At 43.5% G+C, this 72089-nt stretch overlaps 1 long non-coding RNA gene across 1 annotated transcript; it reads right to left on the bottom strand.

Annotated features, from left to right (window-relative positions):
- Window positions 1–41152: 41152 nt before the first annotated feature.
- LOC129151853 (uncharacterized) lies at window positions 41153–68771 on the bottom strand. Its single transcript, XR_008558547.1, has 4 exons — window positions 68373–68771; window positions 67211–67455; window positions 42263–42404; window positions 41153–41252 (listed from the first exon to the last, which is right to left on the bottom strand). It is a non-coding gene; the product is annotated as an uncharacterized LOC129151853 (long non-coding RNA).
- Window positions 68772–72089: the final 3318 nt, after the last annotated feature.

Below are 72089 nucleotides of genomic sequence, written 5' to 3'. Positions count from 1 at the left end.
AATTGACATTGATCAGATTTACATGCAGAAAAAACACACAAGTTAAATTTCATATATACTTGAGCCCCAAAGATACGAGGCTCTCAGAGAGTCAGGCGATTGAGACTTACATGCCCTCCTGAACTAAGGAGAGGGTCTGAGATGGAGACAGCAGAGGGGAGGAAGACATTTGTCATGAAGATGGGCAGAGACATGTCAGGTGAGTGAGTGTTTTCCATGCCACTGAGCTAGGTCTTGGCACATAAGTTATTTTGTGTTAGCTCTCTTCCTGGGGTGGGCCCTCTTTTAGGCAGTTGAGGGACATGTAAAACAAAACCAAAGAAAATAAAATGAGCACACACTAAAAAAGAAAACAAAAGAAACTTCCCTGAGTCTCCAGGGTTCTAACTGACTTTAGCTCAAAACAATCACCATGTCATATAGCACATTTTGGGGTGACGTCCTTTGCTCCCCTTCAATAATATAGCATGAAAACTATGGCACTAGTAGAATATGTTGTTATTGGAGTACAGAGTGAATTAAACCCATTACACCCTTACATCATCACCATGAAGAGTGTAGAAACAAATCTAACAAAAGTTTTTGTTTTTGAATGTGCAAGGTAAAAAACGGTCTATTAAGCAACATGTGGCATTCTTCTCCACTGAATATTATAACTCAGAGACTACTAAAACTTGTAAGAACCTTATTTTGTAATATTATCTATCCTATATAATAAAAGGTTAATATGCAAATTGTCCCCGTGTGCGGGAGTTTGACCAACCCGGAGTTAGACGTGCGCTGACCATCAGGGGGTGGCACGGAACATGACGGGCATCAGCAATGAGGTGCTGGCAGTGGGTGGCAGTGGAGGTGCTGCTGGCCCCATGGGCCCCTACGAGAGTGGGACCGTGGCGGGTTGGTAGAGCAGGTGAGTGGGCAGTGCCAGGCCAAGGCGGGTGCTAAGGGAGGCCCTGGCCGCTGGTGGTGGCAGGCAGTTGGGGGAAGGGAGGCCCCAGCTGGCAGCTGACAACCACTAGGGATACTACCCATGCACTAATTTCATGCACCGGGCCTCTAGTATATATATAAAAAGCCAGCGACAGTAACGGCCATAACGACCATAACGACTGATTGTTATGATGCCCATTGTGTCCAGTGAACCAGCCTGATCAGGGGGTGAGGTCAGCTGGCCAACCTCACAGACCCTCCCCCCTGCCAGCCTGCCCCTGATCGTACTCTCCCACCCCAATCAAGAGCGAGGCTGCCTGCCAAAAGACCCCTCCTTTCCCCCCCACACCTGCCAGCCCCAGCCAGGCCCACAACAATAGGCCCACAGACCCTCCCCACAGCTGGCCCAACCCTGATTACACCTCCCACCCCAATAGGGGGCAGGGCTGGCCAGCCAACCTCCTGCAGCCCCTCCCCCCAGCTGGCCACACCCCCAATGGACCCCCACCACCCTGATCAGCCTACAGCCCCTCTCCCTGGCCAGCCCTGCCCCTGATAGCCATCCCACCCCAATAGGGGGTGGGGACGGCAGGCCAATCTCCTGCAGACCCTCCCCTCACCTGGCCCCACCCCAGATTGGCCCCCCAACTTTTATAAGGTGCATGGCTGACTGGCCAACCACCCATGGCCCTTCCCCCAGGCTGCTGGCCCCTGATCAGCAACCCCACCCCATTCGGGGGAGAGGCCAGCTGGCCCACCTCCCAATGCCCCTCCCCATAGCCCAACCCACCCACAATTGGCCCCCTAACACCAATCAGGGATGGGGTCCGCCATCCAATTGCCTGCAGCCCCTTACCTCAGCCGGCCCAGCCCTGATTGGGCCTGATCTGGGTGGGCCGGCTGACCAATCTTCTGCCATCTCCTCCTCCTGACAGGCCCAGCCTCAATCTGCCCTGATTGGGGCCAGGCCAGCCGGACCACACCATGCACGAATTCGTGCACTGGTCTCTAGTCTATATAATAAAAGCCTGAGCGACCATTATGGCAGAATGACCAGAATGACCAGTCACTATAATGCGCACTGACCACCATGGGGCAAACAGTCAATGCAGGAGCTTCCCCCTGGTGGTCAGTGTGCTCCCCATGTGGGGAGAAGCCAGGCTTATGGCTGGCAAGCTCAGCGACAGTGGTGGGAGCCTCTCCCACCTCTGCAGAAGCACTAAAGAGCAGCGAGCTGAGTTGTGAGGAGCAACAAGCAGGTGGGCAGTAAGGATCAAGGGATCCCAGATTGCGAGAGGGATGTCTGACTGCTGGCTTAGGCCCAAACCCCTAGGGCCGTGGTCAGCAAACTGCAGCTCGCGAGCCACATGCGGCTCTTTGGCCCCTTGAGTGTGGCTCTTCCACAAAATACCACGGCCTGGGCAAGTCTATTTTGAAGAAGTGGCATTAGAAGAAGTTTAAGTTTAAAAAATTTGGCTCTCAAAAGAAATTTCAATTGTTGTACTGTTGATATTTCGCTCTGTTGACTAATGAGTTTGCCAATCACTGTCCTAGGGGATCGGGCCTAAGCTGGAAGGTGGATATCCCCTGAGGGGTCCTGGACTGCGAAAGGGTGCAGGATGGGCTGAGGGACACCACCCCTTCAGTGTAAGAATTTCATGCACCAGGCCTTTAGTATCATAATAAATCCTTAATCATACATAATATGAAACCACACACCTTTGGGATACACTTGCTAACTGTTGATTATTATGGTTCCATATAATAGTATGCTGCTAAGATATGCCATTTTAAAGTTGTTTGCTGAACAGAGCAATAAATACAGAAGTAACCAACTATGTACAAACATACCCATACTATAAATAAAATTATACCATACACACAGAGCTAATATATATATAAATTTAATAAATCTTTATTGTTCAGATTATTACAATTGTTTCTCCTTTTTATCCCCCCATATCTCCCCTCCACCCGGTTCCCTCCCCCACTCTGCCCTTACCTCCCCCCGCCTGCTGTCCTCATCCATAGGTGTATGATTTTGTCCAGTCTCTTTCCGTACCCCCCACACAGACACTCCTTTTGCCCTGACACTCCTATCAATCCACTCCGATTTTATGCCCCTAATTCTATTATGTTCACCAGTTTATTCTGTTCTTCAGATTTTTAATTCACTTGACTTTTAGATTCACTTGTTGATAGGTATGTATTTGATGTTCATAATTTTTATCTTTACTTTTTTCTTCTTTTTCCTCTTTTTAAATAATACCCTTCAGCTTTTCATATTATACTGGTTTGGTGGTGATGAACGCCTTTAGCTTTTTCTTATCTTTGAAGCACTTTATCTGACCTTCAATTCTGAATGATAACTTTGCTGGGTAGAGTAGTCTTGGTTGTAGGTTCTTGCTATTCATCACTTTGAATATTTCTTGCCACTCCCGTCTGGCCTGCATAGTTTCTGTTGAGAAATCAGCTGGTAATCGTATGGGTGCTCCCTTATAAGTAACTAACTGTTTTTCTCTTGCTGCTTTTCTCTTGCTCTTTGTCTTTTGCCCTTGGCATTTTAATTATGATGTGTCTTGGTGTGGCCCTCTTTGGATTCCTTTTATTTGGGGTTCTGTGCACTTCCTGGACTTGTAAATCTATTTCTTTAACCAGGTGGGGGAAGTTTTCGGTCATTATTTCTTCAAATACGTTTTCAATGTCTTGCTCTCTCTCTTCTTATGGCACCCCCATAATTCTGATGTTGGTATGCTTGAAGTTGTCCCAGAAGCTTCTTACACTATCTTCAACTTTCTGAATGCTCTTCTCTTCATGCTTTTCTGGAGGGTGTCCTTTTCCTCTTTCTATTCCAAATCTTTGACTTGATTCTTGCGTTCCTCTAATCTGCTGTTGGGTCTCTGTATAATATTTTTTATTTCAGTCAGTGTATGTTTCATTTCTAGTTGGTCCTTTTTCATATCCTCGAGGGTCTCATTAAATTTATCAGCCTTTTCCATGAAATTCTTGAAAAATCTTATAATTGTGGTTTTGAACTCTATGTCCATTCGTTTGTTCTCCTCCATTTCTTTCATTTGGGATCTGTTTCCTTACCTCCTCATTTTCGCTGCTTCCCTTAGTTGGTTAGGGTAGTTTTGTGTACTAGGTGTCCTATTGGTTTAACGGCTCAGCCTCCCAATTATCTGAGGTGGACTCTCTTGGTGCACCCCTTAGTGGACTGTGTGTACAGCCTTGTTGTAGTTAAGTCCTGATTGTTGTTGGTGTCACTGGGAGGAATTGAATTGGCTGTAAGGACCTGCTGTGTCTATAAAGGAAGAATTGCTGTGCTGGAGACACGTTTATGGGGCAGGACTTGTTCCAGTAGGGCTTTGGCACTCACTGAGTCTGCCTCTTGAATGTGTCCCTTATGAGCGTGGTTGAAATCTGGTGTCGTCTCACACCGACCACTAGATGCCCTAGTTCTGGATCTCCAATGGGGTCCAGGTCAGCTACTGTCTGAGGACCCCCAGCAGGAGCTACAGCAAGAACTAGTTTTCTCCTCTTTGTTTGGGGTTTGGCAGCTTTGGAGCAGTTTGACTGGAGCTGCAGTTTATTTGGTTAAGCTGCCACAAGGAAGGCCATTTATATGCAAAAGCTGCTGTGTGGAGCCTGGGAGGGTTTGTAGAATGTGCAGGGCAGGGTCACAGGGTGTCACTAGGCTAGAGCGTGGCAAACGGCAATGGCTTCCATCAGCTGCCTCTGCCTTTCCGCGTTTCCAAGTCCCCGTGTCCCATGCTCCAGCACAGTAAACACTGATTGCTGGGCGCACCTCTGCAAGAAAGTCACTCTTACTTTCTGACCTGATGGCCGAGAGTCCAGCTTCTCCCCATAGGTGTCTGGGTCCCCCGCGTGTCGCCAGAAACTGGGTTTCAGAGTGATCTTGTCTCCCTTGGGGTTGAAAAAAAGCTGCTCACCCTGTCGCCTGCCACCAGCCCGCTACGTGCGCCTCCGTATCTCAGCTTTTCCGTGTTTGTTCTCCTATCTTTTTCCTTCTTAGTTGTAAATCTACCATTCAGCCAGCTTTCCCGTGGTTCTGGGTGGTAGACATTTTGTCTTTTAGTTGTATTTTTGAAATTGTTGTGTGAGGCGGCAGTTTAGTTGTTTAACTTTGCTGCCATCTTGGTTCCTCCCCCCAGAGCTAATATTTTTAACTATATAAAGTAAATTGAGATAAAAGAAATCCCTGAAAATTTCCCACTATGCACATTAAATTCTATCATGAATAGAGTGTTTGTATTTTCAAGTAAAATGCAGGACCACATTTTATTTTGTCATTAGAAAGTAGCTAAAGTAAACACCAAAACAAAAACCAAACTCCAGTAATAGTAAACTGTTTAATTATTATGCCCTCATGGAATGTTGGAAGTTTGGAAGTAGATGAAGAGAAGCAAGATACATAATCAAATTCTGATAAGTAAGCAGCAGTAACCTAAAACATTTCCTGTACAAAATAAGTTGGCACTGTATGAATTGTGAAAAGCCTTTATTATGTTCTCTAAATTTTATTCCATGTGTCAACTCTGACTGTATGTGGACTACTCGGGCACACATCAACCTGATTGTATGTCAACTACACAGGGTGCATCAACTCTGACTGTATGTGGACTACTCAGAGTGTACATCAACTCTGACTGTATGTGGACTACTCAGAGTGTACATCAACTCTCACTGTACTAGGTGTACCAGTTAATAATGCAGATTTTGTAATCAAAGAAAACATGATAATTTCACGAGAACCATCAAAAGTGATTTATTAAAAGTGATATCCATCGATAGCTACACATTTCCCTCATCTTTCAGGTAATTTGTGGATACTGTCCCAATAGAACTTTTCTTGTTTTGAGGCAAACCATTCAGAGACCCAATTTTCCACTTCTTTGTATGTTTTGAAGTGCTGCTCAGAAAGTTCGTGTGCAATCAGTTGGAACAAGTGGTAATCTGGTGAATATGGTGGGTGGGTTAATACTTCCCAGGCAAGATCTTTTAACGTGTCTTTAACTGGTTTTGAAGTGTGTAATGATGCATCATCATGAAGCAAAATTACTTTGCCATGTCTTCTGGCCCATTCTGGTCACTTCACGATCAAAGTGTGGTTCAAATTGATTATTTGTTGTCAGTAGTGATCAGTATTAATGGTTTCACCTGGTTTTAGAAGCTCATAATACACCACACCTTCCTGATCCACCAAACGCAGAGAATTGTCCTCTTTCCCAAGTGATTTGGCCTTGCAGTCGATGTTGATGGTTGACCTGGATCAACCCATGATTTTGTGCATTTGGGATTCTCAAAAGAAATCCACTTTTCATCGCCAGTCACAATTCGATGCAAAAAAGACTTTCTTTTATCCTGTTGAAGCAACATTTTACTGATGACTTTTGGTTTTCCATTTGTCTTTCGTTCAGTTGATGTGGCACCCATTTTCCTCCCTTTAAAATCTTTCCCATTGCTTATAAACAATCAGAAATTTTTTGCTGAGCAACGTTTAATCTTTTTGCAAGTTGTTTTTGAGTTTGACACGCATCTTCATCCAATAATGCTTTTAATTGTTGACTTCCAAACTTTTTCGGTTGACCTGGACATTCTTTGTCTTTCACATCAAAATCATCACTTTTAAAACGTTTAAACCAGCGTTCACAAGTATCTTGAGATGGAGCATGTTCACCATAAGCTTCCTGAAGTATATGATAACTTTCAGCAGCACTTTTCTTCAAAATAAAGTAATGAATTAAAAATTCCCACAAATGCTCTTTTTTGGCACAAAATTTGACATTTTGAAGTGCAAAAATATCTATGATGTTAATACTTTCAGGAAATTTGACATATGAAGTTTGAAGCTTGCTGTCAATACAATAAAATGGTATACATATCAAATAGCATATATATCAATATGTGTGTAACTCCATCTATTGAAAAAAATCCACATTATTAACCGGTACACCTGATATGTGGACTACTCAGGGTGGGCATCAACTCTGACTGTATATCAACTAACAGGGTGCATCAACTCTGACTATATGGGATTACTCAGGGTTCATCAACTCTGACTGTATGTGGACTACTCAGGCCTCAAATAGTGGATCACAGGTCTTTAATGAATATCAGTACAAGGACCTAAAGTAACTGGGATAGTCTCACTCAGAGAAATTCTGCCCTTGTTATTTTGGTATCAGCTTGCTTTGACAAGGTCTAAAGATCCTCCTCTCTCACATGACCTCCTGGTAGTGTGTTTGGCTGTCATATGTGGTGTGAGTGGAATATATAGCAGAGGAATGGAATTTACAAAGAGCGAGAGACTACAAATAGTAAATCCTGAAGGGCACTAAAAATAATGGAGATTTCACATAATATTTGAAGTATTTTTATAGCAATTATTCTGCTCTTCTGCGGTGTAATTTTATCATGTTTTTTTCTTATGTGACATATCCATATACTATCTGTGCCCCCTACCAGTTCCCAAGCAAACTCTTGTACCTGGCATACCTTTCCCTACCATTTCTGATGCTATTAATTCTTGATCTGCACTTCCCATATGGGACTTTTTAATTTTAAACTTAAATTAATTAAAATAAAATATAATTAAAAGTTAACCATCTCAATTACACTAGTCACATTTCAACAGCTCAATAGCCACATGTGCCCAGTATCTACCATATTGAACAGCACAGATATAGGACACTTCTAACATCACAGAAAGGTTTGGGGATGGCACTTGGGATGCTTAATTGTATGTGTCAACCTGACTGGGTAAGGGATGCCCTGGTAGGTGGTAAACAATTATGTCTAGGTGTGTATTTGAGGAGATTTTCTGAAGAGATTAACATTAAAATTGGTGAACTGAGTAAAGCAGCTAACGCAAGGTGGGACAACCCTCTGAGAGGCTGAATGGAGAAAAACATGGAGGAGGTGCTAACTCATTCTCTCACTACTGGAGCTGAGTCATCCATCTGCTGTTCTCAGATATCAGTACTTGGGTTCTCATGCTTTCAGACTGTGAGAAATGCTCACCTGTTGGAATTCAAATAACCACTCGGAGACAGAAGTATGGCAAAAACGAGACTTTTATTTATTATTAATTAATTTATTTATTTTAAACTAGAGGACTGGTGCACAAAATTTGTGCACTGGGGGGGTTGTCCCCTCAGCCTGGACTGCCTCCTCTCACAGTCCGGGACATCACTCTCACAATCTGGGGTCCCTAGCTCCTTAAGCTCGCCTGCTCACTCCTTACTGCTCAGCTCACTGCTCCTTAGCAGCAGGTTCCTTACCGCTTGGCTCGCTGCTCCTTAGCGCTGCTGCGGAGGTGGGAGAGGCTCTCGCCACCACTGTTGCTGTGCTTGCCAGCGGTGAGCGTAGCTTCTGGCTGAGCAGCACTCCCCCTCTGCAAGCACACTGACCACCAGGGGGTAGCTCCTGCATTGAGCGTCTGTCCCCTGGTGGTCAGTGCGCATCCTAGCGACCAGTCGTTCTGGCCGTTTCACCTTAACGGTCGCTTAGGCTTTTATTATATAGATAAATCTTTATTGTTCAGATTGTTAAAGTTGTTCTCTTTTTTTCCCCCATAGCTCCCCTCCACCTGGTTCCCACCCCACCCTCTGCCCTTACCCCCCCCCCCACCACACACACTGTCCTCATCCGTAGGTGTATGATTTTTGTCCAGTCTCTTCCCGCACCCCCACACCTCTTTACCCCTGAGAATTGTCAGTCCACTCCCTTTCTATGTTCCTGATTCTATTATATTCACCAGTTTATTTTGTTCATCAGATTTTTTTATTCACTTGATTTTTAGATTCACTTGTTGATAGATATGTATTTGTTGTTCATAATTTTTATCTTTACCTTTTCTTCTTCTTCCTCGTCTTAAAGAATATCTTTCAGCATTTCATGTAATACTGGTTTGGCGTTGATAAACTCCTTTAGCTTTTTCTTATCTGTGAAGCACTTTATCTGACCTTCAATTCTGAATGATAGCTTTGCTGGGTAGAGTAATCTTGGTTGTAGGTTCTTGCTATTCATCACTTTGAATATTTCTTGCCACTCCCGTCTGGCCTGCATAGTTTCTGTTGAGAAATCAGCTGATAATCGTATGGGTGCTCCTTTGTAGGTAACTAACTGTTTTTCTCTTGCTGCTTTTAATATTCTCTCTTTGTCTTTTGCTCTTGGCATTTTAATTATGATGTGTCTTGGTGTGGTCCTCTTTGGATTCCTTTTATTTGGGGTTCTCTGCACTCCCTGGACTTGTAAATCTATTTCTTTCACCAGGTGGGAGAAGTTTTCTGTCATTATTTCTTCAAATAGGTTTTCTTGCTCTCTCTCTTCTTCTGGCACCACCATAATTCAGATGTTGGTACTCTTGAAGTTGTCCCAGAGGCTCCTTACACTATCTTCATATTTTTGGATTCTTTTTTCTTTTTGCTTTTCCGGTTGGGTGTTTTTTGCTTCTTTGTATTTCAAATCTTTGACTTGATTCTTGCTTTCCTCTAGTCTGCTGTTGGATCTCTGTATGTTATTTTTTATTTCAGTCAGTGTAGGCTTAATTTCTAGTTGGTCTTTTTCCATGTCCTTGAGGGTCTCGCTAAATTTATTGGCCTTTTCTAGAAAATTCTTGATAAACCTTATAACCATGGTTTTGAACTCTATTCAGTCGTTTGCTTTCCTCCATTTCTTTCATTTGTGACCTGTTTCTTTGTCTCCACATTTTGGCTGCTTCCCTGAGTTGATAGAGTGGCTTTGTGTGCTAGGTGTCCTATAGGGCCCAGTGGCTCAGCCTCCCCAATTACCTGAGGTGGACACTCTTGGTGCACCCCTTTGTGGGCTGTGTGCACAGTCTTGTTGTAGTTAAGCCTTGATTGTTGTTGGTATCACTGGGAGGAATTGACCTCCAGGCCAATTGGCTGTGAGGATCAGCAGTGTCTATGCTGGGAGAACTTCTGTTCTGGAGACACCTTTATGAGACAAGACTTGCTTCAGTGGGGCTTTGGTGCTCACTGAGTCTGCCCCCTGAGTGTCCCTTACGAATCTGAGTAGTTGTAATCTGGATGGTCCCATTCTGACTCCTGGGTACACTGGTTCTTGGATCTCCAAGGAGGTGCTAATTTAGCCTCTGACTGAGGCCACTCAGCAGGAACTATGGAGAGATCTGCAGATTCCTCTTCTTTGTTTGGGTTTTGGAGGTGCCCAGATGAGGCCCAGCTGTGAAGCAATGCAAGATGCTGCAGGGCCTTGGGCCTTCTTTTGGATGTTCTGGGTCTCACTGACTCAGCTGCACTTTGTTAGGTAAGTTTAGAATTCAAAGGACCAGGTCATTCATATGCAAAAGCTTCTGCACTCAACTTGGATGGGGCAGAGTCTCAGGGCAGAGCAAACATCAATTGCTTCATGCGGCGGGATCTCAGGGCAGAGCAAACAGCAATTGCTTCCCATCAGTCCTGCCCTAAGAGGCCTCTGGTTCTCAGTGTCCCTTGGTAATCGCCGCAAGCACCTCTGAGAGTAAGCCACTCTCGAGTTTCACCCGCTGCCAGACAGTCCAGTTTCTCCCCGTGAGTCTGGGTTCCTAGAGTCTCACCCGGAACTGGAGTTCAGAGCAGTCAGGACCTTTTGTCTCCCTCCTGCTTGAAAAAGCCAGCCCTGTACTCACTTGCCAGCCCTTTCCACGTGTGCGCACTTCCGTACCTCTGTCTTCCGTAGCTCCTGTGAGTCTCAGTGTGCTTTTCTCTTTCCTTCTAGTTGTAGAATTTCCACTCATCCAGCCTTCCTGTGTTTCTGGATGATGTCTGTTTTGTCTTTTAGTTGTAGTTTTGAAATTGTTGTGCGAGGCAGCAGTTTAGGTGTTTATGTATGCTGCCATCTTGGTTTCTCTGCAAAAACAAGACTTTTAATATGCTCTTGCAAGAGTGGGTGTTCCATGGAACAGGCACACCTGGAGTAACGACCACTGCCCATTTATTCCCTAGGGTGCAAGGGTCCCTCCTCTGGTTCCTCATTGACTGAATACTATGGTGTTAATAGTTTTCCTCATGTCATCTAAGTCTCATTGTCTCCAATTGGGCCATTAAAAAAATAGGCTGAGGCCTTTTCTAGTTGTCTTCACCTCCCCCTGTCTAGTTGAGGTGGGCAAGAGATGATTTGTCTTGGGTGCCTGGAGCGGGGGGAGGAGTGGTCGTTTCCACCATGATACTGGCTCACACACACAGTTCTTTGTTCTTATATCATCTTCCCTCCTCCATACATTCTGTTTGCCCTGGTGAAATTCAGTAAATGTTTTATAGTCTATTAAAAGTTGACTATGTTGGAGATGGATCACAGACTACTATTTCCTACACAGTCCCAGATGTGGACTTAACACCATCAGTCCCCCAATTCTCAGGCCTTGGGAACAGGAGTAAATTACGAACCAGCTTTGCTGGTTCTCATAGGTAAACACCAATTTCAAAACTACAACTAGATTGCAGATGGAAGATCATGGGACTTTGTGGCCTCTATAGCCATGTGAACTGATCCTATAATAACTCTCTCTCTCTCTCTCTCTCTCTCTCTCTCTCTCTCTCTCTCTCTCTCTCTCTCTCGATATATATATATTAGAGGCCTGGTGCACGAATTTGTGCACAGGTTGGGTCCCTCAGCCTGGCCGGTGATCAGGGCCGATCAGGGCCTGTCTCACCCAGTCCCGATCAGACTGGATAGTTGGCTGGCCAGGGGGAGGGACTGCAGGAGTTGGCTGGCGGCTCCATTGGGGCCAATTGGGGCCACCCAGTCAGGGGGAGGGATCACAGGAGGTTGGCTGTGGGAGTGCATTGACAACCATGGGACAGCTCCTGCATTGAGCGTCTGACCTCTGGTGGTCAGTGCACATCATAGCTACCAGCCGGTCATAACAGTCGCTTAGGCTTTTATATATGTGTGTGTGCATATATATATATATATATATATTTATATATATATATATGAAACACCTACTGAAAAATGTTGAAACAGTTTTGGAATTGGGTAATGGATAAAGACTGGAAGAGTTTGGAGGTGCAGGCTAGGAAAAACTGCAGTTGTCTTAGAGAGTACATAAGTGGTTGTGAATAGAATGTTTGTAGAAACATGGATGCTGTTAAATAAAATTTAATAGTAAATTTGAAGATGAAATTGTCTTTATTCAATGATTCATGAATTGGGAGGTATTTCATCTAGCAGATAGAAAGAAGCCCAAGGAAGTGTACAAAATGGCCTTTATGGGCAGAAGGAGGCAGAAATAAAGAAGTTTCTAGAAGTGGAATATTTCAGGCAAGATCACCTTCCTTTGGGAAAGGGTAGATATCTATCAGGCGGATTACTTAACTAGTGCTGAACAGGTAATACCAGATTGATTGATTAAAGCTCACATTCCTGAAAGAGCCTGAAATTTCAATGGAGTCTTGGTTTGCTGAGGTGACTCTTAGCATAAGTGACTCCATTTGGGGCTTGTTGTTTCTTTTTTAATAATGGTAAAGGCCATTCTGATGAAGTCTTAGAAATATTATTTGAAAATGGAGGAGAGGTCATCCTTGTTATAATGTGGCATGTAACTTGGCTGAATTGTGTTCTTATTCTAGTGTTTTGTGGAAGGCAGAACTTGTGAGTGATATCATTGACATTTGGCTGAGGAAATATCTAAGCAAAATGTTGAAGGTAGCTTGGCTTCTGGATGCTTATAGTAAAATGTGAGGAGACATAAATAATTTAAAGATGGAATTGTTAATTAAAAAGGAAGAACTTAAGAATTTGGAAAATTCTCAGGCTATTCTTTTTGAAAAATCTTGTTTGGGAGAGAACAGAAAGGTGTGGCCAAATTTGATACGGGGATTAATATGGATCAAACATCTCAACACAAGCTAGGAGCTATTCAGCAAAACGTTGGGGAGATTAGTTGGCCATCTAAATACAAACTAGAATCAATTGCCTAAGGCAGTGGAAGCGTGACCCCAAAGGCAATTTGGATATCATGGAGCTGTCCTCCCCATCATAGGCTCAGAGTGCAAGGTCCTGGGGGGTGCGGGAGGTGGAGGGTGCAGAACAATTTCAAAGAAAAGGATGCTACTGCAGGGTAGCTCCTCACATCTCAGCCTCTACTCCCTGAATTCAGTTCCATGCTTCTCAGCTTCAGTGGGCCCCAGTGTGTCATGCACTGAGTCTAGCATAGCACAGGGGGTGTGGCTACCTGTCCCTAGATTTCAAATGTTGGAGCAGCGTGGAGCTACCCAGGATTTCCTTGACAGGCATGGTTGCCTCCTGGCATGCAAGCCAGGCAGAGGGCTGCTGCAGGGATGGGGCCCCTACAGAGAATCTCCCCTAAGGAAATGCACAGGAGATCCTTGGAGATGGGGTCAACTCCCACCCAGGAGAGCCACAGGGTTGCAATGTGTGGGCTGAACCCTGTAGAGTCATAGAGCAGGGCTGCCCTGAGCCTGGGAGGCCCAACTCCTAAGCTTGTGGGTCTGGAAGACCAGGCTTGGGACCAAGCGGAATTGTTCTTGAGCCCTGGGGGTTTAGTGTTTGCCCTTTAGGTTTTGGATTCACCTTGGACTCGCTACTCTTTTTTCCTTTTCTATTTCTCCCCTTTGGAATGGGACTACCTCTCCTATGCCTATCCTACCATAGTGCTTTGGAAGCACATAACATGTTTGATTAACAGGTTCACAGCTGGAAGCTCACCCATATCTTATTTGGATGATGTTTAGATGAGACTTTAGACTTAGACTTTTGAGTTGATGACATGTGAGGACATGGATTGGGGGAGGGTGGGCAAGATGCTATGGACTGAATGTTTGTGTTCCCTTAAAATTCAGATGCTGAAACCTAATCCCCAGTGGGATGTTATTAGGAGGGGTGACCTTTGGAGCACTGTATTGGTGCCCCTTTACTTGTTCTGTGAACCCTTGCATCAGTCCTATCTGACCCGTTTACCTCCACCTTCTCTCTGCTCAAATCCAGCCAGTTCACTGCATCTAGATTAAGAGTTCAAAAACAGTTGGAGCAAGTTCTCCCCCTCATTTTACTCTATTTTCTATAGAAGCATGTCCTCAACTTGGAATTCACATAGAAATAGATTGGAAAATGATTCTTCAAAATTTTTCATATAGTTTTGAGTTGATGAAAATTCAGTAAATAACCTGCATTGTTTTTATTTTATTTTTTATTTAATTAAATTCTAAAATATATCTCAATATATATAACATATGCTGTGCAATATATTAATTCATGATTAAATGCTCAAATTTTACACTTATTGCCTTGTGTATAAAATCTTTGAGCCCAGCCAGCATGGCTCAGTGGTTGAGCATCAACATATGAACCAGTGTAGGGCATGCAGAAGACAGCCGATCAATGATTCTCTCTCATCATTGATGTTTCTATCTCTCTCTCTCCCTCTCTCTTCCTCTCTGAAATATATATATATTTATAAAAATTACATAAATAATATTTGATGCATCAATATGCACTAATTATGTTTTTTATTTAACGTAAAGTGCTTATAAACTACCTTGCATAACTACAAATTAAACTATGTAGTAATCTGTTGCATGGTGTATCATTCTTTCTCAAAACTCAGGGGAAATCCCATTTCATTAATCTTCACATATCTCTGATATGAAGATTAGTTTTAATTATCATTCCTTCTGAGTTTGGGGAGGCTGTATGGATGCCATGTATCAGTGATTTATACAGGCACTGTGCCAAGTGTGTTACGCTAATATAGAGTAGCATAATGGCTAAAAACCATCTCTTCCATCAAATATACCTACATTATTACTGAAAATTTTAGGAGTCCCATGCTGGTAGGAAAGGAGTCACTTTCTGTTCTGTTCAATATCTACCACCTGACCTTGTCTGTTCAATGTTATGATGCAATGCTAAGATTTCCAGGGACAGACTTCTGAGCATCTATATATATAAAAAGCCAGCGACCGGAACACCATAACGACTAGAGCAATGGGTCTCTATGATGCCCACTGCGGCCAGCAAACCAGCCCGATCAGGGGGGTGGGGCCAGTGGCCAACCTCCCTTGGCCCCTCCCCTCAGCCACCCTGCCCCTGATAGGCCTCTCCCACCCTAATAGGGGGCGGGGCCAACAAGCCAATCTCCTGCAGCTCTTCCCATTGGCCCTGCCCTGCCCCAGATGGACCCCCAACACCCCGATTGGCCCACAGCCCCTCCCCCCAGCCAGCTCCACCCTTGATTGGACCCCCACTACAATCAGGGGCAGGGCAGGTCGGCCAACCATCTATGCCCCTCACCCAGGCCGCTGGCCCCCGATTGTCTCCCCCAACCCCATTCCGGGGCAGGGCTTTCCGGCCCACCACCCACAGCCCCTTCCCATGGCCGGTCCCACCCTCAGTCATCCTCCCCACCCTAATTGGGGGCCAGGCCCGCCGGCCAATTGTCCTCGGCACCTCCCCCCAGCTGGCCAGGCCCTGATCAGGCCCCGAACAGGGCGGGCCAGCTGGCCAACCTCCCACCATCTCCTCCTCCCAACAGGCCCGGCCCTGATCTGCCAATTGGGGCTGGGCCGGACGGACACCACCCATGCACGAATTCATGCACTGGGCCTTTAGTTTAGTATAAAACTAAGATAATCTCCTCTCTGTAGCTCTTCTCCAGAGTCCTTGGACCTGTCTTACTCATGTTCAAATTATTACCACAGACATCTCTTTGTCCTAATTATAAATTTAGGGCAATAGTGCTACCAACACAAATTCCATAACCATCCTCTCCATTATTTTTCCACAAGCCTTGACTTGATGTATATAACGATCAATTAGCTCAGTTAATAAAGGGATAACCTCAGACCAGACACTGCAGAGGTATTTTTATATTTCCCCCCAAGGAGTACAATAAATAAGCACAGACTTTCATTGTATTTGCATTTCTTCTGTTATTTTACTGTAAGTGATATATAAACAAAGATGTAGTCACAGATATAAAATTAGCAGGTCAAGAAATGGAGCTGACTGGGGACAGGCTGATTAGAGGCAGATACCCCAAGAAATTTTAAATTTCCCACCCACTAAAACTATGCAGATAATTAAGAATTTATGGCATTTCCAAAGACACAGGCATAACTATATATACCATAAAATAAAGTCTAATCTATGGGTTGACTTTAGCAACTGAAGAATAGAGACAAAAAGCACAAACTGAGATAAATTAGCTTCTTTATGTGAATATTAAATTACCTTTAATATTCACATAAAGGCATTTAGCAATTGTGCCTTCTACACATGGATATGCTTAATGCAGACCAAGAAAAGTCAAATATATTGAAATATAATTTTCAAAAATGAAAGTGCTTAGCAAAATATATTGTTAATGTTGTTAATAAGTATAGTAAAAGACAGAGAAAATAAAACAGATATTCTATGTTCAATAGGTAATTTTCTTACATTAATATTATTCACTGAATTTATAAGAATTAACTTTTAAATAGATTCTTTAATTTGAATATGAAAGAGTTTAATGTTCCACCCTGGCTGGTTTGCTCAGTGGTTAGAGGTTCGGCCTGGGACTGAAGGGTCAAGAACATGTACCTGAGTTGCAGGTTCGATCCCCAGCCCAGTTGGGACTGTGAGGGAGGCAACTAATCAATGTGTCTCTCTCACATCATTTTTTTTTTCTCTCTTTCTCTCTCTTCCTCTCCTCCGTCCCTTCCACTCCCTTTAACAATCAATGAAAAGAATACCCGTGGTGAGGATTAACAAAAAAAAAATGAGTTTAATGTTCCACTTTTTTAGTTATTCTTTTTCACGTTTTAAAATTTGTCACAGAGAGCTCTAAGGCAGTGACAAACAATAGGAATTCTGAACTACTGTCTACATTTCAGGCTGTTGTCAGCTTTGCTGTGGGAGGTGTGTCTTTCCCAAAGGTTCATGGACTTCACAGTCAAAACATACAGAGAACACACTTCTCTCCTACGACTCTTCAGGATGAAGTGAGCAGTCTGTGGGCTGCAGGAAGGACTTGCTTGAAGAGATGAAACCAAGAGGCAATTCATCCCCAGGTGGAGAAAATCAGCGACACAAAGAGAATATGTCAGTATCCTGAGGAAGGGTGATGAGACCTGGAGCTGGCACTTAAGTAAACAACCCCAAAATCAGTGTCTGGAAACAAGAAACATTTCTCTTAGTGAGGCAGAATCCAGGAGCAGGTTTCCTTGATGGTTCCAGTTTAGGGTCTCTTTTGAGGTTGCAATCAAATATGTCAACTGGGACTGCAGGGGTCTCAAGGCTCAAATGGCAGAGGCTCAACTTCCCAGGTCACAGACAGGGCTAGTGGAAGGCTTCCGACCACTTCTGTGGATGTCTCCACAAAGCTCCCTTGCATGGCAACCATTTTAACACAGAGAGAGAGCACTCAACGCAGGAACCATTGTCTTTTTATAACCAAATTTTAAAAGTGACACCCATCTCTCTGTCATATTCTATTTATTAGACATGAATGAATATGTCCAGCTCACACTCAAGGGAAGAGGATTAGATGAAAACATGAGTACATACCATGAAACACACAACATTGGGACCACCTTAGATCCTGCCTACTGCAAACATAGTTTCACTTTTGTATATTTTTGTGTCTGATAGCTTACAATTTTCAAACAACTTGAGTACATTTTATTTTTTGAAAAATTTATATACTTCTTATTTTGAAATAACTTTAGATTTATAGAAGTGTTACAAAGATAGTACAGAGTTCCCATACACCCTTCATCCAGCTTCCTCTAAAGTTATTACCTTATATGACCATGGTACACTCATGGAAATTAAGAATTTAACCATTAGTGCAAATACTTTAAACTAAACTACAGACTATTAGAATTTCATCACTTTTTCCACTAATATCCTATTTTTGTTCTAGGATCCAATCAAGGATACCACATTGAATTTAATAATAATTTAATCTTTAATCATGGTTGTGTTTAACAACTGAAAATTGTAAATTCCTGTACAGTCTTACATCTATTCATATTGTGACCAGGAGCTGATTTCCACAGTAGCTGCAGTGGGTGTTTGAGCAGGCAAACACCCGTCCTTGTAAGCAGGCTGTGTGAGGCTCAGAGCGTGGCAGTTTCAACTTGTCCTTGCACTGAGCATCAGCTGAGGCATTCTTTTTTTTTTCCCCTTGTATAAACATTAGAGCAGCTCTTTGAGGTCACCAGGGTAACTCTTGGATCTGAGTTATTTTATATAGAACAAAATCTGGATGAAGTAAGATTAAACAACCTATTTAATTGCAACCAGTAAGAAATTAAACTTTTGTTGGTTGTTCCAATTCCTAATTTTTCCATATTTTGAAATAAAGGTTGATATTCTCTCATTAGGTATTTTCAATCTGATGGGGGAAAATGTGGAAATGATGCACCCAAGTGGATTGAAGTTCAGGTTGGGGCTGTGGGCAGTAGACAAAAGGACCTAAGAGATGGGAGTGGGACTTGATTATTTTGTTTGAGTAAATTGAAAGGAAAAATCATTTCAAGACTATTCATAGACATTTCATATAATAGGATGAAATGTCACGATAAATATCCTACATAATAAAAGAGAAACAGCCGAAACCGGTTTGGCTCAGTGGATAGAGCGTCGGTCTGCGGAATGAAGGGTCACAGGTTCGATTCCGGTTAAGGGCATGTACCTTGGTTGCGGGTACATCCCCAGCGGGGGTGTGCAAGAGGCAGCTGATCGATGTTTCTCTCTCATCGATGTTTCTAACTCTCTATCCCTCTCTCCCTCTCTGTAAAAAATCAATAAAATATATTTAAAAAAAATAAAAAATAAAAGAGAAACATGTAAATTGACCATACCTCCGCTATGCTCACCAGCCAATCAGGAAGAGTATGCAAATTAACCTGCCACAAATGGCGGGTTAATTTGCATACACAGGTGCTGAGCGGCCTGGGTCCCAGAAATATACTCAGGACCCAGGTCACTCCTAGCCTGTAGCCCCGCGCATAGGCCCTGAGCGGCCGGGGTCCCAGAACACCCTCTGGCCTATGGGCGCAGGCGCCAATCGGCTGGGGGCAGGGCGGGGCGGGACACCTGGGTTGTCACCAAGCGACAAAGGCAGGCCTCCACTCCGCCTTGCCCCGGCTGCCCTGGGCCCATGGGCAGTGCGTGGAGGCAAGGAGTTGCCGGTGGGCGGGGCGGGACACCTGCCCACCTGCCCACCTGGAGTGCACTGCCCAAGGCAACGAAGCCAGGTGCCTGGTTCCGGGCCTGTGGGCAGCGTGCGCAGGTGTGGAGAGGCTGGTGGGTGGGGCGGGGTGAGACGCCTGCCTTTATTACCTTGGGCAGCGCACGCAGGTGCAAAGTGGCAGGTGGGCAGCGCGCAGGCATCCTGCCCCGCCCAGACTCCTTCGGGCCTGTGGGCAGCATGCGTGGAGAGCTTCTGGGTGGGGGAGGCCAGCCGGCGGAGGGCAGCCAGTACTCCCCACATGGCTGCAGTGGCAGCTGTGAGCACGCCAAGTGGAGCCTGCCCGCTGAGCTGAAGTAGTGCCTGCAAGTCAGCAGTGCCTAGGAGTGGCTGCGCAAGTCCCACCTCCTGGCCCAGAAGGTGCGAGATCTCAGGGACAGCCACACTGGTGGGCTAGATTGAAGTCCTCCTGGCTATACCACGGGGGTTTGCAGATCTGCGCAGCGACAGGCCTCGGGTGCGCACATCCTCTCCTCCCCACCTGGCGTGCGAACGTCCCCCAGCGTGCTGTCACCCACACACACCTGCCACAGTCCTGGACAAGGGTGTGCACAAGTTCACCCCCGCCGCCCCCGCTCCTCCTCCTCATGTCCATCAACCCCAGCATGCCTATGTTCCCCTCAGGACTGTGCACGCCCCCTCTGGCATGCTCACTTCCTTTGGAGAGTGTCTGGGTGTTCTGGGTGCTGAGGGTGGGCGCCTGTGAGATGACAGTGAGAGAGCCGAGTGGTGATGCCCTGTTCCCACGGAGGCCAGTGCAGCAACGAGATCACCTCCATGGGGCTAATACAGGTGCTGAGCTGGGAGCAGGTGCAGACAGACACACCTGGCAGCCCTCGCTGAGGTGCCTTCAGTCAGCGTTCAAGATCAGGAACCCAGAGGAGGCGAGGAGTTCCGTCCTCTCAGTGAAATGGTGGGATAGTCAGGGTGACTGCAGAGGACTGTGCACTTTCAGTGCCAGCACCCATGAGCGAAGCTGCCCTGACTGAGCCTCACTCGCTTGGAGCCTAGCGCACTCCTGCCAGGCAGCGGGTGACAGGACATGCTTTTCCAAGTTAATGAGAGAAAACATTGATTCTCCCGCTGCCCACGAAGGTGGAAAATGGAGTGGGGAGACATGCGGGGAGTGAGCAAGGTTCCCTGTCTGGGGGTTCCAAATCCGCCATTGGTTCCTTTCACAGCTGACTAGAGATATACAGAGTGTCCCCCCAAAATGTCAGTCAGACTTTCGCCGAGGGGTCCCGGATTGGAGAGGGTGCAGGCCGGACTGAGGGGTTCCCCCCCCATGCACGAATTTCATGCACCAGGCCTCTAGTACTTAATAATACCAGATAATTTGGGAATATATAATGGAGAATGACTTATACTCGGAGTGTAGGTAGCCAGCTATTAACAAAGGAATGGAGCAAAGGGAATCAGACAGTAAGCCTCATTCACCAGGAAGCCACAGCATTCACAGGCTCCCCAGGGGGCAGCCACATCCTCCACTGAGGAAACTGTAATCCCCAAAGTGGGCAGGAAGAATCGGTTAAGGGTCATTAACCAGGATTGCGAGGGAGGGACAAGAACAGCAGGGGAAATTTCTTTGCTAGGCACCTGTGCAGTGGAAGCCAAGATGGCGCAGGGAGGTAAGCACATGCGTATAGAAACCAGATGCTGCAGCAAAACTTGGGGGCATGAAGAGCCCAGTCTGGGAAAAGAATCAGACTGGATAAGGGTGTGGGACCCCAGAAGGTCCAGGAAAAGGATTGGTTAGGGGGAGGGCCCAGCACCAGCCCGAGAAAACCCAGGAAGTTGGTTGGATAGTTTGAAAGCAAGACTACTTGTTCCTGAAGACCAACAAGATATATGGAGGGTCACGAGGGATCTCGGAGCAGTTGCTGCTAGAACCTGCTCACCCTCTACTTCCCCCAGGGTGCACCATTTCCCTTCACCCCAATAAATCTCGCCACTATGCTTTAACTTCTCCCACATCTGTACCCTTTGAAATTCCTTTCTTGCGACACCGTAAGAACCCATTTTCACCAGCATCAATACCAAGTAGCTAATCAGATGTGTGGCACAGTGGATGATAGTTTTGGTATTTTGTTTTCCAATCACACTTGTATGATGTTGTGTTAATATTATGGATTTTGAGTTGAACAATGCAGTTTAAATTGCAGTTGGGGGCTCACAAGTATCTTCTTCATTCAATTTTACATGATTGTTGCTTAAATATTACACATCCATGGTGTTCTTGAGCAGCAAATATAATGCTCGCTGCTTTGGGTAGGAAAAGCTGCATGATGCTTTGAGATAGTAGGTTAGATGAGGGTTTCTCATCCTTGACACTATTGACATTTTTGTCTGGAGAACAGGGGCTGTCCTGTACATTGTAGGACATTTAGCAGCATCTCCGACCCCATACACAGATGACTAAGAAAATACTTTTAGATATTGTCACATGTCATAGGGAGGAAAAGGGAGGCAAAGTCACCTTCAGTTGAGAACCACTGGGTTAGATAAACATAAAGCCAGATAAAAATTGCATATGATGTCCCATACTAATGAAAACAATGAGATAAAATGACATTGCCATGATAAGAGTATATTTCTGAATGGTGGATCTGAGTATTTAAGTTTTATCTCTTATGCTGTTTTTTATTTTTAAAATTTATTACAATAAGAGCTTATTTTATAATCAGATAAAAATTTAAATATTGTCAAATTAGTGACATTGAGCCTTTTTCATATTTCTATTTGCCATCTGTATGTCCTCTTTGGACAAGTGTCTATTAAGGTTCTTTGCCCATTTTTTAATTGAGTTGTTTGTCTTCTTGGTGTCAGGTAGTATAAATTCTTTACATATTTAGAAATTAAACCCTTAAAAGAAGTATCATTGGCAAATATATTCTCCCATTCAGTGGGTTCCCTTTTCATTTTGTTGATGGTTTCTTTTGCTGTGCAAAAGCTTTTTAGTTTGAGCTAGTCCCATTCATTTATCATCAGAGAGATGTGAAATAAAACCACAATGAGATGTCATCTCACACCCATCAGAAAGGCTATCATCAATAAATCAACAAACAATAAGTGCTGGCAAGCATGTGGAGAAAAGGGAACCCTGGTGTACTTTTGGTGGGAATGCAGACTGGTGCAGCCACTGTGGAGAACGGTGTGGAGTTCCCTCAAAATATTAAAAATGGAACTGCCATTTGACCCTGCTATCTCTCTTCTGGAACTATATCCTGAGAAACCAAAAACACTAATTTGAAAGAATATATGCACACCTACATTCATTGCAGCATTATTTACAATAGCCCAGATCTAGAAACAACCCAAGTGCCCATCAGTAGATGAGTGAATAAAGAGCTGTCGTCCATTTACACAATGGAATACTACTCAGTCCTGAAAAAAAGAAAATCTTACCTTTTGCAACTGCATGGTTAGACCTAGACATTATTATGCTAAGGGAAATAAGCCAGTCAGAGCAAGACAAACACCATATAATTTCACTTATATGTGGAATCTAATGAACAGAATAAACTGACGATCAAAACAGAAACAGAGACATGGATGCATGGAACAGACTGACAGCTAATAGAGGTGAGGGAGGTGGGGGAGTTGGGTGAAAGAAGGTAAAGGGATTAAGCAAAGAAACACATATGTATATAACACATAGACACAGGGAATAATGTGGTGATAGCCAGAAGGAAAGGGGGTAGGAGTAGGAGGAAGTGGGCAAAGGAGGAGGGAATGGTGGAAAGAGACTGTTTGGGGTGATGGGCACATGATGCAGTGTGTGGTAGATGTTTGTTGAGTTGTACATTTAAAACCTGTATGGTTTTGTGAACCAATGTCCCCCAATAAATTCAATGAAAAATTATTGAATTATTTTATTATAATTTAAATAATAATGAACTACAATGAAACTTTTATTAATTTGAAATGTTAATACTTAAATAAAATACTACTAAATGTAACACACTTTTACCTTTAGTGGTTTATCTGATCATTTTAATAGGCTAAATGTTTTCTCCATTTTAATATTAGTTAAATGTCTTGAAGAGGGGAGTAATTTCTATACAAACCCTCAGATGAAAAGGATGAGCTAGGATCTGAATTCTGACTTTCTTCTTATCCATTGACAGTAACAGGTAACTGAAGTGTTGATGGATGTTACATTACTCTTTCATTATTGTGAATTCTACTAGTGTTATTCTAAGTTGAGAACACTGTGCTCTTTATTGTCCTTGACTTCATTCACTACTCTAACAATTCTGCGGGAGATATGGGTTGGATGTTGGAAAATGCTATAAAAGTACTGATGACTGTAGACAAGTCCTTTGGGTCCACACCTGAGGTATGCTTATTGGCTGAACAGTAATAAATAGAGGAGAAGATGCTAGCATCACTAATTGGATGTGGTGTTGTGGATTTGGGCACTATTTTATGAGGCTGAGGGGTCTCATGGGTTGTATAATGAGGTTTCCTTTCTTGTTACAAAGGTGATTTTGGAGAACATGTCTTGGGTGTGCAGCAGAGTGGGTTCCCACCACTGAACCCTGGTTGTCTCAGGGGGTCTGGGAATCTGTTCCCGTCAAACATGACAGAGGAGGGCAAGGAAAATGATGGTTTCTTTTCAGGACTTAATGCCAGGAACAAGGAGGGCTGGTAACACCTAGTTACATGTCTCCAATCATGAGCAGGTAACTCGCTTCACCTCCAGGAAGAGGGGCTCTGGGTGGGGAAAAAGGCCAGGCCTGTTTAGGGATGACACTCCCTTCTGGAAACTAGAGGGGTGAGTAAGAAGCATTCCTTCTCATGCTCATCAACTTTCTTGTTCTTTTTCATGGAGAGTTAGCCAATCAACATGATTTCCAAAATAAGTTATATTTTCTTTTGAGAGGTCCTAGAGTTAATTTCCTGGGATGCCTCTGAATAGTGTAAGAACAGCAGTAACTGGGATAGTGGTTCTGAAAGATAAATCAGGGCCTGGAGGCCTTCACTGAGAAATAAAATAAACAGGTAATCAAACATGCCTTTACCCTAAAGAGGAATAATAGCCCAATGTAATTGGATTTTAGATAATTTTAAGTGATATATGCACTTCTAAGAAATGCTCTTAAGGACATCAGTCCCAATAATGTTAAAACATTGGAAAAATTTAATTAAAACATATTTTACCTCTATTCCTATCCAGGAAAAAAATTGGCGAGGTGGTCCTTGTAACTAAAAATATGGCATCCCCTTGGCGGGGAAGAATCTGTGATTTCAGTCACAGAAAATCCCTTTTGGTAAAGAGAACCCTGAGGAACACACATGCATTAAATTAGGACAAACTGAGTTATTATCACCATGGGCAGATGCGGCCAGATAAACACACCAGGCTCCACGTCTAAGCACACGACTGCTCTGCAGCAGATGACGCAGCACCCCCGGAGCCACATCATTTAAAAGAGAGAATGATTAGGAAGGAAATTTGTACTTTAACATATGCGGTCCTTTTAAATCTTGATCAATTTAGGGGAGCAAATCTTTCCCAAATCTAGTGTGTTGGAATCTAGGTAGCAACATTTCTTCCTTTTATTTTTACAATTTCCTCCTTTCCCTCCTATAATTTTATGTGAGAGGTAGTGAAATGACAGAATATGGATAAATCAAACAGAAACAAACCTTCTCCATAACAGATGGAATTTTCTGAATGGGATGAATTGTACAGTGTCCTGGATGCTATAATGAGAACTGGCATCTGTGACATGGGTCAGAGCGCGCACCATCACTGCTGACGGCGCTGGGCCTTCAGGGTGGACTACAGGGAAGAGCACAGAGAAGTGCAGTCTCCTCTCAATGTTTTGATAATTGAATAAAAGAACCTAAAGGGTAGGAGAAAAAGGAGGAAGTATGCGGCTAGCAAAAATGTAAAGAATTGAAAGGACTGAAATTCTAAGATTGACCCAAGGAATTTCCATTACAAATGAAAACAGTGCTGATCAAGATAAGAAGAGGGAGCAAAGACTTGAGCATGAAGTTGGAAGCACACCAGGCTGGGTTTCTGACCAACATCAACCACAGGTGCTTTGGTAGATTCAAAATTCTGTCTCTGTAACGGGGAGCCTGAGGGTGAGGGATGAGGAGACGGGACTTCTCTGCTGACTTGGACGCCTGAAGGTGGGAGTCCTCCAGATTAATTATAATTAATTAATTATATATTAATCAATAGTATATATTATTATATATTAATATTATATATTAATATTATATATTAATTATATATTAATTATAACTGGAGTTAATTATAATTCCACTTTTAGCTTAAAGATGATAAGTTGCTGGATCCACCCAATCTACCGCAGAATTCTATGGAAACAAAATTAATCCCATTAATGTCTACAGTGTGTAACTCACAATTTGGTAGAATACCACATTTGCTCTCTGGCTAATAGAAATAGGCAGCTGTTTTGAAATAAGGGAAAGACTCAACCTCTCTGGGCTGTGATAGACCAACCACCCCCTGCCTCCTGGATTGAGCTTTTCACATGACTTGAAACTGGATCCCTCTGCCACACCTCTTAACTTTTTAAAAATATATATATTTTATTGATTTTTTACAGAGAGGAAGGGAGAGGGATAGAGAGTTAGAAACATCGATGAGAGAGAAACATTGATCAGCTGCCTCCTGTACAACCCATACTGGGGATGTGCCCGCAACCAAGGTACATGCTCTTGACTGGAATCGAACCTGGGACCCTTCAGTCCGCAGGCCGACTCTCTATCCACTGAACCAAACTGGTTTTGGCATACATTTCTTAACTTTATTCTTCCTTGGACAATTGGCTGTACTATTAAGTGGGTCAAGTATACAGAGATTGCTGGCCTTCCCTCAATGTTATACATCAATATCTGAACACCAGTCATGTGCCAAGCACTGGGGTAGGCTTGCTCCTTGAACTTTATTTCATGAAGTCTTCGCAACACCCTTATGAAGTGTTTGTTTTATCCTCAGTTTACAGAGGAAGGAATTGAGAATCAGAGAGGTTGTGTGACTTGGCCAGCCATTCACAGTTCAAGCTAGGCCTAGCTGGATACTCTATAGTTGCTATCTTGATAAAAAGCAATTCCTCCTGTCCTTCATCTTGGGAGTGTTAGCAATTAATAAATCATCCACAGCTGTAGAAGTGCAAGTATGTTAGAATATGAATGTGCATATGTGTGTGCATGTGTGTGCATGTGTATGCAGTGTGTACATGTGAATATGATAGATTTTACTCAAATAGCTTCTTATGGTAGAGAAAGTCACAGAATCATTCCCTCTATTAGACTTCTCTTTATGTGAGACTAATATACTCATTTTGGAATTAGCACTTAAAAATATTTTATATGCCAGAGATGTACTTTTTGAAACTAGAACCACCAAATTCTGTTCCCAAATTAGTCTCCTATGAGAAAGCTTCTAGAGGTCATGGAGAAATTAGACAAAGACGGAGCTGTGCTGATTCCCATACCTTTGTGGAGACTCTGAATTCAAACGAGCTTAATTATCAGCCAATTTATCATTTTAGCATTGCTGTGGAACACTGTTCACCAAACTAACATCGCTTTTCTCCTTGTTGCTATATACAGTCCAGCTACAAATAATTGCACGGCAGTATCACCCACGTTAACTTATAGGCAGAGTGATTTCTCCCAAAGAAGGTATTGCAAAACTTCTGATTTTGCTCCCTAATGATTTGCAGATGAGATCTCATTTGGGATGGGGAGGAGGGGGAGGGTGGATAGCTAAAGTTGTTATCTGAGTTTGCTCAAAGATTATTATTAAATAAAAATTACTCGAAAAAAATAAAAGCAGGGTTTTACTTCCAAACTTCTAACTTGTTCTACATGCCAACGTGGACTGCTCTGGGCCTGCAGCAGACAGGCAGCATCTGGGATAGTGTGAGGTGACCTGGGAAGATCAGCACCCTAAATTAACAACAGGAACATATGCCTTTGTATGTGTTCTCAGGTACTAAAGCTCATTTGACTTAATATTTTAGTGCAAACTTAAGTCTACAAAAAAGGAAAGAGGACAATAACCTTTTCAGTATTGATTGAAAATCTCTGTAATAAAGCTAGGCTTGGGCTGATATTTGACTGAATTGGATTTTTAAGAACCAAGACAGAAAAAAAACAATGTCCCCCATTTGCTGCTTTGTTGGAGACCGGGTGTAAGCTGACATGGTCCTTGCACCTGAAGTGACTGACAAGGCACTTTCCCTTATCCACACAGTGTTCCCTGCCTTGTTTTGATGGCACATTCTTATTGTCAGCAGAATGAGCAGAATGAGAGCCTTTCATAGCTTATCAGAAGTCTGTAAATATTTACCAAGAATTTGGCTTTCTGCTTTATCTTAGAGATTAAGAGGAACAGAGAGTACATTCCTCTTTGTTGACCTCCCATTCAGTATTTGTGTATAAAAGGCATTACACAGTTAATAAAGCTGCTGCAGTCAGTCGATGACCTACCTGTAGTCCTCCCGACCCCGCTCTCCTGTCTTTCTTTCTTTTCTCAATTCCCACCTCCCTACCTCAGCCCGGTTCAACCATCAGGCTGGCCCTGGCAATTGGTGCCCAAACAGGGACCTGAGGACTTGGGAAGCACAGTGAGGATCTCCTCAAGGTAAAGAGTGCACTTGATAAAGTAAGTGAGGAGAAATGTTTTGATAGTTGGGAGTAAAGCATGGGACAATTAGAGTTTAGAGAAAATGCCCTCTATGGGAAAATGTTAAAGTCTATGTGATCACAAAATAATGTGTTTTCTTGTTCATATTAAAATCTTAGTTTGTATTTGGAATTTAAAATCTGTAATAAGTGAAACTCCACTGCTGAAACCATCTCTGGTGCAGAAATTCAAAGGTGGCAGAAGAGGGCAGGGCTATCTGCTCTCCCGCAATAAGATTACTTGCAATGAGATTACTTCAGGTTTCATTAAAAATCATAAGAGAACTCGCAGAGAAATTCAAATCTTGGCCAAATTGGGTGCTAGTTATTACTTCAGAAAGCCAAAAAGAAAGAAAAAATTTGAGATCTGTCTATCTTTTAAGCATGAAAAAAAATTCGGCCAGATCTGTTGCTGAAACTTCCCTTGAAGTAAGTAGGATATGGGGGAAGGGAGAGACACATACAGATCCAATATAGAAACCCACTCTCCCAGTATGCTAAGGAATGTAGTAATTTACATTTTAATAAACCAAACCTACTTTTCCAGAGCCACTGGCAAATAAAAAATAAAGTTTAAATTGGCCTCATAAAAAACCTAGAGGACAGAATTGAAGCCATTAATTGATTATGTCTTATAAAGTATAAGAACTTATTTTTGAGAAAATAAAATATTGTGTTTTATATCTTAAGATAATTATAAAAGGTATTATAATCTTTAAATCATATATAGATATATATTTGATGGTTTTTCCCCATGTTAAAATTTCAAGGTCTTAACAGAGATGATTCTTGGGAAGCTCCAAGGGCGCCCGGAGTAATACAAGAAATTTATTCTCTCTTCTTAAAGAAAATCTTTTAAAACAGATCTAATATACTTGAAGTTACATGGAAAGCCTTATCAAATAAGAAGTAATAGATATTTTAAAAAATATTATAAAGGTTTTAGCCTCTAAGAGGTACAAAAATATAACTAAGACCTTGTCTATACAAAAAAAATTAACAGCCAGTTTGAAATTAAATTGCCATGGCCCAGAACAAAGAATATCCTTACATGATATTATTCTACAATGTCATTATAATTTTTAATATTTTACAACAGCATATTGTACATTTATCCCAAACAAACAGAGACTTGGCCCAGCTCAGATTGGAACCCAGGCAACAGAGACTTGGCTGGCAGCAGCTGCCCTATATCTAAATCCAGCTTAACAACAGGAATGCTTAGAGCCTCCTCAAGGATGCAAATAATCCTTTGCATTACTATTTACCGGGTAAACTAAGATTGTTGTTAGAGTATCAAATTTGACAGTAAAATAGTAAAGTTTTTAGATTAATTTAAATTGGCTAATTGAAATAAGTAAATATTCAAGAAAATTTAGTTGTACTAGACAAAAGCTGTTCCTAAAGTATTAACTAAAATTTCTATTGGTAGTTCATCTCATAGTAAAATTGCTTAACATGCAGTGAACCTAAAGCAGTCATATTTTTGTGCAAAAAATTAAAATTTAAAATTATTAAGACTGCATTATAAAAATTTTCCAAAAGCCTCTTAATAATTAAATAAAAAAAGGGGAGATAGTGGAAAATATTATGTAAGGAAAAATATCCTAAAAGTAAATTACACCTAGAATTTTTTTTTTGAATATTAATTTTCATTTGAAATACTAACATCAAGACACCCATGAAAAACACACATGGTGTCAAAACAAGCCAAAGGAAAATCATTTGGGCAAAAAATTAAAAAGGATCCCAAGTCAAATTTATAGAAAAGATTTCTTTATTACCTTTTGGTCGAGAATATATTTGTATATTTCTAGAAAAGCCCATGTGGATTCCTACAACAACAGATCCCAGAGAGGACCTGATAGAACTGTTCCAGCCACAGAATAGGCAGTGGCTCACAAGAACAGAGGAGAAATAGTCCAAAAATAAAAATAGTGAAGACGCCTTGCCATGCTAGCAGTCAGCACCTGTACATTGCTACAGGTTGCCCAGGACCAAGGGCAAGGAAGGTCGGTGTGCATACTTCCAGATCATGTGTACACACCCTTCTACATAAAAGTCAAAATGTTTAATATTTTATGTTCTACCGGGACCCCTGGCTTAGGGGCTTACTTTGTTTCTAACACAGAAAATAGTATTAACTACCACATTAAAAGAAATGTTATATCTCAGGCATTAACCATTTTTACAGATAGATCCAGTTCTATAAAGGCTAGATCTACTACAGCAGGGGAGCAAAGGTCCTTCAAACCCCTTATATTTCATTAGAAATACAAGCTCTTATTTTTACCTTAACAGATTTTACTACGGAGCCTATCAACCTATAGTAATAGTGCTTATGTGATAAGTATAGCAAAAATTATTGAAACAGCTACTATAAGGCACACTAATTCAGGGGAACTTTTTATTTAATTTTCAGTCTTTAAAATATTATTTGAGAACGACTATTTCCATATTTTATTAGAAGCAATGTCCTTGGTGTATTATCCACCTTCCTATACCAACTTTAGGGGTAAATCCCTGAGGACTTAAACCTAATCGATCTGGCAAAATAAATATCACTCAATTGTAGAAAGAGTCCATTGTACTCTTAAAATCATTTACTAAAACATAAAGGGGGAGACAGATGTTATGTGTCACCTCAAGAGAAGCTCAATCATGCTTATTATACTTTAAACATTTTTTGAATTGTGATGCAGAGGATCGTACAGCAGGTGAAAGGCATCAGGCCTCCTGTACAATAGCCTCCACCGATTCAGCTAGGTGGAAGGAAGCATAAACCAGAAAAGAGTTTTATCAGATTCAGTAATAATGTGGGAAAGAGGTTGTGTTTTATATCTTTCCAGAAGGAGCAATGCAGCCAATTTGGGTACCAGAGCATTACGAGTGTCATCACAATGGACTCATACAAGCTCCTGTGTCCCTTCACTCAAAAGGACTAAGTACTGCCCTAATGACAGCAAAGCGGAGGAAGAAGAAAACTGAAAGCTACGCAAGGGACTGAGGTGCCAACATAGAGTCATCTGAAGAAGTTAACGACTGAAGTACAGCAGATTGTGGAATAGCAAGAAGTTGAAGCTACTTCTTCAACCATGTTCCTACTCATGCTAGCATCTGTTATCTGCCAGTCTTCTGCAAAGTCTTGTGCAGCCAAGTCCAAGGACACCAGCAACAAAAGAGACTTTCTTTCATTTAGTAGCTAAAAATGTTAACATGTCCATAGTTTTGATTTCTCTCTTATTGTTTTGTTATTATTAATAACCAGATTTTTGCTCTTGACATTCAATTTTTAAAAATGATAACATGTATGTAGTTTAGTTTTGCATTGGCATTGTTTGCAATTGTTTTAATATTAGAGTTTTATTATTAATGTTTAAATTTTACTTTTATTATTAGTAGCTTAAAATTAAATAAAGAAGGGTGATCTGTTGGAGACAGGGTGTAAGCTGACATGGTCCTTGCACCCAAAGTGACTGACAAGGCACTTTCCCTTATCCACACAGTGTTCCCTGCCTTGTTTTGATGGCACATTCTTATTGTCAGCAGAATGAGCAGAATGAGAGCCTTTCATAGCTTATCAGAAGTCTGTAAATATTTACCAAGAATTTGGCTTTCTGCTTTATCTTAGAGATTAAGAGGAACAGAGAGTACATTCCTCTTTGTTGACCTCCCATTCAGTATTTGTGTATAAAAGGCATTACACAGTTAATAAAGCTGCTGCAGTCAGTCGATGACCTACCTGTAGTCCTCCGGACCCCGCTCTCCTGTCTTTCTTTCTTTTCTCAATTCCCACCTCCCTACCTCAGCCCGGTTCAACCATCAGGCTGGCCCTGGCACTGTTTTCTCCATGGGTAATGATGGTGAGGAGGAGGATGACCAGACACACAAACGACTGCTACGCAATGTGCTCCCATTAATGTAAATTCATGACATCGTTTGCACAGTGACTTGCCTATCGTGGATTGGCAGTGGGCTGTCAAAAATGACTCCTCATGAAATCCAGGACCCTCTCTTCTGAGCAATTTATGATGCCTTTAGCTAAGGTTCCTTTTTTACTTCAGAATATGTGTGAAATCATAGGCTGCAGCTCACCCACATGATAAAGGTGGGCAGCATTTGCTAACCAAAAGCACACTGGGAACCTGGGCTGTGTTATCCACAAAGCCCCGACCCGGCACTGGCATTCTTACTGGGAAAGAATTCCTGTGAAAGATGATCTCGAGGTATTTTCACACATGCTGCATTTGACTCAGAGATGGGATGCTCTCTATTTAGCAAGAGAAAAGGACTGATGAACACGGATTCATACTTAGAACGCCTTCCCTGGCCAATGACAGAGGCAGCATCATCAGTCCTCACACTGCATTTCTAAAGCACGTCAGATTTTCAACATCATGGGCAAGTCTGATAACCTATTAGATTTACAAATTGCTTTACTATTAAAAAGCTCTTTGCATCTGCTTTCTTGTTTGTTTATCAAGATGAAAATCCTGTGAAGCTTGTCTTAATGTTATTTCCATCTTGAAAGCAAGGGCACGGGCTCTTAGAGCTGAAGGAGCTTGTCCATGGCCTCACTGGTGGGCAGTGTCCGGCTCGGAGGCAGGTCCTCCAATGCATGGTGTCTCTTCCCCCAAAACCTCACTCCTTGCTCCTCATTCCCCAGGTATCATTACTGCCTAGGACTGTGTCAGTCCTTCCCTAGACATGGGGGACATTTCTAGGACAAAATGTCATAGAAAAACATAAGATACTGGTCTGAATCCATGAGCCAGGATATTGCTTAAGTGTTAAATAACTTGCCTCCCTTCTAGGCTTTCTGTGCTATAAAAGAGTCCTCAGAAAGCATTTGTTTTATGATTGTACAATTAATGTTACCTCGCCACCAAAGGTGAATGGTGCCCACTGCAAGATCACATTTACAATATTGTATTGAGAAAATGTGTAAGAATATACATTGAATGTGTCAAGTCTACATATAAAATACATAGGGTATAACACTACAAAATAGGGTATAACACTACAAAAGTCTAAATTTAAAACACATGGAGTATAATACTACAGAATGCAATCCACTGGACAGGACCTCTAGTGAACTTTGGAGATTTTGGAAGCATTCAGAGGAACATAAGGGCCATGGTGTCTACTTTTATTAAAGCATTGGGTAGTCTGCATGTTTCCATTTCTCTGCTGTTGTTGTTTTTCTTCTGTATAATGAGCGAGTTATTGCATTCCTCATGGAGAAAATAAGTCACCATGTTAATTATTTTAAAAATAAAACCCAAAAACAGTAATCACAAAAGTACTCAAAGAAAAGAACAATTGGATTATTTTTGTCATACAGCCAATGAGAACTGACTGAGAGGGTGACATGGATGAAGACTTTCCTTCATGGGAATGATGCATTTTCCTGGCTCCTCCACGTTCCAGGAGCTGGGACAATTTGGATTTAGAGAAAAGAAAGCAGTAGAATTTAATATAACCAAGTACTTAATGTATGAAGTCTTTCCAAAAACAATACACAGTTGAGTATTATTAAACCAATCAATTGCAGAATATATAGGGGGAAAAAGTAAAGTTTTAAAAAGAGGAGCCTGCAATAAAAGGTTAGATTAATCTATTTAATCTTTTACAGAATATTCTTAGGAAGATTTTTATGTGTTTTAAGCTCTTCAGGTTCAACATAGTAAGTGCTTGAGGCTTGGGGTTAGGTTGTGTCTTTGTCAGCGTGCAGTGGCCACACCATAGTGCCGAAGTGGCAACAAGGTACCGCTTCCTGAGGTAGCTCAGGACACTCTCCACTTGCTCAATTTCAAACGGAGGCAAGGGTGTGCCACATTCCAGGGATCTGTCCTTAGTATCTATGAAGAGGAGCGAGTTCCCTCATGCCCTGGGGCATCCTCACGACACCCGGGAGTCATGCCAAGATTTCATCGTGGAGCAGCTGTCCTGCTGGAAATTTCCATCCTGGGTTGGGCAGGAGGAGGAAGCCTGAGGCACTTGGCTCTGCCTTTGGGACATTTAGGCACTCTCTTAACTCCTCTCCAGTCTGACTTTCTCCTCATCACCCCTCCCCTCAGCAGAGGCTCTCAGAGGGCAGCCGCAGACCAGCAGCACCAGCATCAGCCAGGAACGTGAGAGAAATGCACCCTTTCGGGCCCACTCCAGACCCAGGAATAGGAAACTCTATAGCCAGCTGCAACCTGTGTTTTAACAAGCCTTCCAGGTGATTCTGAAGAATGTCAAAGTCTGAGGACCTCTGACGAAGGAATACTACCTGTGGGTACTTTTGTCCACCTTCCTCCGCTGTTCTGTGCTTCCATCAACTTGCTCTGAATGCCCTCCTCTGGCCCACCTTCCTCCTCTACTCACCTAGACGACACTCCTGGCAGCCTCAGAGTCTCAGCTCATAAACCATCCCGGTATACCAGGAAGTGGAGGGCCCTCACCTTCTCTGTGCTTCCGTCTCACCATGAAGTGCTTAACAGTCGGTATCTCATATGAGCATTATCTGGGCATGTTGTCTGTCTGCCCACTGACCCCAGAAACAATGACTAGCGTCATGTAGACAAGTTTGGGTTCAAATGCCCAGATTTCCATTCACTAGCTGTGTCATCCTAGGCCAGCTGTTGGCACGGATTTTCCCATCTGCTCCCTCCCCATCTGGCATAGGTGGCAGCATTTCTGACCCCAGCAGAAGTTTATTCAACTAAACTCGAAGTGAACCAAACAGAAAAGCTTTTTGACTAAACATTAAAGGCAAGAATAAAATGGAACCCTGAGCTCCCAAGTGCCATGTGACCGAGGGGGAGCACCAAAATGTGAAGAATGTGCTGACTGCCACCTCCCCAGTCCACAGCAAGGGAGGCACATAGTCTGAGGAAAGAAGCACTAAATGGGGACCTGTGACATTGGGGCTCCTGATAGGGCTGGGGTCTGAGTATAAAAGGACTGTGGAAACAAGGAGTGAAATATGTAAAATTATCACAGTGATTATCGAGTATAGCATGTGTGCCAGCACTGTACATACGTGATGTCACCTAGCTCTCAGGACTCACAAGGTTGGGCTATTCTTCTCCCCGGATTATAGAAGAGGCAATGGGGGTTCTCAAGGGGTACTTAGGGATCCCATTCCAGAAAAGAGCAATAGCAGGATTAGAACCCAAAGCCATTCCCCATGAAAGTAAAGCTTTTCACTCGCACAGGGCAGGTATAACTGTAGTCGTTCCTGTGTGTGCACAGGGCTGCGGCACAGAGCAGAGTGAGATGAAGCAATGGCACTAGCCCCTACAGTCAGTGGCTTGGTGTTCAGCGAGGAGAGTGTGCTCTGTCCATAGAGGAGCTCACATCTGCACACCTGCACCTGCGCAGGGCCAGGTGTGCCCCAGCACCAGGAGATCCCCTCCCGCTCAGTGGACATGATATCAGTCCAGAGAGAGGAAGGAGGCCAGCAGGTCAATCAAAAAGTTCCATGAGAGCAGCATGCACATTGCAATGATGAGATCAAGTGGTGGAAAGGGAAGAAGAATTAAGATGGAGTTTCTGTTTTGAAATAGCATCTTAGACCAAGAATCACACACTCTTGTACCTGAGGCACCTACAGGTTTAATGATTTGCTCAAGGCCACATAGAAAGTCAGTGGCAAGAACAGGTTCAATGCAGTCTCGACAGTCATACTTCTATAAATGCAGCCACAGTGGCTCACATTCCTGACAGACCCTGCCTGTGAATGCAGCTGCTCGTGTGCCTGGGAAGGCCAGGCCTCATGGACTCTGCTCGGCAGACGAAAGATTTCTAATAGGTGTAGGGTAGCTTTGAACGCTTCAAAACTCCATATAGAAAACGTGTTCAGATCTTGGAAAGTGTGCTTTCTTACTCACCCCTCAGGATTTGCTCCTACTTGGGCCATATGCTAAGGAAGCAACAGTTTGAAAAGAGGACCCTCTATACCTCCCCATTCTCTGCTTGGCCAGAAAAGAGCAGTGGGCCCTTATCCTGGCCTCTTCATTCAAAAGTGCCTTTGAGCTGCCCGTTGGGACAGGTGCAGGTGTCCAGGCACCAGCGGGAATGTGTCTGCCTACTGGTAGTTGTGTGTGCACCTGCTGGGGGCTGCCACCTGGTGCTCCCTATGTCTGGCAGGCGAGGCCCCCGGGAAAACCGGTTCTTGATAAAGTGATGTCTTAAACTGTCCTAATTTCTTGGTCCAAAAGCCTTTGTCATTGCAAAGTGTCCTGGATGGATTTCAAAAGGAAAGTGACACTTTCTACTGGATTCAGACTGGCTCTTCAAGCTGCTTCTGCCTGTGCTCTGGCTTCCATGAGTTATTATTCCAAAGACATTCTGACTGACCCAAACTCCTCGGTCTTGGCTCTCCGCACATGCATAAATCTAACAAATGTCTGCTCAGCTTTAATCGTCCTTTCCTGTTACTTGCAGAGGATAGCATTTCTGAGCGGCCTTATTTTACATTATCCTTAATGTTTTGTCAAAGAAGAAGGGAGCCGCACAGCCTTTGTGACTCAGGGACCCGTGAGCTCTCCGTGGTCCAGCCTCTGCTTCTGAACCAACAGGGTCATCATGGTTAGATGGACTTGATCTTTGAATGTAATTGTGTGTGTGATTTGTATATATAATAAGAATATAACTATATAACCAAACAACTATGTAAATAAATTTACATTAGAATACTTTTCTGGCATTTGTAGCTTGCTTATCATTCATATGGATATGGATTATAAAATTATTTAAATCGAATGATTAGTTGTTTCAAGAAGTCAATATTATTTGGCCAACAATGTCCCTTGAAACAAATACCAGAACCAAATGCAGCAGATCTGTTTCTCTCCCCTCCCCTCCCTTGCCATTTAGGTTACATTTTGTTTTAGGCTTATGAAGATTTTCTTAGTAGATTTCAAATTCTGTTGCCTCTTTCCCACTGCCGAGAGGAATTACAAACCGGTCATCCAAGTCATCAGAATCAACAGTGACTACATTTATTAATTAATTGTTTTTAGGTCTCTAAACCCTCCTAAGAAACCTGCCTTAGAAATCACTATAATCTAAAATATATTCACAGGTGAAGGAAGATGGTGGCATAGGTAAATGTCTGTACTTGCTGCCTCTCACAACCACATCAAAATTACAACTAAAATAGAGAACAACCATCATCCAGAATTGCTGGAAAACTGACTGAGTAGAAGTCCTACAACCAGAGAAGTAAAGAAGAAAGCACACTGATACTGGTAGGAGGTGTGGAGGTGCAGAACGGGCTGGCCCAGCACCCACGTGTGCTGCTTTTTTAATTGGGAGGGAGATCGTCTCTGTGGAGTCTGCCCAGAGGAGCAAGGGGTCCCATCCCTACACCAGAAGCCCAGCCCAGGGTCCCAGAGCTGGAAAAATAAATCCCCATGGGAAGTAAGAACTACGTGCTGTAAAAACCAATGGGGATAGGAGATGAGTGACACAGAGGCTGCTGGAGACCCAGCTGTTCTTCTTAAAAGGCCGGCACCATATACTGAATTTACAAGGTCCTCCTGTTTCCTCTGAGCTCCAGCACCAGGGCAAGGCTCTGGGGGACACAGACACATAACAGGAGGAAGTGGATTGTCTGGCATCAGGGTAGGAACTTGGGGGCGGCTTTCTCCCAGATGGAGGTGCTCACAGGGATCATTGTTCCTATGCTGGGACCTCCCTGGTTGCAGGGCTGACTGGCAGGCATTTCTGTTTGCTCTGCCCTGGTGATTCCCTAAGACCCTGCCTCATCCAATTTACAAACTCACCCAAGCTGTGTGCATGGGCTTTTGCATATGAATGGCATGTCCTTGCTCAGGCTAAAATCTTTCAAACAAACTGCAGCTGGGTCATGGAGCCCCAAACATATCAATAAAGGGCCCAAGACTTGGCACCAGCATCAGCCTGCCTTGCCTCATAGCTGGGCCTCATCTGGGCACTTCCAAACTTTATACAAAGAGGAGGAATCTGCAGATATCTCTGTAGCTCCTGCTGGGTGGCCTCAGGCAGTGGCTGAGTTTGCACCTCCCTGGAGACCCAGGAGCCAGTGTACCCAGTGGTCAGTGTCAGACCATACCAGGTTACAACTCTACACATCCATAATAGACACACTCAAAGGGCTGATTCAGTGAGCACCAAAGCCCCACTGAAGCAAGTCCTTCTCCATAGGGGTGTCTCCTGTACAGCAGCTCTCCCACTGTAGTCACAACTGCTCCTCACAGCCAATTGGCTTAGCGGACAATTCCTCCCAGTGACACCAACAGCAATCAAGTCTCAACTACAACAAGATTGTGCTCACTGCCCACAAAGGGGTACACATAGAGCTCCCAGATCAGGTGACTGGGGAGGCTGAGCCACTGGGCCTTATAGAACACTTTCTACACAAAGCCACTATACCAACTCAAGGAGACGTAGCAGCTCTACCCAATACATAGTAACAAACACAGGGAAGCAGCCAGAATGTGGAGACAAAGAAACATGTCACAAATGAAAGAAATAAAAGAAAGCAAACTACTGGATATAGAGTACAAAACTACAGCTATAATAAGGTTACTCAAGAATCTTCTAGAAACTTCCAAAAAATGGAAAAGGACCAGTCAAAAATTAAGCATACACTGACTTAAATAAAGAATAATATATAGGGATTCAATGGTAGAGTAGAGGATTCTGGAAATCAAATCAACAATTCGAAATACGAGGGAGCAAAAAACACCAACCAGAAGAGCAAAAAGAAAAAAAGAATCAAAAAATATGAAGATAGTGTAAGGAGCCTCTGGGACAACATTTGCATTATAGGGGTGCCAAAAGAAGAGAGAGAGATCAAGGTGTTGAAAACTTATTTGAAGAAATAATGCCAAAAAACTTCCCTACCTGGTAAAAGAAATAGACTTACAAGTCCAGGAAGCACAGAGAGTCCCAAACAAGAGGAACCCAAAGAGGACCACACTAAGACACATCATAATTAAATTTCCAAGGGCTAAAGACAAACAGAATTCTTAAAAGCAGCAAGAGAAAAGCAGTTAGTTACCTACAAGGGAATGCTCATACGACTGTCAGCTGATTTCTCAACAGAAACTATGCAGGCCAGAGAGGAGTGGCAAGAAATATTCAAAGTGATCAATAGCAAGGACCTACAACCAAGATTATTCTACCCAGCAAAGCTATCACTTAGAATTAAAGGTCAGATAAAGAGCTTCACAGCCAAGAAAAAGTTAAAGGAGTTCATCACCACCAAACCAGTATTACGTATATGAAATGTTGAAGGGTGTTCTTTAAGAAGAGGAAGAAGAAGAAAAAGATAAAAATGTGAACAACAATATGGCAACAAATACATACCTATGAACAATTGAATCTAAAAAATAAAAATAAACAAATAAATATAATGAACAGAATAAACTGGTGAATAAAATAGAATCAGGGGCATGGAAATGGAAGAGACTAATGATTCTCAGAGGGAAGGGGGTATGGGGGGAGCGTAAAAGATTAAACAAAGATCTTATATGCATGTATGCATTACCTATGGACAGACAATAGGGTGGCGAAGGCCTGGGGTGGGGTGGGAACCAAGTGGAGGGGGACAATGGGGGGATAAAAGAGGGACATCTGTAATAATCTCAACAGTAAAGATTTTAAAAAGTCAAAATAAAAAAAATAGAAAAAAATATATTCACAGAAGAACTTATATGCATATATGCATAACCCATGGACATAGACAATAGTGCAGTGAAGGCCTGGGGAGGGGCAGGAGCTGTGTGGAAGGGGTCAATGGGGGGAAAAGGAGCCTCTGGAACAACTATGCCCATTCATTTCCTACTTCACCTTGGTTTTAAAAACACCTGTAATAAAGATAAATTAAAAAAATAAAAGGATTGGCAAAAGATATATTCACAGATAATAGTTGGGATATATAGGCTAGCAAATATCATAGAAACATATTATAAGAGAAATGAACATGGAAGTTTGCTTTCTTAATAAGAAGAGAGAAAAACATCTTAAAATGTATACACAGGACTAAGGAGCCTCTCCCATCAAAAGAGTAAATGCTGTTCAGATTCTTCCACGACCGTTTCATTGCCACACTTTTAAATATAGGAGAACCACATCGCCCGTAATGAGAGATGCTGAATCCAACCTCAGAGGAAAATCAGTGTCTTCTTGGGAGGTTTGAATTAGCCTTCCTAGTTCTCTCTTTTCATTTGCATTATTCAGTGGAAAAAATACAAAGTGGCATAATGATGGGAATTAGTTATCTTTTATCAAATTTGACTTTAAAATTTGGGTTATGTAAAACATAGGAACACATAGGAAATTCAATCAGAACCTCCAGTCACATTCTGTGCTCTGTTCTCAGGCAACTGAACACTCTGATGAGCTTTCCTGGGAGCAAGTCCCAGATCCGCCTTCTTGGCTGCAACGCCTTTGCCAGCAACTTCCACCAGGGGAAGCTCTGAGCACGTCAGTGCCTCCCTCACAGGCACACAGCGATTCAGGCAAGACAGGCAGGAGCCCGCAGGGGAAGCTAACAAACAGTCCTGGTAGGGCTTCGCAGAGGTTAATGAGACTGGGTTCCTTTCAGATCATGCCACTGTGATTTAATGGTGGAGTCTGTAGAGCTGAGCAAAGTCGTAAACAATGTTTGGAACTAACACGCCCCAGAACCCAACTTCTTTAAGGGCACAAACCCACTTGCTGTTTGAGAGCTCCACTCCCTGCTTCTGCTGTCAGTCCTCATCTGTAGAGTATTGGAAACTCTGCCCATGCATTTCCTACTTCACCTTGGTTTTAAACACACACACACACACAACACACACACACACACACACACACACACGCATACACACACACACACACTCCTATAAATGATAGATTCCACGTCTGCAGAAAGGCAGTCACCTAATTGCACAGTGAAGCAGAAGAAAGCCTTGCAAATGGTATACAATTTTCAAAGTGTTCCAAGCCTTAGGCAAAAGCCTTTCAACTGTGTCTAAAACTGAATGATAAAATATGTTGTACAAATTATCTGTGAACAGGAAACATGTGGTAGTGGCAGGGGACTGAAATGTAACACTTGTAAAGAAATAGGAACTGCCAGTCATTTCGACCTCTCTCTCTCTCTCTCTCTCTCTCTTCTCTCTCTCTCTCTCTCTCGTTACAAGTTTCAGCATCCCCCCTACCATCCGTTGATGTTCAAGTTTATAATAAGACATTTACTAGATTGCACGAGGCCAATTGCAGCTTTATTAAAACAACAACAACAAAAAAGAAGCAGATGAGGCTCAGGTTAGGGTTTGCCCACCCCTACTCCTTGGTGAGACTCCTTACATTCTCTCTGCTCTGTTGTTTGGAACCTGGGTGGTTTGCATATGGAATTTTGAAAAGAACTGAAAGTCTTCTGAAATAAGAAAGATGCAAAACTCAGGTAATTACAAGTTGAATAAACGTTTCTCTGCCTTTCATTTCACAAAGGTCAGGCGTTCCTCAATCTTAAACTAAGCAAGAAGGGCCTCCAATGGGAAAAGCCTTTTCTCTTTCCCCACTCTCCATGCTGCTCTATGAATGACTTATTGAAAATTTTCTCTTTCAAAGAAAGAAGCACCCATTCCTTCTCGGGAGAAGCAGCCACAGATGCCTAGGACCCTCCCTGAGGACCCTTGACTAACCCCACTGGCTGTCACTGCCTCACCCCACTCTCCATGAGCTCACAGCAACTCTGTGTATATTTCAAGCTTATGCAGCTCTCTGAGAAAAGCTGGTGTTAGTTTCATATTTATGCAAAAAAGAAAGGAGGGGACAGTCTATTTCATTACATTTGTTTTCTGTCTTGAAGTTCCTCAACTCTCAGGTCATTGCACTCTTAGTTTAACTTGTCTTTGGCATACAATGTTCGATGGCATTTAAAACAGGAGACTTACTATTCTGCCCCGTGCACAGACCTGCCTCTTCACGACTGGGCTGGTCCTGAATGAAATGCCTTGAATAGTCATCAAAAATGAAAAGAAGGCAAATAGCTTATTTTGTGACCAAAACTCAGTCCACAGCAAAATTAGTGAGGTGAAAGAGTCTACTCCTGGCTATCATGAGAAGTGTCCATCCACACATATACCCTCCATTCCTGGACCTAGACATTACTTCCACTTCTCTGGTAATGAAAATGATCTTTCTCCTTGCTCACTTCCCTCCTTTTCCTTTCTTCACCCTCTCCATTTCTTTTAATTCTTCAAATGATTGAACACTGCCTGTGTTAGTCACAGTGAGGAGCTGTGGTTTTGATGAAGAATAACGTAGTATAGGCTATCTCGGGAGATGATAGTGTGGTTAAAAAAAAAAAAAAAGGGAGTAAATTCATAGGAGTCACAGCACCAGACCGCCCTTCCCGCATGCAGAGTGTGTGTCTGTACTCACCGAGGAGGCGTGCTCACACGCTGGTGCCCGCAGCATTGCTTTGGATGCCAGCTCTCCATCCAGTGTCCCTGAATATCCACATGCTGCTCAGAGGGCAGATGTTTCTCCTTCTTTCCTTCTGCCTCATTCCTAGCCTTTTGGTCTATTTTTTAAAAAAATCCTTTGCTGGTAATGTCCCTTTTTATTTTTTTTAATTAACTAAACCTTCCATTCCTTATAAGTTCATATCATACAGCCATTTTATATAAAACTAGAGGCCCAGTGCACAAAATTTGTGCATGGGGTGTCCCTTAGTCCGACCTGCACCCTCTCCAATCTGGGATCCCTCAGGGGATGTCCAACTGTCGGGATTGGGCCTACACCAGCAGTAGGATATCCCTCTCACAATCCGGGACTGCTCGCTCCTAACTGCTCACCTGCCTGCCTGTCTGATTGCCCCTAACTGCTTCTGCCTGCCAGCTTGATTGCCCCCTAACTGCTTCCCTGCCAGCCTCATTGATGCCTAACTGCTCCCCTGCCAGCCTGATTGCCCCCAACTGCCCTCCCCAGCTGGCCCAGTCGCTCCCAACTGCCCTCCCCTCCTGGCCTGATTGCCCACAACTGCCCTCCCCTGTCGCGACCTGCCTCCTCCGCCAGGCCCCACCTCCGGTGAGTGCATGGCCATCTTGTGACAACCATCTTGTGACGATGTTAGGGCATGATACGTGAGGGCATGACAACCACCTACGCTATTATTAGTATAGATGTCTGCTAATACAATGGTTTCTCATTCAGATCATTTATACATTTAGTATATATTGTACCTGTGTTTTCACTCTTCTTGGATCACTCTCTTATCACCCCAAATAAGACTTGAGCAAGAATTATATCAACATACTGCCTTTATAATAACCTTGGCAGTGTTAATGGTAACTGCGAGCATTGTCGGCCAGATGTCGTGCTGGGCTCTGTCCACATAGGCAATTGGCTAATGCTCACAGCAATCTTATGGTATAGTGTTACTGTCCCCACATTTTTTTGGTGAGAAAACTAAATAAATGATTTTTAAAGTTAGCATGTCTAACTGGCAATATCTAAATTCGAACCCACATACTTTGGCTGAGTCCAGAGGGCACACGCTTTTCTGCTGAGCACCTAGGAAGTTTTCAGCAAACATTTGCTCAAGCAAATTGAATGGGAGGTAATTTGCAAATCTGCGGACCATTGAGAAGCCTGTTGCAGGAATGTCTGGAGTGAGTGAACAGGGAGGTGGTAAATACAATTTCCCCACATAAATGCGTTTGGAGGTTTGGATATATTTAAGCCTCATGCTTCACAGGCATATTTTGCCATGTGGGTGTGTGGAGGATTCTGGGAGAAGTGGAGTAAATGAGGTAGAAAAATAACATGGGCTTGGCTATGGTTCTCTGGCTCCAAAAAGAGGAAAGAAACATAATGAATTAGCCCATTTTTGTTGCAATGCATTTCTAATTTACTTAACAAATTTTGGTTGCTTCATAAATTCTGTTAACTTGTTGTTTAGATGTTTCCTTCTGATGCTTCTCCATCCTTCCCTCTCTCTCTTCGCCATTCTTCTTCACTGTGGCTGCAGGACTGAAGAGAAATGGTTCAGTCCTAAAGGCTGTACCAAAATCAGCATCAGGGCAAGACCCTACTGTCCCTATAATCTCACACAGAATCACCCGATGGTGCAAACACGCAAGCTCTGCCCTTGGCTTCCACAGTCAGATACACAAAATGCTGTTCAGAGGCTTGGTAAGGAGGTCGCAGTGTTATATAGCTTCCACATACTTTCCTGAAGGCACAGACTGGCCTCTCTCTGGGGGAAACTAAACATTCAAACTGTGTCCTCTGTGAGCAATAATCTCAGAGAAGAGATTGGCACTTGCACTTTACCTGGTGGTCATTCTGTAGCAGGTCACGTGAAATGTTCACCTAGTCTGTTTTTATCTCATAAACATCTGTAGATGATACGAAGATCAAGGCAATGGATGTGGTATGATTAGTTCCTGAATTAGTTCCATCATAGTGCAGATGAGCATGGGGAAAGGCCCAGGTCCTTGTACTAACACATATGCCATCTGGTGCATATGCTGTGAAACGCCTGCCCTAGAGACAGGACATAATGACCTTGTCTCTGGCTGACTAGAAACCACGTTTCTCTCCATTCCAGCTCTGGTCATGGCTGTTTGTGTGATCCATCCATCTTCCACCCCACTATCAACAATCTTTGAATTGGACACTTTCAGTTGGGTTTGCTTCTATTCTAAGCATTCCTCACTCTGAACCTTGTATTATGTGTACCTACTCTCCTCTCTTGCCTTCACCTTCCCCACCTGTGCTCTGTTTTCTCACAGGTACCTTCAGTCCTAGGTTGGGTTTTGTGATCCCAGTCTGTGAGACTTCCCCTCTAAGTTTTTCTACTTCTCCATGCTGCCGGGTTCCCATGGATGACTGCCACCATGTCTTCCCATGACTTTAATGCCTTTGCTGGTCTCTTTCCAACACAGGGCACCCTCCATTCCAGACTAAATAATCCAGGTTGATGAACAACTCTCAACAAAAACACACCGTTCATCGTTCCGCGTGTTCCCAGTCAACTTTATTTTTCATTCCAAGCCATCATGTTTCCTCTTAAGCTTCTTTCCACCATCTCCCTTTCATTCTCAGCAGGTCCTGACTTGTACTAGCTTGCAAAGAAAATGCTCAGACATAGGTTTTCTCAACCTCACATCCCTGTACCTACAAACATATGTATATAGGCTGTCCTGGACTATGTCTCCTTGACCTTTCCTTCCTTCCCTCATTCTCTTTTCCTTCCTTTCTCCCTGTCATCTCTCTTTTCTTTCACACTTTTTTTTTTTCTCCAAAGAGTCTGAGATAAAGTGCTTTCTATTTTTTTTTAACCTTTTTTTGGTCTTGTTTTACACTTTTGCCATCAATTCACTCCTCTCTTTAAAAAAAATTTTAAACTTCCTTTTTTCTGTTAACTAATTTCTATCATATACAATCATGCTCAAGCGATCTCCCATCATTAAAAATATTATTGTATTGCCCTGGCTAGAGTGGCTCAGTTGACTGGAGTATCATTCTGTACACTGAAAGGTTGCAGGTTTGGCACATACCCAGATTATGGGTTCAGTCCCTGGTTGGGGTACATACAGGAAGCAACTGATTGATGTTTCTCACATCAGTGTTTTTCACATGGGAACATGTTCTTTCTCTCTCTTATCCTCCCTTCCTCTCCCTCTGAAATCAATAAAAAAAGAAGAGGATTAGAAAAAAATATTGTCTTATATCTTTTTTAGCCATTAAATTACCATATCCCTTTCCTTCTCTTCATAGCCAGACCTCCTACATGTGTAGCCTACATTAACAGTGGCTACTACTGTCTCACATCTGTAATCCCCTGAAATCTGCCTTAGGCCCCTGTGCTCCTCTGGGGCTGCCCTTTTTAATACCAATAATAGTTTCCAGATGCAGAATCCAGTGGCTACCTTTCCATCCTCATGCTGACCTGAGTGCTGACACATTCAGCATTGTTAGCTACTCTCTTCTTGAATTTCACTACTCTTTTTGTTTTCTGTTTTCCTGTCTGCTACTCCTTCTCATTGCATTTATTGCCTACAATCCCTTATATTGCTGCTAAACACAGGGGTCACGAATAGTTCCCTTAAATTTCTTATCATGCCTCACGCTCTCTGTAGACCATGTCATCTGCTTTCTACCACCTAAACCCCAAGGTCTTCCATGTTTATATTTCATGCCAGATTGCTCTTCCAATATTAAGACCATGATGTTAACTGCTTACTCTATATTTTCACCAAGGTAAAGAAAGTTGCCTCAGAACAATATATCCAAGCAAAATTCATTTTTCTCCCACACAAATAAAATCCCTCTTCTATTCCTTCCCTTCCTGAGTGGTACTGCCACCCACTCAATTGTCTAATCCAGAAACAAAGAAGATATCCTAGATTCAAACTTTCCCTCATACCCAAAAATTATTATCTTGCCAAGTCTTACGACTTCCAGTCCCTAAGTTGATTGAATACATCTTCTCTGCCTTCTCTGCCATTGCCTTCATTCAGTGATTGTTTCTCACCCAGTGAGAGTGAGGTAATACCAGCCATGCATAAGCTTGCCATGCCCTCTTTCCCATGGTCCATCTTTTCTCCAGTACAACCTCTTCCTCTTCTCTTCTTGTCCTGACTTACATGTCACCCCCTTTTCCGTGATATTTCTCCTTCCAGCGGAACACTTTTATTGTCTATTCTTATGACTACCTATTTCCTCCAGAATTAGACTATGAGCTCCCTAAAGACAAGGTTTTTTTTGTGATTTATTGTGTTATGACTTATCCAGTGTTTTATTTTTAATTCTTTTTTAAATATGTTTTACTGATTTTTAGAGAGAGAGGAAGGGAGAGGGATAGGGACATAGAAACATCTATGAGATAGGACCATAGATCACTGCCTCCTGCAAGCCCTCTACTGGGGATCATGCCTGCAACCCGGCCATGTGCCCTGACCAGGAATGGAACCTGTGACCTCTTGGTGACCTCTTGCTTCCTGGGTCAACACTCAACTCTTGAGCCATGCCTCCTGGGCATTATCCAGTGTTTTAGTATGTGGTCAGTGCTGGGCACATGGTTTCTGAATGAATACAAGAAAGAATAAATAGCTTAACATTTCCAAAGAGACTGAACCCTTCGTGATAGCTACCTACCACCTTTTATTAAACTTATTTAGTTGGTAAACAAAAATAGAGTGAGTCATTGCATAGTCTAGTGCAGGCGTCCTCAAACTACAGCCCACAGGCCACATGCGGGTGTTTTTGCCGTTTTGTTTTTTTACTTCAAAATAAGATATGTGCAGTGTGCATAGGAATTTGTTCATAGTTTTTTTTTAAACTATAGTCCGGCCCTCCAACTCTGAGGGACAGTGAACTGGCCCCCTGTTTAAAAATTTTGAGGACCCCTGGTCTAGTGGAAGGAGCACTGATTAACCTTGGGCAAGAAATAGCCTCTCTGGATTTCTGTGTTCTTATTTTTAACATTGGATAACATGTGGAAAACAGTATGGAGTTTCCTAAAAAAAATTAAATCTGGAACTGCCATTTGACCCAGCGAGCCCACTTCTAGGAATATATCCTAAGAAACCCGATACACCAATCAGAAAGAATATACACACCCCTATGTTCATAGACAAATCACAATAGCTAAGATCTGGAAACAGTCCAAGTGTCCATTAGTAGATGAGTGTATAAAAAAGCTATTGGACATTTACACCATGGAATACTATGCAGCTGTAAAAAAGAAGGCTCTCTTACCCTCTGAGACAGCATGGAGAGTATTATGCTAGGTGAAATAAGCCAGTCAGAGAAAGATAAGTATCACAAGATCTCATTCATATGTGGAATCTAATAAACAAAATAGATACAGAGACATAGAATCATGGAACAGACTGTGGAATCTAAGAAGGAAGGTCTGGATCAGGGAATAGATAAATAGAGATTAACTGTGGAACTTATATGCATTTATGCATAGCCCATGGACACAGACAACAGTGTGGTGAAGGGGTGGGAAGGTGAATGCGGGATGGAGGGTGTCAATGGGGGAAGAAAAAGGGAGGGACATCTGTAATATATTCAACAATAAAAGAAAAAAGAGACAAGGAAATGACTGATACTTTCATAAATGATATTGTAAAACTGAATAGGCATCTAGGGAAAATGTAATTTTATTGATAATCCATACCTTATTCCAGTAAACATTCCAAAATATCAATATTTAAATGGAAAAATGAAACCATAAAAGTTCAGGAGAAAATATGGGAAAACATTACATAACCCAGGAGTGGAAGCCTTTCTAAGTATGAGAAACCAGAGAACCTATAAAATAAAAGATGACTAAATTGTACCTGAAAATGACAACATTAGAGAACAGAATTAAATGATTCAAAAAGATACTTGCGACTCTAAAATATTATAACCTAAAATGCAATCATTTAAAACTCTAAACAAGGTGGAACTTAGCCTTGGATCCTTGGTTAAGGTCAGGGGATGGATGCTTAGGGTTTCTATAGACCAGATGAAATTGCATTCACATGTTTGCTGCTGTTATTTACTGTAGAAGAGATTACTAATTGATAACTGATATGTATTCTCTTTTATCCTTTATTAATAGACTATAAAAAGTTTTATTTGGCCACATGGCCACTCATATGAGTATATTTCCCAGTTTCCCTTGCAAAGGGGTGTGACAAAGTGACTAGACCAAAAAGCTAAAAGTGTGAGCAAAAGTGATATGGGCCACTTCTTTGTCACTCTGTGCCTTGTCCTCCACTCTTTCCTCTTTTTTCTCAGGTTGGATCATAAATATGATGTTGAACCACTTTTGGCCAAGAAGGACAATGCCCTAGGAGTTGACAGAGCAATACATTGGAAGGAAGCTGGGTCTCTGAGTTATCTTGTGTGGCTGAAGTTTACCCTGCCATCTAAGACTTTCCTGTAAGAGAGGTTTAAATCTTCCACTTTGTTTAAGCCACTGCTATTTTTAGTGTTTAATAAAACACTGAGCCAATATCCTGCCTGGTACATTTGCACATGTTCATTTCTAGAAAGAGGGCCCATAGATTTCACTAAATTTGGAGAGGTTTCTATGACCACATATATAATGATGAATAAAGATGGCCACACATTCTTGGATAGACATCCCATTGAGAAGTGGGGTTTTGTTCCTCCTCCTTGAATCTGTGACTGCTTTGACAAACTGAATACAACACAAGGAATGTTGTGCCAGTTTCCAACCTAGAGCCCAAAGAGAATGTCTCTTGGAAGACTGACTTTTGGAACCTCACTGCCATGCTGTAAGGAAGCCCAAGCAGCCCTGGGAGAAGTTTAGGTAGATGGCTCCAAGACCTCTTCTTTGTCTCTTTCAAAACTAACAAAAACACTATAAAGAATATGTTATTGTCCTGCATTGAAAATTAGAAAAATAAAGAACTAAGGCTACTATTAGGAAGTGTTATATTTCAACTCTGAACCCTAGTGGTCTAACTCCGAAGTCTGTGTGCTTTGTCACTAGACTGTGCTGCTCAACAAGACAGTGATTATTAAAGAAGCTACACAAATTCAAGTCTGTATTATTTCACAGTCTCTGTGACAATGGACCTTTTAGGTATTACTATGGTGAGCTAGTCTTCATACATTTTATTTGTCTTGTGGATATCCACTGACTGAGTTTCACATTAACATTTTAAAGTATTATATTTTGATCTAGATAGCTATTCAGTCTCCCCAGAAAAGCACTGAGAAATGCACCTTTGCAATCTGACTAATAATTATCAAGTCCTAATAATTTTTAACCTTTCTCTTCAAGATACTTTAAAGTATCTTGGTATTCAAATAGCATTCTACAACGTGCACCTCATAGTCTATATTGCTTAGAGATGTATGCTGGACATTTACATCCTTAAGTTACACTGCCTTTCATGCCCAAGAATAGAACTATTCAATTGCTGCTCATGTGCCTCCTGAAGACTCTGTTGGAACATGCCCGATTATTGCCCTAACATGACTGCTTTGTGTGGATTTGTGCAAGGTTATATGCATAGCTGATCTGCCAGTCCAGAGTGACAGCCTCACACCAAAGCCTCTGCTGCTCAGCATGAATCTAGCAAACCAGATGTCAAGTGCATATTTCCTAGTATTTTATGGGATCCAGAGAGAGGCTCTCACAGTATGGTTCAGACCTCTGTGAAGTGCAACTTGTCAAAATGAATTGTTTTGTTTCTGTACCACAAATGCCAGGTTGACAGACATGTTTTAGAAAGAAATCTGCATAAAAGTTTCCTTAGGCTTTCATGTTCTTAATGAAAGTCCCATGGATTTATGGTTAGGCCAAGGTCTTGGGGCTGGGGTGGGGAGTGCGGGAGGAGTCTGCTTCTTAAAGTAGGTGTCAAGTAAGACATTGACCTTTATCTTAGCTTATTTACCAATAAGGGAGATGGGATAAGAACTTCATGAGCTCCATGGCATCTTTAATGGTGGGTGAGCCGACTCATGGCATTAGGGAGCAAGGCATAGTTTCAAGGAAGAGTTCTCCCTCCTTCATCTGGAGAAATACAAACATTAGCAACAGGTCATTCCACAAATTCCCATTTGCTCTTTGAATTTTTTCAACCTGGTATTCCCTGTTGCTTACTTAAAAAATGCACTGGGACCCTAACTGGTTTGGCTCAGTGGATAGAGCGTTGGCCTGTGGACTGAAGGGTCCTGGGTTCGATTCTGATCAAGGGTGTGTACCTTGATTGTGGGCTTGATCCCCAGTATGGGGCGTGCAGGAGGCAGCTGATTGATGTTTCGTTCTCATCTCTGTTTCTAAGTCTCTATCGCTTTCCCTTCTTCTCTGTAAAAATCAATAAAATACATTTAAAAAATGCACTGGGGAATTCTTCCTGACTCCCTTGGCATTTACAAGCTGACCTTTCATGAAAAGGATGCCTTCATTGCATCGTGATGAAGAACTTGGTCTCTGCACCAGACAGAATGTGGTAGGAACAGTGGTTCTGAGATTCCTTAGTGAAGGTAGTTGGCTCCAAGACTCCTTCTTTATCTCTTTCAAAACTCACAAAAATACTATGAAGACTATGTTATTGTCCTGCATTAAAAATGAGAAAAATAAAGAACTAAGGCTACTATTAGGAAGTGGTAGATTTCAAATTTGAATCCTGGTAGTCTAATTCCAAAGTCTGTGTGCTTTTCACTGAGCAGTGCTGTTGAAGAGTCTTGGACTTGCTGAAGAGTCTTGGACTCTTAACTGTTATTATTGATTCTGATCTATTATAGCCCTTTCATCAATTCTCTTAGAAAATAAAGACCATATGCTGAATTACATGTAAATGCTGCATTTGCCACAGTCATGGACTTTATTCTTTGTCCCTAATTTTCTCAGTTATTTGTCAGTCAGCCACAGCCACACTTGGCTGTTGGTACTGAGTGACACCTCATCTAACCTGTATTTTTTGAGGCAAGCTTGGGCAAGCATGCTATTTCAGGAGGTGCAGCCTCCGGCAGGGTCTGGACCAAGTATGGCTGCCATAGGTTGGGCATTTGAGCTTGTATTATTCTAGGTGTCCATAAGGTCACCATCTTCCCTTCCCCTACCACTTTTGCTTTCAGTTTAAGACCCTGAGAATCTTGCTATTACCATAGCCTTGTCTCAAAACCCAGTTTGTGTATCTCTGGCACTTATCAGTCTCCATCTGGCACACAATCCCCACTATCCTAGGAACTGATCTCCTGGAACCATACAAAACTGAGAGTTCCCTTGACTTCAGGTATCATTTACCACCTCTTTTGTGCATACTCACTCTATCCTTCCTTTGAAGCTTTGTAGCAAACTCCATACCATCCCAACCTATTTTTTCAGCCTTTCCTAACTATTGTAATTATCATTGATGTGTTGCTTCTCAGCATTTCGCTTAATTATGGGTTATATTTTCCCTGGTGTATAAAGTCTCTTTTGCAGGTGGCAACCTCCTCTGAGCTTTGTTTTGAGTCCTCCTTTTGTCAGCCTTATGTTTATATCTGTTAATGTATAGATTGATTCAATTCTAGAATAAAGGAAGGACTGGCAATATTCCCATAACTGAAACTCCTTTATATTGTCAAAAACTCAATGCTTTAGAGAATGTACATGTTTTAGCTGAAGGAATGCTAATGTTAGAATTCCAGGACTTTGGTTTGAATCTTAGGTGTTCCACCTACTCTTCTGCTGCAGAAATTTAATCTTTCTGACTCTCAGTTTGATATTAGGGATGATGTATCCACCTAATATATATTTCTTGAGGATTAAATCAGTAATTTATATGAAAATATTTTGTTAAGATCAATGTTATTATTTCTGGGAATCCTATATTTTATTTATTTATTTTTAATTGATCTTTATTGTTGAACTTATTACAGATGCCTCCCTTTTTTTTTTCCCCTTGACCCCCTCCTCCCCACACCCACCCCTCCCAGGTCTTCACCACACTGTTATCTGTGTTCATGGGCTATGCGTACATGCATACAAGTGCCCCTGTTAATCTCTCTCCTACCCTACCCTCCCAGCCCCACCTTCTCTCTGAAATTCATCAGTCTGTTCCATGCTTCTGTGTCTCTGGATCTATTTTGTTCATCAGTTTATTTTGTTCATTAGATTCCACATATTTTCATATAAATTACTGATTTAATCCTCAAGATGGTTTCATGGTTCTATGTCTCTGGATCTATTTTGTTCATCAGTTTATTTTGTTCATTAGATTCCACATATGAGTGAGATCATGTGATACTTATCTTTCTCTGATGGGCTTATTTCACTTATCATAAACTCTCCAGGTCCATCCATGCTGTTGCACATGGTAAGAGTTCCTTCTTGTTTACAGCAGTGTAGTATTCCATTATGTAAATGCATCACAGCTTTTTTATTTACTCATCTACTGATGGGCACTTGGGTTGTTTATAAATCTTAGCTATGAGGGTTGCATATATTCTTTCTGATTGGTGTTTTTGGTTTCTTAGAATATATTCCTAGAAGTAGGATCACTGGGTCAAATATGTTTACTGATACATCTCCTAGGGCAAAGGAAACTAAGAAGAAAATAAGCAAATGGAACTACATCAAAGTAAAAAGCTTCTGCACAACCAAAGAAACCATCAAGTAAGTAAAAAGAGAGCCCACTGCATGGGAGAACATATTTGGCAATGATAAATCTGATAAGGGGTTAATTTCCAGAATATATAAAGAACTCATACAATCTAACAAAAGGCAGACAAATAATCCAATTAAAAATGGGCAAAGGACCTAAATAGATACTTCTCCAAAGTGGGCATAAAGATGGCCAAGAGACATATGAAAACATGCTCAAAGTCACTAATCATCCGAGAGATGCAAATTAAAATGACAATGAGGTATCACCTCACACCTGTCAGAATAGCTACCATCAACAAATCAATAAATGACAAGTGCTGGCAAGGACCTGGAGCAAAGGGAACCCTCATGCACTGCTGGTGGCAATCAGACTGGCAATCCTATCTATCTATATAAAAGCCTAAGTGACCGTTATGACCAAACGACTAGTCACTATGATGTGCACTGACCACCAGGAGGCAGACGCTCAACACAGGAACTGCCCTCTGGTGGTCAGTGCACCCCCACAGGGAAAGCGCTGCTCAGCTAGAAGCCGGGCTCACGGCTGGTGAGCGCAGCTGCGGTGGCGGGAGCCTCTCTCGCCTCCATGGCAGTGCTACCGAGTGGGTGGCGGCAAGCGCAGCAGGGCTGGGATGAGTAGCAGTGTAGCTGCGCCTGGCCAGGCTGGGGCTCCTCCTTGGCCACATGCCACTTCAGCACTGCTACATCCCTCAGGGAGATGTCGGACGGGATCCAGATTGCGAGAGGGCCCAAGCCAGGTGGAGGGACCCCACCCATGCACGAATCCATGTACTGGGCCTCTAGTATTTTATAAGAATTAATGTCAAGATGAATCTGGCTTACATTTATTATGTTTCTACTACCAACATCCTTATGTCATAATCATGCAATAGTTAATTTGAACAAATGGCTATTTTTTCAACATGTGCATATCTTTTTTGTCTCCTTTGCAGATGTGCTATTGACTCGACGTTGTTAACCACTGATGGCCTGTCTATTGAGAAGCTGATCCAGGCTGTCCCACTCGTATAGCCAGACCCAGGTCCCACAGAGGAAAAGAAGATAACAGATATTTCTGACTTCAAACACTCAGATGAGAAAAAGAACATTTCTTAAATAGCAAAAAAGACAATTAAGTACGATTCATTGGTTTTATTCAGATCAACTCTCAGGTCTGGGGAGCCTGAGTGGAAGCTTATATCCCCTGCTGGGGGTGGGGTGGGGAGTGGGCTCTGGCAGGCAGAGAACATGGCAGTAGACCCCACATTGGTCTGAACAACAATGAAAAAGCCTGCACTTGCCTTTGATTCCTTTGAATCAGTTACTTTTTAGAAGCCAATTACTTCTTGTGAATATGTGTCTTTCATGTTCCACAAATTACTTATTTAAATAGTTCTTATGAAATAGCTCTTGGGGATCTTGTTTAAGAGGATGCTCTGAACACCTAAGGCACCCAATTCCTTTACTAGTCTACGGTGTGCACCCCTAATCAGACCCCTAGTTCAGGGGTCCTGCTGCTCTCTGCTTAGGCGGGTCTCAAGAGCCCCCCACGCCCCTCTCCCGTGGAAGCCGGGCAGGGTCAGCAGCACGTGCTCCACTTCTTCAAACACATTGGGCAAAGCCTTTACTTAACATTGTTACTCAAGTAAAAATGTCGGTACTCTGCAGACTGGGAAGAGGCGTTGGCTGCACAGAGTCCGTAATTTACCTGCTGACATAGACAAGGGCTGTTTGAAGACTGGCCATTTCACCACGGCACCTGGTAGAAGGAAGAGGGAAGTGCTTGCTAAGGGAGGATCACATGGACAGAGCCCTGCCCGGGATTTGTGAATCCTGATTGTGGCATTCCTGTCCTCAGGGGCTTGTGCAGCCTATTCTCCAACACTCCACCGATACACAGCGAACGGGCTGAGCTGACGCAAACTAGCGGCTCCTCTTACCTTCCCGCGCGGGACCAGAGGCAGCAGACACAGCAGCCCAGGTCAGGGCCTCACGCTTAGCGAGCACCCCAGGTTTTTGTATCTGCCTCTCTATTTTTACCAGTGACAACATATTCTCCAATTTTAGCACACTGACATATTTTATTATTTTCCTAGTAAGTCATTTTCTGTGTTTTTGGAAAGAAAAGAAATTTTGGACAGTCTCATTTCTAAAATTCTCCCAAGAAAATAGAAGCATTTTGCATTAAGGGAACTATTTTGTGGACATTGTAATCCATCCTTAAGAAGACTTCTCAGTGGAGGGGCAGCCAGCACATGTAACTGAAAGATGGTCCTAGAGCCAAGCCCAACCCAGGGCTGGCAATTAGCAGGAGCTCTGAGCATATGCCTAGGTAACGAACATTTGTAAACCTGCTGGCTCCCCAGTCCTTTTGAGACCTGCTGCAGCCTGGGAAGGGTTTGAATGTTTTGTCCCTACTAAAAGATGTGTAGAATATGCCAACAGAACAAGAAAATGTTAGAATTAAAGGAAGAACGTGCCTATTGCTCTTGTCTCCAGAGTGGTCCTAGTAGGGTAACTTTCCCTTTGACACCCAATGGAGGCCTTTTGAAATGAAGGTATCGCACGAGACTGCGTTGTTTTCCTGGGGGAAATGCTGAATGCATGCACAGCTAGTTGCTCGAATCCCAAGACAAATACACAGATAGCAAAGTAGCAGTGGGAACAGCAAAATGGAAGCACAGAGCTGGCAGTTGGGTATAAAGAACAGAGATTGCTCCAAAGGAGAAAAGACAGGCTGCAGTTATCAGACCTGTGTACATGCCAGCAACAGCAAGAAGAAAGACACAAATGTGGACAGAGGACAAGGACAACTGTGATCCCTCTGAGTGAGTAGCTGGGACTGAAAGCCCTTTCCTACTGGCCTTGGCAAATATGTCAAAGGGAGGGAGGCAGGCGATGCATTTCCCTCCTTGAATACTGAGTGTCTAGAATCATTAGGACCCAGAGTAGAAAAATGGAAATAATTTGACAAAATGCCCAGAGGCTCCACATGACACAGAGCATGACATTTCCCACATATGTGGAAGTTGCTTCAAAATGGGCATTGCTTCTTAAAGGAAAGCTTTAAGAAATGTAGAGACAAGCTCAACTTTTAGCTATCTGAGCTAATGCTGTTGAAGAGGATACCCAAGACAAGTAACCTTTTTTTTTTAAAAAAAAAAAAAATGATAAAAACATGTATGTATGGCTCTAGAGAGCAAAGTGTGTGTGTGTGTGTGTGTGTGTGTGTGTGTGTGTGTGTGTGTGTGCATGCACATGCAAGCATGGGCAGATTGGCATTCTGTGAATTGCTTAAGATTAAAGTGTAATTGTCTTGTACGAGGACACTGTAGGAGGACTAGGGAAACAATATCAGGCCTGCTTTCTAGCCCACACTGCTGTTGCCTTGCTGTGTAACTCTGCATAAGTCAGGTACCTCTTTGGCTGTTGCTGACAAAATAAAGGAATTGGTCTTGCTGTCCCTTTGAGATACATCCCAGCTATGAAGTGTAATGATTTTATTGGTTTGAGTATCCAGAATATTCCATGATAGTCAAGTTTTGCAAATGTATTGGAGCTGGTAGACAGATGAAGAGGGACATAATAAAAATAACCCAGTAAGGAAAATGAATTGAGTATTTGAGAACAAAAAATTAGATCATGTGAGCTCAGAAGCAGACACTGAAGGTAGGTTTAAGGATCCCTACTGCGGGTATTCACTTTGTGAGCCCAGGGGCTTGGACCTGACACAGCTGGGACTTTGCTCCTGCCCTTGGGTCTGGGTGGCCCATTGTTGCCGGTATAGTAAATGATTGTGGCATGTGGCCTTCAGTCCCAGTTTTGGCTGGTCCCCTCCTTATGGCCTGAATTACAGAGTGAGACCAAGTCCTTAGCCCTTCTAGGCAACTTGGTTCCCTCAACCACGGGCCCACTAGGTCATATACTAGTGCAGCCCAAGCTACGGGAAAAGGGAAGGAGGAGGATCTGGGAATGTGGGAAATGACTAGGTGGGCAGATGGCATTGCTAAAGCTATCATTTACCAAAAGAAATCTCTTTTTAATTGTAATAGATCTAATATTTTGCCAATAGAAAGATTATCCTTTAATTCTCTTCTTTGCATCATGTCTCCTTACCACTGTCTGGAGTCTCGGCCCAGTCCTGAAGCTCACGGTGCAGGGAGTAGCTGAGAGGACAGGCCGTTGCTCCTGAGAAGTCTCTGAGCTCACTTCCTTGATTTTCTTGAGAAAGCAGTGATTTTTAAGAGAAATTTTATGGAGAGAGAAAGGGATTTCTTAAGGATTAAAATCCACACAAAGAGGGAGAACTGGGGAATTTCATTTTTGAGTTTTGTCATCTGTCCAAGGACAGAAAAAACAACTGAACAGGACATTAGGAAGGAAGCTCTTCAGGGAAGGGGACGAAGAAGGAAGACACATTTGAGAAAGAGGGCCCGATGGAGCTGATTAACCTGCTCTCTCTCTGAGCTGCCTACAGGTCTTGTGACTGTGGTAAGGGACAGAGCATTCCACATGCCCCCAAGGGAGGATGGAGCACTTGTCCATGACTTTGGCTTAGCCAGTGTTGGAGTGGTGTCCCGCAGGAGTGGAAACCCACCTGGAGTTGAGGGCTATGGGGTGGGCTACTGAGCAGGGATGACTGGATCTCTAAATCCCTTTCATAACATGAGTGGTAATGAGCCATGTGGTAATCAGTTGCAGGATGTGCCAGATTTGACTCAAGAATTCCTCTCTCAGTTCCAATTTCTTTAGATTTAAGTCAAGAACACCGAGGCAGCACTTTCACTTTTTGTCTTTCTTATCAGTAGAGTCACACCATTGGAGCGTGATAGCTCTGTAGCCCGGATCCTCAGAACGTGGGAACAAAGCCAGCCGACCTGGTGCAGCAGAGCACCAATGGTGGAGTGCGCTTGAGTCCAGGCCTTTAAAAGGCTCTACATGTGATTCTGGTGTGTGAGTGGGTTTCAAAACGTTTTTACAAACAAAGCCACTGAGATACTGTTTTCTATTTATAGATTTAAGATTTAGTTTGTTTCTCAATCTGTTGCCCTTCAGGTATAATCTTAGGTCAGGTGGTGTTTGCTGGGAAGCCTGTATTTTCCCAGCCTAGTCATGAAGCCCACAGTTGGATTGATGTTCCAACAAGGAGAACTAGTTGGGTTATGAAGCTTCCTTCTACAGGCCTTCTGGGGTAGATGTTGTTCCTTCTGTGATTTTCTCTGTATGTGGGAAGATACAGAAAATCATGTATGTGGGTGTTCAGGAGCATTTCCCTAGCTGCCTTCATGGAACACTCATGCACTGGGAGGAAGTGAAAGGGATGAGGGGCTAAAACATATGTAAATGAAGCACGTGTTCTCCACAGAAGGTCACGGTTGGTATAAGAAATATTTAAAGAGATGAGAAATCCTACAGGAGAAGAATTATTTAGATAATTTTTTGGCCAAATGAGACCCTTTAACCTTAAAATTTGGTGGGACACTGGTGTATTGTGCAAATGTTGAACGATGGTATCCTATGGAGAAGGCTTAATAAATAGCCCTCCAGTTATGATGAAAATAAAATAGACTTTACAATACCGCATTCTCCGGCGTATAAGACGACTGGGCGTATAGAAGATTTTCCTGGGTTAAAAAGTCATCTTATAAGCCGGAAAATACGGTAATTCCTGGCTCTATAAACTGGTTCTAGTACTTCATTCCATTAATAAAACAGACTTCATTTTTCCGAGCCTTAGTTTTTTCACTCCTAAAATAGGGGCAACATGAAGACCAAGTGAATTAATCCAGCTACAGCCCAGTCTCTGCTCTAGACACATGGGTGCTTACGCCTGGTTTCACCCCCTTCAGGGTGTTCAAAATGATGGCTGAATCTATAGCCATGTAATCAAGTGTGAGGCCAACCCACCTGCATGTTTTGGTAAGGGCTCAGACATGCTCATGTTTACTACACAGATGAGCCCACCATGATGCTAGCGCCTTTGAGGAGAGACCATGTTTCACTCACCATTAAATCCAACACAGAACTGTCGTGGTCTTATTGATGCTGTGTGATGGACTAGTTCTCCAAACAGTAGAAATTTGGTGTTTTATGTTCTTTACTATTACATTCATATCTTGTCCATTTTAATTAGTTATTTGGAGTTCTCTCCTGGTGAGCATGGCATTTAGCTGTTGGTGCCCTACTCTAGACTCAGAGGTAAGAGTGGATGAGGGCTGGCTGGTAGACCAGACATTGCTGAAGAAGTCAGGGTCCTCCCTTCCCACAACACGCAGCATCTTGCTTCCACATGTCTGTTCTGATCCTGCAGAGCATATTATTCTGAAAGCAAAGGTAGAACATGCATTTCCTGCCAGGTGGGAGTACTATAACCATAGTGAACAGCCTTAAACCATGGAGGGGAGGAAGCAGGCATGAGACTGACACTTACTGACCATCTCACATCACTGGTCACTGTGCTGGGCACTTCACTTCCATTACTTCTCAACCCTCACAACAGCTTTGTGAGATAAATAGTCTTGTCTCCATGTTACATGACACCCAGGATTTAAGTGAAGTGCCAAGTACATGATGCAGTTACTGTCTTCAATAAAACTGAGCCAATATTATTAATTTTCCCTCCAGAGGTAGAGACCAGCAGAGATCCAGTTAGCAACCCTTTCAAGGTCGCAGAGTAATAAAGAAGCAAAACCAGAATTTGAATCAATCAGGTATTCTTCCTCAGAAACCTGTGCAGACTCTGCTCTGAGGCATGGCCTTCCAGAATAGACGGAGAAAGGAGGGTCTGGCTGCTGAGGCACATGCTTCTCTCTTTTGTTTGGAACTTTTAAAATGGAACACAAATACAGAAAAATGAAATAATCACAAACATTATGCATTTTATGAAGCTAATACCGTGAAACACCCTCTCAGTGCTGAAAGAGAGCACTTCCAAATTCCAGAAACCTCCATCACAGCCCCAGGCCCAACCAAGGGAAGTGCACCCGCTCCCTCTAGCAATGTTCCTTGCTTTTTCTTTATAGTTTGTATGCATCTTTAACCACATAATTTAATTTTCCCTGCTGTAAAAACAATATATGAATGGATTATACAGAATGTACTGTTTTGTGTCTCACATACCCTTACCACCCCCTACTGTCTGTGTCCACTGTTATGCTTATATGAATACATGCAAGCCCTTTGGTTGATCGCTTACCTCCCCACCCACCCTTCCCTACCTTCCCTCTGAGGTTTGACTGTCCGATGTTTCTACACTTTCAAAAAATGGTATACTGCTTCATGGCAGGGCAAGTATCTCATAATAACAAAATATTCCTAATTCTTTTATCTTTCTCCTTGTATCATTGCTGTCATTTATTTTACTTATACATAATCATGCATAAGCAAATATATATATTTTTGTATATGTATATGGACACATATATGCAAATATAATTGAATCCATTATTGCTATTACTATTTTGAACAAAATGTTATCTTTACATCAATTAAGAATAATATAAATAAAAGTTTTCATTTTACTTTCACTTATTTATTATCTGGTTCCTTTTCTTTCTTCATGTAGATCCAATATTTGCTCCTTAGTTATTTCTTTCTCTCTGAAGAATTTATTTTAATACCTTTTGCAAGGCAGGTCTAGTGACAAAAGGTCTTTCAATTTTTGTTTGTCTGAGAAAGTATTTTTACTTTTTTTAAAAGGATAATTTCTCAGGTTGCAGAATTCTATGTTGGTGGTGGTTCTCTTCTCGCAACACTTTACTTATTTATAATGACTTCCTACTGATTTTTAGAGAGAGAGGTGGGGAGAGGGAGAGAGAGAAACATTGATATGCAAGAGAAATATTGATCAGCTGCCTCCCGCATGCACCCTACATGGGATCAAGCTCACAACCCACTCATATGCCATGACTGGAAATTGAACCAACAACCTTTTGGTGCATGAGATGATGCCCAACCAACTGAGCCACACTGGCCAGGGCTCTCTCAACACTTTAAATATTTCATTCTACTCTCCTTTTACTTGCATGGTTTTTTAAAGGTAGTCAGATATAATTCTTACCTTTGCTCCTCTATAGTGTTTTTGTCTGCTGACTTCTGCCAAGATTTGTTCATTATCTTTAATTTTCTGAAGTTTGAATATGATATGCCTATGTATATTATTAGCATTTATCCTCCTTGGAGTTTTCTGAGCTTCCTGGATTTGTGGTTTGGTGTCTAACATTAATGTGGGGAAAATGTCAGCCATTATTTCTTCAAATATTTCTTCTATTCCTTCTTTCTCTGACTTTCTTCCTTCCTTTCTTCCTTTCTTTCTTTCTTCCTCCTTCCTTCCTTCCTTCCTTCCTTCCTTCCTTCCTTCCTTCCTTCCTCCCTCCCTCCCTCCCTCCCTCCCTCCCTCCTTTCCTTCCTTCCTTCCTTCCTTCCTTCCTTCCTTCCTTCCTTCCTTCCTTCCCTCCCTCCCTCCCTCCCTCCTTCCTTCCTTCCTTCCTTCCTTCCTTCCTTCCTTCCTTCCTTCCTTCCTTCCTTCCTTCCTTCCTTCCTTTCCTTTTTGGTATTCCCATTATGACTTATAACATCCTTTGTAGTTGTTTCAGAGTTCTTGCATATTCTCTTAATTTTAAATTTCAGTCTTTTTTTTTTCCTCTTCCCTTTTAAGTTTGGAAGTTTCTATTGTCATATCCTCAAGCTCAGAGATCCCTTCCTCAGCAGTGTTCAGTCTAATTATGAGCCTATCAAAGATAGTGTTCATTGTGTTATAGTATTTTTTATTTTTAGCATTTTTATTCCTTCTTAGAATTTTCATCTCTCTGCTTATATTATCCATCTGTTTTTGCATGTTTTCTATTTTTTTAATTAAAATCTTAGCATATTAATCATAGTTAAAAAAAAAAACTCCTTGTCTGAGAGTTTCAACATTCCTGCTATGACTCTGGTGTTGATAATTGTTTAATCTCTTCAAACTGAATTTTTATTTACTTTGCCTTTCTGTATGCCTTATAATTTTGTTGTTGAAAAGCAGACATGATGATCTACTGTGTAAAAAGAACTGTAATAAACAGGTTTATAAATGCAGTAGTAAGGGAGGGGTGAGGGGAAGTGTTTGATAGTCCTGTTAGGACGTAGTCTTTTAATGAGTCTGTACCCATGAACTGTGATCTTCATGAGTGTTTATTCCCCGCCATCCCCTCACCCCCCACACACAGTATTTGGGACAGCATGGCGAGAAGAGGCTGGAGGTTGGATATTTCCTTCTCTAGACCACTTAGGCTCTGAATACACTAAAAGCTAAGCAGGTAGAATTTCTCCTGAGTCTAGGCCAGGCTCCCTTTTCCTTCCTCCCACAGGAAGCCTGAGGGGATTTCACTTCCATATTCACTGTGAGTATCTTATAGAGTTTCTAGAGATAAAGGTTACAAAAATGTGGGGCCCTGCTATGCCTGGGTCCCCCTAAATTTTTAGCTCTCAGACCTATACACCCTGGGACACCACAGACCCCTCCTCCTGGGACGCCAGGGAGCTGTCCTAGACAGCGGGAACTGTGCGGCAGTTCAGCCCAGAGATTCCTTCCTCAGCAGCGTCTGTCTAATGGTGAGCCTGTCAAAGGTAGCGTTCACTCTGCTACAGAATTTTTTACTTTTATTTTTATCATTCAGCCGGGCTTGGACGGCGCGGCCTCCTCGGCAGCAGCCCCGAGGAAAACAGCCTTCGGGTTTGGAAGGAAGTTGCACAGTCAGAGCTGCCCATTCAAGGTCTCGGATAAGTCTTTGCCCCTGTGGCGCCGGGATGACTTCCCTGGCTGTGGGATGGATCTCTCCCCGCGTTTTTGATTTCTGCTCATTGACCTGAGAGTCTGACTTGTTCCGTGTGTTCGTTTTTGCCCTTTCTGACCGAGTTCCTAGCAGTGTCCAGGGCTGACACTTCGCCAGGTCTGCTTTCTCAGGCCCTCACCTTGGTCTGAGCTGGCAGAGAAGTACCAAGCCAATTTGGTTTGTTCTTCGTGACCCCTTACCAAATATTGAACTCTGCCGCGTTGGCTCAGGAAAGAATCCGGCCACTCGCCCTTCCCAGAGGATAAACTATGAACAATGGCAGATGTCAGAAGTCTTCACTGAGGGGCGTCATTATTTTCAGGTCCACGTGTCCAGATCAGTACTGATGCACATTCACAAACTATGTTTTCAGAACCACAGAGGGAGCAGAATCCCAGGGCTTCAAGGGGAAAGAACCCACTTCCTCTGCTGCCCCAAACATCTCCGCCCCAATGCTGTTTGTGACTGTAGGGGGGCCTGTGCAGTCACACAGCAGACGTGCCAGAAAGGGCTTCTGGCCGAGCAGACACCCAAAAAGGGAGGCATTTATTCACAAAGCGGCCTCTTTCCCCCCAAATCCTCCTGTATGCGGGATATCCAGAAAGCTGCGAGAAAAACACATTTTTATCAGTTGTCCAAGAGCTTTGGCTATTCTGCTACAGTCCCTTCCATGGCCTCAGCCCAAGGCAGGGACGCGAGCCCCTGCCCTGCCCCTCAGGAGTGCTCTTGCTCCCTCCTCTGAAGGTGCCGCCTCGAAGTCATCCCAGGCCACCGGCTCGGAGCGAGGTCTGAGCACAGTGGAGCTGGCGGTCTCCCTGCAGCACCAGCTGGCTGTCTCCGCGAGGGAAGAATTGAAACGTATTTTACACCATGGAGATTGTCTTCCAGGCCCAGATGGACCGGGCTGTTCTAGCTTTGACAGGCCAGGACAGATATATTCAGAAAGCCTTCCAGCTATTTAGTGCCTCTTCCAAAACACTGTCAGCACCCATGCTAGCATGCGGGAGTGGGAGGGAAGTCTCGGTAGGGAACTCAGCCTGTTAGTATACATTTGCATAATTCTCTTCTGGTGAATGGCTGTGTGACTGCAGAAGGGTGGAGGTCACCTGTGGTCACTGAAAGCCAGGAGGGAGTTGAGTCCTGGGCCAGCACCTCTAACTCCTCCCTGTGTCAGGTTAAGAAAAGCAGAGCTCTGTCAGTCAGCTCACCTGGGCTAAAGAGCTGCATTTGGGCCCCAGGCCCTGGGGTACACTTCTGGTTCTTTCCAGGGCCAGGGTCAGCCTGTGGCCCCTCCCCTCAGTCTGTCCAGCAGGGTGGGAAGGACAGGAGCAGAGGCTGCACACTGTGACCCGCTGTGTTGCTGGAGCACCAGCTGGGAGGAGGAAAGGGGCAGGGGGGCAGCAAGAGCTCTCCAGTCACTGGGAGCAAAGATGCTGGCAGAAGCCAGGGTTTTAAGAACCAGCCTATTAAGGTATATGGAATGCATGGCAGCCACACCCTGCATTTAAATAGCTCCGTGGTTGCTAGAGAGTGATGCAGCACTGAGCTGACTATTAATACAACTGCCTGCCTGAGACAGACAGGAGGGGGGGGGGGGAGAGAGAGAGAGAGAGAGAGAGAGAGAGAAAGAGAGAGAGAGAGAGAGGAGGGAAAGAGACCTCCACTTGAGTTATGAAAACTCATCTATTTTTAGGGTAAATATGTTCCTTTTAGGACTAACCTTCACTTTTTTTGCTTTGCAACTTCTTACAGTAGAGTTTCTAAAAATTTTGGAATATACCAGTCAGGCAGAGCAGAGAAGTGTGAGTGATGCTGGGCTGCCCTGTTTACTGACACCTTTGTCCCTCATGAGATAGCTTCTTAAGCTGCAGAAATTCCTAAAATGTCGAATATTTATTTTCCTCACTCATGCAGCATAATTTTTAAATAACATTTCCTCAAGCTCCATAGACTCACATATTTGAAAAAAAAGACAATAAAATTATTTTTTAAAAAATCTTTTTTTTTTAAATATATTTTATTGATTTTCTACAGAGAGGAAGAGAGAGGGATAGAGAGTTAGAAACATCGATGAGAGAGAAACATCAATGAGCTGCCTCTTGCACACCCCCTACTGGGGATGTGCCCGCAACCAAGGTACATGCCCTTGACCGGAATCGAACCCGGGACCCTTGAGTCCGCAGGCCAACGCTCTATCCACTGAGCCAAACCAGGTTTCGGCAAAACAATCTTTATTGCTCAATGTATCACATATGTCCCCTTTCCCCCTCCCCCGCCTTTAACGCCTTTAAACCCCTCCCCAGCCCTGACCCAGGGCTTCACCCCCTATTGCCTGTGTCCATGGGCTATGCATATATGCATACACGTTCTTTGGCTGATCTCTTCCCATCCACCCCCACCTTCCTTTTGATTTTCTACAAGGACAATAAAATTCTTGATATGGAATTTAGTTTTACTGCTTTTCATAAGAAAGTCCTGAGTGTTTTTTTTCCAAAGGAAAATACAATCTTTTCAAAGGAAAAATAAAAGTATTTTTTGACTTGCACCCATATCTAAATACATATCATAAAACTCTGGTTTCATGATAATCTATACTTTAAAAATCACATAAAATATTTTTACTGTTCTAACATTTTTCACTCAGTACATTAAAGTAATCATTGCTCTTTTTAGGTGGGAATTACTAATTGTGTTTCGATGGAGGGGTGATCAATCATTGGGCTGTTTCTTGCCTTACATAATTCTCTTAGTGACCCTGCAATGGCTGATGATGAAGAGGCTTGAAATAAACTTCCTAGGAGAGCACCCTGGAAGGGACAGGCTCTCCCAGGGAAGGCATCCGCTGTGCTCTATGCGTAAATGAATCCACGTTTTGAGTGAAACACCAGAATGCTTGGCTATTAGCCAGTTTCATGTAAATAGGAAAGAAAAAAAAAAACAGAACTGTGCAGTATTTCCATCGCTTTCCTCATTTAATGGTCCAGCATGCTCTAGATTTTGCCCAAGATAGTCAATAAAGGGAAAAGGAAAAAAAAATATGAACATTCTATTTTCCATTGGAACCAAAATTAGACAACTTAATTGGACCAACTTTGAAGAAACACAACTGCTTAAACTTTTCTCTTTGGTTTTAGGTCAACATTATTCTGCCTAAGATGAAGTCAGAGTGTTCATAAAGAAAAATAGGTGTTTCCCCTCAATAATCACTCCAAAACGAAGTCTTCCCTCTTCATTATAGCTGTGAATCATGGGGTAAGTTTTCAACCAGTTGTCTGAGTCCCACACGTGTACACATGTCCAGCACTCACGGTGGGCAGCGGGCAGAGAAGGGTTCTGCATCTGAGCCCCGCCTCCAGGGAGATGGGCACACAGGTGCTGACCATGGACTCCATCAGGATTTTGTATTTCCTGAGACTTTCCCACGGTTAAAGTTATTTCCTCTCAACTCATCCCCTTGAAATGAAATGTTATCACATGGAATGAGATTTCTGAATGTGTACATTTCTGAAAGAGATTAACTCCCTGTAATTCCTGAATGTACACAATTCCAGTAGACCATTTACCTATTCTAGGATGGAAACTCCTTGGGCTTATTGATTTTCACTAGCCATTACACTAAGTCCTATAGTGAGAAAGGTCCAAACAGACTCTGATATCATCCTATTTAATGAAACCCTAATATAAAAATCAACTGAATGGGGGGGGAGGGGAAGAGGGGAGAACTACCAGACCCTATGATGCGCACTGACCACCAGGGGGCAGACACTCAATGTAGGAGCTGCCACCTGGTGGTCAGTGTGCTCCCACAGGGGAGTGCCACTCAGCCAGAAGCCGGGCTCACCCATGGTGAGCACAGCGGTGGTGGTGGGAGCCTCTCCCGCCTCCGCTGCAGGTGGCGGGTGAGGAGCAAGGGGTTCAGACTGCGAGAGCCCTGGACTGCGAGAGGGATGTCTGACTGCAGCTTAGGCCCAATCCCTGTGGGCAGGCAGACATCCCCTGCGGGGTCCTGGACTGCGAGAGGGATGTCTGATTGCAGCTTAGGCCCAATCCCTGTGGGCAGGCAGACATCCCCTGTGGGGTCCTGGACTGCGAGAGGGATGTCTGATTGCAGCTTAGGCCCAATCCCTGTGGGCAGGCAGACATCCCCTGTGGGGTCCTGGACTGCGAGAGGGATGTCTGATTGCAGCTTAGGCCCAATCCCTGTGGGCAGGCAGACATCCCCTGTGGGGTCCTGGACTGCGAGAGGGATGTCTGACTGCAGCTTAGGCCCAATCCCTGTGGGCAGGCAGACATCCCCTGAGGGGTCCTGGACTGCGAGAGGGTACAGGCCAGGCTGAGGGACCCCCCGAGTGCACAGATTTTGTGCACCGTGCCTCTAGTTCTTAATAATTTACTATGAAACACACGTAAAATGTGTATATTTGCATGTGAGATTTGTAGAGTTACCTTTCTGCTGGGTCTTACTGGCCATTTGTTGGAAGTCGCTGCAGAAAACACCAGCATTTGCTTTTAAGCAAGCACTGCCCTTGGAGGAGGCGGGCCGTGTTCAAAGGGGCAGCTCTGTCCCCTGCACAGAGGGTATCATTCCACTCTCCACGTTATGCCCCTTTTCTTTCTTCACATGCTCAGGGACATTTTGACTTTACATTCGCCCAAATTATTGGACATGCTCCGCATGGTGGCTGTGTTTCCTAGAAAGTATTTTGCAGATAAAAATGTCAAAATACATGGTTGAGCAAAGCGCTCCCTGTATTTGGTTTTGACTTAAGTTTCAGTTACACAAATTCCCGAAGCAGAACTGGGATGTCCTTTTGTATTCTTAACGCATAGGACTCTGGCCGTCCGTCATGAATGGCATTCTCCTGCCACACAGACCTAGCGCTCAACTGCTTAGTGCCCGTGGCTTCCGGTGGAGACCGAGAGGGCGAGGCAGTGGAAACGCCTGCCAGAGGCTTGACCCGCATCCCAAAGGAGGAGAGAATGAACGAGGTCATTCCAAGCATAAAAAAAAGTAAAGAGAAGAGAAGAATCACATCATTATCACAGTGTTCCCAGGCAGAATAGTCTCATTGTGACAATGCCGTTTTTCTCAATCTGCCTTTAAAATTTCACCTGAAAAGCCCTGTGAGCTCTCTTGCACTCCAGCTGTAAGTCTCAGCAGAATCTGGCCAAAGTCCATCGCTCAGAGAGCCGCGCTGGGCAGGAGCGTCCTCCCCGGGAAGGGAAGAGGGGCTGGTGTCCCTGGCCCGGCAGCGGGAGCGGAGGGCGGACCGCAGCGCCTCCCAGGGGCCCGGTCCTCGGGCCTGGGAGGCGGACCCGGACCCGCAGATATTCACGGAGCAGCCAGGGTGGGTCTCTGCTCCGGACGCCGTATGGCTGGAGCATTGGGGAGACGGATGGCGTCGCTGGCCTGGGGCGTGCGCTGGGCCTGGCGCCCAGGCCCCGGGGCGGCGCCTCTTCCTAACCCGTGTCCAGGCAGCTGCCCCCGAGCCCGGAGCGGGACCCCAGCCAGGGCGGGCTCCCACGCAGAAGCCGCACTGGTCCCAGTCAGGTGTCTCCCAACCTGCAGAGAGCTGGTTGGTAAGCACTGACCAGCAACCACGCTCACCTTGTCCTGGAGGAAAGAGGGGGCGGATAACACAAACTAAACGTGTGCCCGGCCCGTGCTGATGGATCCTTCTGGAAGATGGGTCAAGCTGGGACGGACGGGATGGAGACGGAAGCTCCTGAAGCGTTGCGCTTTGTGCTTGTTGCTGTTTCAGCAGTTGACGTGCAGGGCCGTGCAGGGCTGGCGGCGGTGACCTCCTGCAGGTGCTCCAGCTTCCTGGGCCTCGGCTTTCTTGTTTGTGACGCAACTGGTTGGAAGCAGATGTTCCCTCAGACTGCTCCCTGCCCTGTGATTCTCCCCTGGTCTTTTAAACTAAAGGAGTGAGTGGAACTTCTCCAGCGAGGCCCTCAGTTATACAAGGGCAGAAACAAATGTTTAAAAAACAATAACCATTGCCAGACCCGCCGCGGGCCCGCGCATCTATAAGGGTGTCTCGGAAAGAACAGGGTCTTGGCATCAAGGGGAGCCCGGGGACGTGCCGTGGGACCCCGAGGATCCCAGGAGCACAGCCAAGCCGGGGACCTGCTGCCCAGTGCTGCGCAGGCCCAAGGCCCAGGCGTTCAGAGCAGCAGCACGCACTCACTGGAGCTGTATTTTCAGCGTAGTTAGTGCCTCCCAAACTCGCGGCTCCCAAGTTTCCATGTGACCAGAATGCCCTGCCCCCCTGCTCCTCTGCCTTTCCTTCCACCAGCTTCCCTGCTGACCTCACAAAGACAGGGGGTGGGGCTGGGGGGCAGCAGTGACAATGAAACATTTCCTCTGTACCACCCCCAGCTCCCACAGCACCTGAAACTTCCTGTTCCCCGTGAGTGGCAGAGGGCAAGGAAGGTGGCTGCACCCGCCCTGGAGTGACCAGCTTAGAACCGAGTTTTTAGTTACAAGTTCACGTCTTCCTACTGCCACTGACTAGCCGTGCCCCTCTAGGCAAATCATTTAAGACTTTTGAGCTACGGGTTTTTCTTTAATTGTATGTTTTTATTGATTTCAGAGAGAAAGGGAGAGCAGAGAGATAGGAGCATCGATGATGAGACTGCATCATTTGATCAGCTGCCTGCTGCAAACCCTACACTGGGGATCAAGCCTGCAACCCAGGCATGTGCCCTGACCAGGAATTGAACTGTGACCTCCTGGTTCATAGATCAACACTCAGCCACTGAGCCATGCCAGTTCAATGGCTCTGTAAGTTAAATGATGGTAGTGCTTTGCAAACTGTGCCATTATTATAATATTAAGTGACATTTCTCCCTAACTGGTAGCATATTCTTTCTTTATAGGAGTCTTTCATTCTGGCTGTAAGTACATTTGTGCCACTCGGATCAAGCTCTGAAAGGTTTCTGTGAGAGAGGCGTGCTATGATGCTCTTCATACAGGCGCTGCAGAGAGAGGGAGGGAAATCAGATTAGTCGGGCTCTACACTGACTGGTACTTCAGAGCTTGGAATAATTAGAGTTTCGATGCTGAACCACAAACAAACACATTTCCAATGACGGAAATAAGCCCTGGATGTCTGGATGCAGTAAAGCTTTTCTTTGCAACGTCGCAGAGCTCGGCTCCCTGGGAAATGAAAAGGCGATAAAAGGAGCATGAATATGAAACTGCCCTTATTTCCTCTTGATGTTTTGTCCAGCAGCTACTGTCGCTGCAGACTGTCCTCTCCAGCTCACCAAAGCTTTCATGTGACTTTAAATTTCAAAGCTACAGGTGGCCCACAAGTACCACACTTCAAAGACAGTTTTGATTAAATAAAACAATATTTGTGTAATACAGGCCCATCCTCTTCAAGCTTTCCTGTTCGATTCATCCTACAAAAGGTCAATTAGGAGAGATCAGAGACATGTGCCCCGAGCCACTTTCCATCTGACACTCAAGTTTGCCTTTTCAAATATCTTTTCTATCAACCCAGAAATAGCAACTGATTTTGAGGATGTATTAATCATAACCCACTTCCAAAGAGGCGAGGTCTGTGCGGGCGCGAGGTGCGGCGTGTGGCGCGGCCGCGGGAACAGGGCTGGAAGGGGAATCGTCGCCGTGGCGGCCTGTGATTCCTCCGTCATGTTACAACTTGTCTCACTATTGATAACTTTCACTTTCTGCCAACAGAGAATTCCAGCCCAGGCGGCCGGCGGCGGGCGAGCCTTGCGTCAGGGACTGGAGCATATTTCACTTCTGCATCTTGTGGTTTTGCCGTCAGTGAAAGAAAAACTGATCCTCACAGTTTGAAACTTGTTAATTCAAGCCATATGTCAGAGGACCAGGCTCCATCTGGTGCCACCACCTTCTATTTACAGGGGCTGCTTTTCAAAACATTGTCTGAAAGCTGTATTTGCCCCAAAGTTAATACTGTGGCATTATTGAGTACTGTCTTTAGATGCCAGACATCAATGCTGATGTAGCAAAAATATATGGATTTTTAAAAACTAATTACTGCCTGCTGTATTGACTGTGCTGATCGAGTCCTGGAGCGGGGACTTGTCAGTCCTCTTCGCTAAACACAGCAAAAGGCAAAGAGGAGACAGAAAGAAAGTCATAGCGTCTTGGTTCTAAGTAAGACCTGAATGTTTCAGTGCCCATGTCCACAACTGAAGCACAGTTACAAGTAAGAAACAAGATCTGCTCCTGCTTGCAGCTTTGAGAAAAAGTAGAAGTGAAGCGAGAATTCACAGGTCACCAAGTCCAGACACTGGCAGGGACGGCCCTCTGCGGCCCATTGCTTTCAAGCCGCCTCTCTACCTGCCGCCCTGTTCACGGAAACCTTAGGGAAGGCTCTTCAACCTCCTAGTGAGTCCCGTTCCCAGACACCTACCGGGACCACAGATGGGCTAGCGCATAATGAGCTCCTAACAGCTTTGTTTGATCTGCAGGGTCCAAGCACGGCTTTCATTTGAGAGATGAGCTTTTGAACGCAGTTGGCGCTATATCGACGGTCGGTGCGAGTTAAACATAGCATTTCTTTCTTTTTCTGGACAAAAAAAAAAAAAAAAAAAATGTTTTTCTCGTGTCTGGTTCCTGGTGGGCATTTATATAGCCATCTTACTTTAGAGACTCCGGCAACGCTCACAGCCAAGATTGAGGACGGCCGCCCTGCTCTTGGCTCGCGCTGCTGGCTTTACTTCATTGATCCTTCTCTGACTCAATTCTTGTCCTTTTTCGTTTGTAGTTCACACTTTTGTCCCCTGTTCCTCCATTTCCTTTCTCCTATATAACTCCTTGAATTCCTAGATTCTTTTCTTCTTCTCCTATTTATTTATTTTCCCTAAACAACTCAAAAATAGCATGAGGTTTTTTTTTCTTTGAAACATATGAAGTGATTTCAAGGGATTTTTGAAATTATAAACAAAATATGAGTTATAAATATTACAATGCATTTAACACTTTGTGATGATAAAAGGTTATTAAATGTATAGGTTCCAAGTTATGAACAATTAATTCAAGAGAGACACAATTTGAAGATCCGCCTCTTTCCTTATATGCTATACACAGGTTAATATCTCGATTTTGAAAGCAGGTTGGGTCAGTGGTGGGAAGAAAAATGATGGACGCTTTCAGGGAATGACAAGTTTCATGACTATTCATGGTCTCCCTTGCTTCTAAACAAAACGTAGCAGTTTTCTGAAATTAAAAACGTGTACATGTGAATGATCTTGCTCAAGGATTAAAGAAAAGAATCCACTCAGAATCCTCCCAGTTAGTTTTAGCTCCCAACCACGGAAGCCGCCG

Source organism: Eptesicus fuscus, chromosome 16 (assembly GCF_027574615.1).
Source record: "Eptesicus fuscus isolate TK198812 chromosome 16, DD_ASM_mEF_20220401, whole genome shotgun sequence".
In the NCBI taxonomy this organism is placed as follows: Eukaryota; Metazoa; Chordata; class Mammalia; order Chiroptera; family Vespertilionidae; genus Eptesicus; species Eptesicus fuscus.
This window is presented reverse-complemented; position numbering and strand designations above follow the sequence as displayed.